General features: G+C 33.7%; 3 protein-coding genes across 9 annotated transcripts; 2 read left to right on the top strand and 1 right to left on the bottom strand.

Annotated features, from left to right (window-relative positions):
- Nucleotides 1-14,737: 14,737 nt before the first annotated feature.
- On the bottom strand, nt 14,738-26,249 carry LOC129938666 (heterogeneous nuclear ribonucleoprotein 87F-like). Of its 2 annotated transcripts, none has more exons than XM_056046342.1 (5): nt 25,999-26,249; nt 24,997-25,471; nt 20,641-21,231; nt 20,468-20,577; nt 14,738-14,989 (listed from the first exon to the last, which is right to left on the bottom strand). In XM_056046342.1, exons 1-4 carry the CDS (start codon nt 26,053-26,055, stop codon nt 20,471-20,473), a joined length of 1,230 nt encoding a protein of 409 aa, XP_055902317.1. In that variant the 5' UTR covers nt 26,056-26,249; the 3' UTR covers nt 14,738-14,989; nt 20,468-20,470. The 2 variants fall into 2 exon arrangements, with proteins under 2 accessions (XP_055902317.1, XP_055902316.1); XM_056046341.1 differs by lacking the exon at nt 14,738-14,989 and adding an exon at nt 15,550-16,288 and having other exon boundaries at nt 25,999-26,246.
- Nucleotides 26,250-39,090: 12,841 nt separating this feature from the next.
- On the top strand, nt 39,091-55,341 carry LOC129952790 (ribonucleoprotein RB97D-like). 5 transcript variants are annotated; one of them, XM_056065624.1, is made up of 6 exons: nt 39,091-39,309; nt 39,485-39,720; nt 39,818-40,062; nt 46,168-46,689; nt 47,201-47,323; nt 55,135-55,341. In XM_056065624.1, exons 1-5 carry the CDS (start codon nt 39,262-39,264, stop codon nt 47,305-47,307), a joined length of 1,158 nt encoding a protein of 385 aa, XP_055921599.1. In that variant the 5' UTR covers nt 39,091-39,261; the 3' UTR covers nt 47,308-47,323; nt 55,135-55,341. The 5 variants fall into 5 exon arrangements, with proteins under 5 accessions (XP_055921599.1, XP_055921591.1, XP_055921626.1 ...); XM_056065616.1 differs by lacking the exon at nt 55,135-55,341 and adding an exon at nt 51,404-52,108; XM_056065651.1 differs by lacking the exon at nt 47,201-47,323 and having other exon boundaries at nt 46,168-46,590.
- A 4,159-nt stretch (nt 55,342-59,500) lies between these two features.
- LOC129938367 (heterogeneous nuclear ribonucleoprotein A1-like) lies at nt 59,501-69,256 on the top strand. 2 transcript variants are annotated; one of them, XM_056045871.1, is made up of 5 exons: nt 59,501-59,684; nt 59,824-60,298; nt 66,316-66,849; nt 67,174-67,275; nt 68,800-69,256. In XM_056045871.1, the coding sequence occupies exons 1-4, from the start codon at nt 59,619-59,621 to the stop codon at nt 67,272-67,274; spliced, it is 1,176 nt and encodes a 391-aa protein (XP_055901846.1). In that variant the 5' UTR covers nt 59,501-59,618; the 3' UTR covers nt 67,275; nt 68,800-69,256. The 2 variants fall into 2 exon arrangements, with proteins under 2 accessions (XP_055901846.1, XP_055901845.1); XM_056045870.1 differs by lacking the exon at nt 68,800-69,256 and adding an exon at nt 67,654-68,097.
- The last annotated feature ends 2,833 nt before the right edge of the window (nt 69,257-72,089 follow it).

The raw sequence follows: 72,089 nt of genomic DNA, 5'->3' as shown, positions 1-72,089 counted from the left end.
GGTAAAAACTGATGTTCTATTCAAATATTTCGAGAATAGATGAAGGAACGGACTTCAAAATTATTTAATTCTATGTACAATTTTGTTTAATTATTTATTTTAACTCTTAATTTAATTTATATAACTTATAATATGAAAAATATTTTTGCTAACTTTTAGATTAGTTTTTAGGAAAATTTAATTAACAATTTTTTTTATAAAAATGGTTTTTAAATAAAGTATTATTAGAGAAAAGTAATATATTGGACAGGTTCAGGCGTTCAAGCGACAACGGGGACTTGAAAGTAAGGCAAGAAAGCTGTCAACAAATTGCCTTCCAATTAAGGCAATTTTATTGGAAAGTTGACTGGAAAGTTAGTCAAGAAAATTCTCCCTTACTATAAGTCAAGTGAACTTATGTGACAATGACAATTGATAATGTTTTTTGATTCAACTGAGAGCTGAACTTTATTACTTCATAAATTATTTATTTTTTGCACAATTCCATTTGATCTTTTGTGTAAAAGGGTTCCTTGTCAATTTGTAAAAGAAATAAGTAATTTTTTCTTACAATACAAAATACAAATCGTGATGGACTTGTAGCTTACCTGAAGAGTGTTTTGTAGACAAAAATTTGTTTGGTAATCTATGTATTGTGAACTTAAAGTAGAGGTTTGTGAAGTAAAGTTCTGAATTTTAAAATCCTTAACGCTTTAAAAACTAACTAGTTGCATTGGTCAAAATTTACGTTCATAGAATGAAGTTGACTGCAAATGAAGTCCCTTATGTTGCCTAAAATTTTGCAATCTCCATATAAGCATTTCAAAGGGTCTCCTTTATTAAGGATTGGGAAAACTAATCTGAGATTCCCCTCATCGGACATACATTTTTTTTATGAAAAAAAGCTTACGGTTCATTCAAAATGGTAAAACACTTCAATTTTAACGATGTAGAATATTCTATCAAGTCATTACTATTCATAAACATGTTGAACGGTACATCAATTTTTAACTTCCCATAGGAAGTTATTTTTGTTTTGAAATAGTGATGGCAAAGCATAATTATCGCACAAAACAAAGTCACAGCTTATATGATGCACTCACTCTTAAAGATAAAAAGTTAACGGTTTTTTCTTCTTTATCAAACAAAATCCTGGTAGGCGAGTTTTCTTAAGCTCGCTTCAGTTGTTTATCGCATTTCTTTTGAGATTGCTGGTTTTTTTTTCGAAATGGGACGCCGTACTAGCATTGAAGTCCGTGAGTTAGTAATTAAGCACTTTAAAGACGGTAAAAGCCAAAGAAAAATTGGCGAAATATTAAAAATAAGTTCATCTACGGTTCAACACATAATCGAACGCTATGTTCAGGAAAATCGAGTGGTTAACAAGGGAAGAACGGCTCCAAACAAAATTTTCTCTGCGAGCGATTGTCGTTGGATTGTTCGTAAAGTGAAGGAAGATCCAACTTTAAGTGCAGTAAAGCTAGCCCAGGAAGCTGAAAAGTATTTAAATAAGAAGAGCAGCGCAGAAACCATCCGTCGAATCCTGCGAGAGTCAGATTTCAATGGAAGAAGTGCCCGGAAAAAGCCGTATATTAGTGCAAAGAACAAAATTGCAAGAATAACATTTGCTCGTGACCATGTAAGCAAGGACGAAACCTTTTGGGACACCGTTATCTTCACGGACGAGAGCAAATTTAATCTCCATGGCTCGGATGGCAGGTCATACGTTTGGAGACAACCCAATACAGAGCTCCAACCGAAGAATATGCGTGGGACTGTGAAACACGGAGGAGGTCCGTTATGGTGTGGGGCGCCATGTCATCCTCTGGTGTAGGAAACTTAGTGTTCATCGAAGGCAACATGGACAAAAATATGTACCTTGGCATATTGAAGGAAAATTTAGTGCAAAGTGCCGAAAAGCTGAACATAAAGGACTGTTTCCGGTTATACCAAGATAACGACCCAAAACACAAATCTGGTATTGTGCAAACTTGGTTGATATGGAACTGCCCCCATGTCATGCAGCCACCCGCGCAGTCTCCAGACATAAACGCCATCGAAAATGTATGGTCTAAACTTGAGCGAGAAATACGAAAACACGAGATAAGATGCAAAGACGATCTCAAAAAGGCGCTCTTGAAAGAATGGGGAAAAATACCTCCAGACTACTGTCGAAAACTGGTGCGATCTCTTCCAAGGAGGCTTAAATCGGTCCTGGAGCAAAAAGGATATCCTACTAAGTATTAGTGACACACTTTTGAACTTATAACTTGTTTTTTTTTATATTACTTTATTAAGTGCATTATTTAAGCTGTGAGTCTATTTTTTAAGAATACATTTTTAAGTTAATATTAAAATGTAAATATAGTGTTGATTTCATTTTTTTTTGCTTTTCCATTATAAATGAAGTTCTTTTAAATAAAAAATATAAGATTTTTTTCCACTAATAAGTGCGTGCTTATTTTTTGAGCAAATAGTGCAAACTAAGACTGCATCATTTTAGCTGAGAGCCACTGTATAAGATTTTGTTTTGTTTAAAATACATAGAAAAACAGTTATCTTATAAATAATATACTTTTAATTAATACCTATGTACAGTGGCCCCCCGCCAAAATGAAGCCCTCAATTTCTCTGCTGAAAAATTTATATAAATAGGGAACCACTTCGAAATGAAAATAAAAGGATTCGTTTTATTATTTATTAAGTTTATTCAATTGGTGGTTTTAACAATAAATGAAATGTTTATACATTTTTAATAGCTTTACCAGTCATAATTAGTTTTGTATGTTTAGAATCAATGTCTCAGTTAAAATGATTCAATGTGCTAAGTTCCATAAAAAAGGGCTTTTTAGCAGTGCAAAAAATTCGTAAAGTGCCCTTAATATTTCGTCGGGTACCCTTTTTCCTTAAGCACTGACTCCAGTCTCTTTGGGATTGATTTAACAAGCTTTGGGGTGAATTCCGAGGATATGGTGCTCCATTCTACCAAAAGTGCCTATTTTAAATCTTCCTTGGATAAAATCGCATGTTTTCGAATTTCGCGTTACAGCTTCGACCCTAAATTTTTGATGGCAGTGCCAGAATAACCAAGTTTGCACAATTTCAGACAAGTGTTTAGGGTCGTTATCTTAGTCGTCAATAAAAATGTCAATCTGTTGATTAAGGAGAACTACAGGCTATATCAATTAACAAGTACTGGGACCGCAAGATCCTGTCAGTTAATTCGAGTGACTCTGGTATGTTCCCCAAAATCAATAAGATATTCAGGATAAAAAACGATAATGACCTTCCGTGTCTTAAACTCCAAAGAACTGAAGAGAACAGAGACGTACTCATGACAGCGCACATAGATCAGAGGAAGCCATCTTTGACGATGACTTTTACATAATTGAAGATCCGAAGGAAAAAGTGGAGGCGGTGGGAGCTGCTTTCCAGCAAGTGTACAAGGTGAATGTCAGCATTCGCCCCAACCACGACCTGGAAAACAGAGCCCTACTTAATCACTTTTACCTCCGTAATGATATCACACATTGGCGATCTGAGAACCGCGGTTTCATGCGGTTCAATGACGATTCCTTGGCAAATGCCATAATCGCCGAGCAAACGGGACCAAGTCCCTTGTTAGCGACGAAGGTTGAGCTTCAGCTCATCTTCAATTCAATAAAAAATGAAAAGTCAGCAGGTGTCGATGGTATATCCAACGTTGTACTAAGACATTCACCGATGGAAGCAATTGACATTTACACCACGCTCTTCGATAATGCATTGAAAAATGTATATTATCCAGTGCATTGGAAGACCGCTGTGGTTCATCCTCTCCCGAAAAAGGGAAAGGACAACACCAACCCGTCAAATCTTCGGTCGATAAGTCTTCTTCCGAGCATCAGCAAAGTTTTCGAAAAAATCATTAATAGGGCTCTGACTAAGTGGGCCTAGTAGTAGTAGTAGTAGTAGTAGTACCCGTGGCATGATGGTTAGTGCGTTGGACTGTCATGCAAGGGGTCTTGGGTTCAATCCCTGCCTGTGCCACCTTAATTTAAAAAAAAATAATTTTCGCTGGTACTGCCTCTTGCGAGGAATTGACAAATCCTTCAAGAGTAATTCTTGTCATGAAAAAGTGCTTTCTCAAACTAGCCGTTCGGATTCGGCCTAAAATTGTAGGTCCCTTCCATTCCTGACAACAGTACTCGCACACAGGAATGGTTGAGAGTTGTAAGTCACTAGGCCCTGGTTCACAACGGACTGTTGCGCCACCCCATTTGATTTTTGACTAAGTGGGCTTCGGACAACAAAATAATTCCGGATAAACAGTTCGGGTTCAAGGCGGGTCATGACACAATTCATGCTGCGTCTAAACTCGTTTCTGATATCCAATGGAATAAATCAAAACAACAATGCACAGGTGCTGTCCTGGTTGATTTGGAAAAGGCCTTTGGCACCGTATGGTTAGAGGGTCTTAACCTAAAACTAAGCAGGCTTGGCATTAGCAAGCCATTGTTGTATATACTTTATGATATGCTTAACGGTAGAAAGTTTGTTGTCAAAAGTGGCAATGTAACTTCTACCACAACATTCTCAATTAAAAATGGTCTTCAACAGGGAGCGGTGAATTCGCCGATTCTCTTCAGCATTTACACCAGCGATCTGATAGGTAGTCTTACAAAGGCAATTGCGTACGCCGACGATCTAATTGCGTACAGAACGGCCCGAAAGGTTGAGGTTATTAGAATTCTCTTGCAGCGCCAGCGTGATTTCGACAAGATTCAGCGATATTGCGACGACTGGAAACTGAAAATAAATGTCCAGAAGTCAGAGACAATTCTGTTCCGGACTCCGTTGGCTAGGGCCACGAGGGATACGTGTAAGAATTGGGGCAAGGTGGTCATCGTTGATCTTCACGGGCAGCCATTAGCGAGCAAAAGTGTAGTGAAGTACCTCGGTATTTGGTTAGATCAGTATTTATATTTCGACAGACATATAAATGCTGCCAGAGCCAGAGGAGCCTTCGCTCTGACGAAACGGCTGTTTTTTAGCAGTCGGCATGACCCCAGAGTGAAGGTAATTTGCTACATGGCCCTAATACGGCCAATGATTGTTTATGGTTGTCCTGTGTGGTTCAACGTTGCCCCTTTCAGATGGAGAAGTTTCGGGTGTTCGAGCGGCAGTGTTTACGACGCTGTACCGGCTTATATCGAACAGCCGAATCTTCTTATGTGCATTACTATTCAAACCAGGTCCTATACAACGGGGCTCGAATCAACAGAATTGACAATTTCGTGATAAAACTCGTTCGAGGTCACATTGCAAGAGCTATGTCGTCGACCAACAATTTAATTTTCGGGGCGTTCTATCCGAACGACGAGTATTTTGAAAGTGCACGCTTGAGCGGCTTTATTCCACCAGAGGCATTCCTCTTTTTAGATAGATGCGGTCTGATACAGGATAGATTGGCAGTTCCGTTAATCTACCACGTCAGACGAAGAACCGTGGATAGGCGACTCCCGTACAGTCGGGACGTCATGGCACAAGGCGGAGCGGAGCTCCTTCGGTTCAGTAGGGCTGTGTCCGAACGGGACCGAACTGATAGGGTGAAGCAGGAGAACCAGTTTTGGTGGCTTCAATCGGCACTTGATAATGGGTAGGTCGGGATGGGGTTTAAGCCTTGGCTGGCTTGCATACTTGTTTTATAGTTTTAGGGTTTAGTTTTAAGTAGAATAGGCATGGTGGCCCAAAAAAAAATACAAAAAAAATTAAAAAATAAAAAAAAAAACAAAAAAAAAATTAAAAAAAAAAACAAAAAAAATCAAAGAAAATCAAAGAAAAAAAATATAACATGGAATAAAAAAAAACATACAAAAAAGACAGTAAAATATAAAAACAAAAAACGTTAGATTTGCTGCTGTGGTTGTTCTAGTTTTAAGTAGTTTATAGGTAGAATAGGTAGTTTAAGTTAGTTTTAAGTTTTATTTAAGGACCTTATTTTAAGTATTTGTAAGTAAAAATAAATAAAAAAGGTTATTGATATTAGTTTTTTCAAAATTTTCTAATAAAAACAAAACAAATAAAATTTAAATTGAAGTAAAATAGATCTTAAGGCCGAAAGGCATTAGTAATTAGTGTTATAGTTTAGCTTAGAGTGTCCGTATGGGACCATTAAGTTAGTTGTAAGTTATGGTTAATTAGGCTAGTTTTATGAATTTTTGTCTAGCTTTAAGATAGGTTTAAGATTGAATAAATAAAAGTGAATTTGGAAAAAAAAAAAAAACCATATAAAAACTAGGTTTCCTACGCCAGCAGAAGACATACAGCCCTACACCATAACTTGCCCTCCACCATGTTTCACTGTCCCACGCAAATTCTTCGGCCAGAGCTCCGTATTTGGCTGCTTCGAAACGTACCCCTTACCATCCGATCTGTGAAGATTAAATTTGCTTTCATCAGTAAATATTACTGTTTTCCAAAAAATGTTATCAATGTTAAGATGCTCACGAGCAAATTTGATTCTTTCTGTTTTGTTTTTACTAGGATTTTCCTTCACTTTTCATCCATTGGCAATCACTATCGGAAAATATTTGATTTGGAACTCCTTTTGCTTTACTGACCACTCGGTTTTCACAGACATAACGTTTAATTATATGTTGCACTGTCGAAGAACTAATTTGTACCATTTCCTCAATTTTTCGTTGACTTTTTTCATCTTTAAAATGTTCAATTTATTAGTTCGTGATTTTCGAAGACACAAAATTGAAATATTTAATAATGCGATTGAAAGACGAATGAAATTAAAAATAAGCTTCAATTTCATTGTACAACAAAGTCAATACAGTATACATTTTGCCGTTAAAACTGAGTGCATTATTTTAGCTGAGATACTGTTTCTCAACAAAATAATTATTATGACTGGTTAAACTATTAAAAATGTATAAATTCATTCTTTTTTCGTTAAAATCATGATTTAAATAAACCTTATAAATAATATAATGTATGGTTTTCTTTTCATTTTCAAGCGGTTTCCTTTTTATTTAAGTTTTTCTGAAAGAAATTGAGTGCACCATTTTGGCTGGGAGCCACCGTACATATGTATATATATTACTGTTTTATGTTAAGAAATAAGTTTAATAAACAATTTTATATTTTAAAAGAATGATGTCTTATCAATTTTTTTCTTCAAGCACAACGTTGCTTTTGATTTCGGTGTTCTTGTTTAACAAGAATTCATTCAGCAACAACAATTCATGTCGTAATGTTGGAAAATTTTGTTTTTATTTAAAATCGACCACCCACCAATAATTTTAAAATAAATTGAATTAAATTGAATGCAACTGCATTCACTTTCCATAGGAAGTATAATTTACGGCACAACTTCCGTTCCAGTGTATTTTTGCTTTCATTTGAGTGTCTGAATTCTCGCAGGGCAATCGAAAACGCCATTAGTTATTAGTATTCTAATAGACCTTTTATTAAAAATACCTATAGGAACAATAAATCCAATACGCTTTTTTGCATAAAAACTTCTAAAACGTACCGCCAAAACAACATAACAATCTTTATAGGTAGGTACACTTCGCATAGAGTGATGTACCTATTTACATTGCACAATGTATTAACTTAACATTTATTATTTCATTGCTAAATTATTTTGGGCACAACAAAACACTCATAAGTACATACCCAGGTGATATTATTCTTAGTTTTAATAAAATTATTTTATTATTACAGCATCACACAAACTCACTTGTTTTGTCAACACAAAATAAAATAATATGTCAGTCAAAGTACGAGGGCATGTTCAAATTGTTGATGCCCCTGCACACCTCCAGACTTGCAAATAAGTGTCAGAAGTAAATCTTATTTTTTAATGATGGGCGACGACGGCCTAGTCACTGATAAAAATGCTTCGGTTCCCATCGATCACCGAAATCAAGCATCAGTGAGCGTGGTTAGTAGAAAGATGGGGGATCGTCTCGAAACCTACCGCGTGCTGTTGTCATGTGTTCCTTCTTTCTGTTGTTCTTTCTCTTCTGTCCTTCCGTCTTGTATTAATGTCTTGTGTTGTTATCACCTTACATAGTATAGTTGCTCATGGTGCTGTGTTCTCTACTCTGCACATTAATGTGCTGCGTAGTGTGAAATGTAATGTAACGTAATTTTTAATGTCAAGAATATCATAGAATAGTTTTTAGATTTCAGCTGATAACATTACTATCTCACAAAATCAGTTTCTACAAAAAGAAATAGTTTCTCATATATCTTACAGAGCTTAAATGTTCCCCTTATAATTTTTATCTCCATAAAAGTAGTGTAGGAAATTTTTTAGAACTGTATAAATCTGAACTGATCTAAAACTGCTGTCAGTGTAGGTGTCATGCGCAGATTTTGTGACATTTTTTTTTTAGATTTTCGAACCAACCTCAAACTTTTGAAATTTTGTTGTTGTTCAACGTATCGTTTTTGAGACGGCTTTTGAATTCTTATCGATACCTTCCCGTAAGAATGTATTAAGCAACAATTTTTTCAAAACGACTTTTTAATATGGACCTATACTAAAAGTTAAGCGCCACATTTTATCATGTATATACAATTGTAACAACCGCCAAGTTTTCTCACTGGATTATTGTTGCTCCCTGAAATTTGTATTATCCGCCATTGAAATTATGCTAAGCGACATTTTTAAAAACCTTATTGTCTTAAGCAACCAAACGTCCACAAAAAAATTTTGTTAGAACCGAAATTGTTGCTTAGCACACTCTTTCAAATAGAACTTGTTCCATTTTTGTCGGTTATAACACTCCAGATATAGTTTTCTTTAATTTTGAATATCTTTCTACGAAGTAGGCTACTGCAAAGAAATCCATGCAAGAGCTGCCAAAACAAATGTTCTACTAGATTAAGTAAGTCACAAAGGTAAGCCGTTTTTGACTATCATTGGAAACTGCCACATACACAGAAAATAGATTGGATATTATCCTCTTGTGTTTATGGAGTTCCTATCAAAAGGCGACTAAGCAAAGAAATTGAAAAGACAGAAACGAGGAAATATTTTATAAATTTTGAAGGGAAGATAGTTTATATGCAGTTTTTGCTGAAAAATCTTAACATTTTCAGTAGAGTTGTCACATATGCCATTAAAAACAAAAGTTTTAAAAACATCAGAAACAGACAAGAGGGGTGCAGCACCTACATACTTCAAATGATACATCCAATGATTAAAAAGCTTACCAAGGGTTCCATCCCATTATTGACGTTCAAGGACCAATAGAACTTACTTGCCCACTGAGTATTTTAGTGTTTCTAATCTTTACAGAAAATTCAAAGAAAACCAAGAGGAACAAGGTTTGAATTTTGTCTCCGAAAAAATATTTCCCGGAATTTTCAAAACGTACAATATTGGCATCCAAGTTCCCAAAAAAAGATAAGTGTACCTTTTGCGAATCCTTCAAGGACCGTGAGTTGGATGAGACAGAGAAAAAAAAGTGTTAAAGCATTCCCAACAGAAAGAAACGAGCCATAAACTGTTTAAGGAAGACCAGGAAAAAGCCAAAAACTCGCATGCATTTGTTTGTGCGAGTTTTGGTCTTAAAAAAACGTTCCACATACGCAGAGTATGCCGTTTTATTATTTGACAATATATTCGTTTTATAACGAGACAGTCATGCTTATTTTAAGATTCAAACGAAACGTTGATTCGAGTGACTATATCTATTCGTTCGAACGACTTTTGTTTATTTTGATCTTCGAATTCTCCTCCATCAACCTTATCAGGATTTCTTTTTGCTCCCTACTGTGCCCTTTATAAAATAACAACAACAAAAATTGGTCAATATAACCAATTTCGTTTAATTATCGTATACAAATTATTAAAACTAACATGTTACTCACCAGAAAATATCTGAACGACACAAAAATGATATTTTATTCGTATCCTTTTTAAATGAACTTTCGATTGCAACAACTTTCGAATCGATTGAATCAGCAAACTTTCGAATCAATCGAATCTCAAAATAAGGGTGAGTTTATGAGAGTGGAACTCATAATGCGTATGCTTTTGTTTGAAGTTTGTGTGAAGTTGATGGAATGCGAGAAGCAAATAAAAACTGTTACGTCCATTTCCTTATAGCTGTCCTGGAGAAAATAAAAATCGCAAAATCATAAAAATGATTTTTTGTTTTTACAAACCTCAACACATTAATGAAATTAAATTAAAAAAGGACAATTTGGACACCATCAGAATGGGTTACTCTGATTTCGAATAGGGATAAATCCCAAACCTTATGAGGTGGTAGTGTTGATATACAAAGATTTCCGTGATTGGAAAAAAGAAGAGCTGAATATTTTCCAACGAAAGGAGTAAAAACCATGTAGCAAACTAGTTTCAAGATTACTTTGTTTCATATTACTGTTTTGATAGGTCAATCGAGCAGATCAGAAAATGTCATATTCTTGCATTACTGGTCTGTTGCGTAGCGATAAAATGTTAAAAAAGCGGCAACGCATTGAGAATGTATGCTGTGTGAGGATATTTATTTTCCGTTCGATATTTATTTTGTTGACGGAAACCAAAACTCGCTTGGCCCACCAAATAGAGAATTTCTTGTCTGGAATATCCATCAAACATTTGACTTTTAAAATGAGAAGAGCAGTCAAAGTTTGAACAAAATTAAGGAAATAGAAAAAAGAAAGTTAGAAGAAATGCAAAAGCATAACAAACAAAAAATAGAAAAGCTTTTAGAGAAAAAACCATACATCCCTATTATGAGTATCAATTTGATAGTTGATAATATCTATCAACTATTTGATGAATCGGTATTATGAACATCAACTTTTAATTTTTAAACCGATTGTGAATAGTTTATTGTGAATGAGATTTTTTTCTCGTTTGACGTTTTCAATTATTGTTTTAAAATTTTGTTATGTGTCTGGACTTCTGGAGTTAAAATTGTTTTGCGAAAATGTAAGTTGTTCTAATAAAAAAGTTTTCATATTTTAAAAAATATATTTTATTTAGGAACAGAATAGTAAGTAACAGGAAGCAATTGGAAAGAATGGTAGAATTGATGGAGCAAAATCCTGAAGTGGCAAGGGGGATGTTGTCCAAAGTGGACCTAGGAAAAAAGTGGGAAGCTATCGCAGTGGAGTTGAATAGTTTGGGGCCTTCACAACGCGACTCAACCAAGTGGCAAAGAGTGAGTATAATTTGCTTAAGTATACATTCAATTTGTAATGTTTTGATTTTAATAGGTATGGATTGATCAAAAAACAAAAATTAAAAAATAAGATAGAGACAATTGCAACTGGCGGAGGACCTAATAAAACAATCCGATTGACTGATGATGAAGAAGCAGTAAGTCGCCTAATGCATTTTAATGCCTGTGTTAATCCCCCGGGTGTTGAATTTGGCTTGCAATTAACAAATTTGACTGACGAAGGTGTTATTGCCGACGAAGACGAAGCAGTGCAGGTCGAAGAAATTGTACCCTTAGTGCAATCACCGAAAAATAGTCAACCAAGGACCTCAAATAAGGACCAAAAATTTAATTTTTAAGTTTTTATATAAAGTGAATTTTTAGTTTTTGAGTTTTTACGTTATTCTGTTTAAGTTTTCAATAAGTTATCTTTATTTTGTCTTTTAAGTTATTAAAACAACCATAAAGTACAAAAATTCCGCTTTTTTATTGATTAATTATTCGCTAGACATTTATTCATTTCGCATAAAACTTGCAATGGAATCTCTTATGCGGCTGCCTTCAATAAATGTTGGGTTTGCAGGATCAGGGGAAACATGATGGATTTCAAGAATGTTTTCTTCATAAAAGTCTTCAGGATTTTCCAATCTATACTTTATACAAATATTATGCAGCGCTGCACATACGTTGATTATTTGGGTTGCTTTTTTTGGCGTGTAGTGGAGTTCTCTTGCTTGCAGTAGACTACGAAATCTACTTTTCAAAACTCCAATAACTCGTTCAAAATTTAAATTTAAATTTATTTGAGACGTATCAACCAAGAATTTGTGGTTGATATGATAATTGATGTGTATCTATTTTTTTGATATCCGTAATACCAAGTAATGTCAAAAAATCATTCACAATAATGATAAAATTCACAGTTCATCAACAAAGTTGATAGTTGATAGCCATAATACCAATGCATCAAAAATATTGTTATGTATCAAGTATCTAGTTGATAGTTGATAGCTATAATAGGGCTGATAGCCCTTATTATGAAATACGAAACGAACGGCAGAAAAAACGAATAACAGAAAAACGAAACTCATGGCGTAGAGCGATGATGAGAAACGAAAATGGAATCAAGAAAATGTTGCCAGCCAAAAATGAAAAATTGTATTTTTTTCAACGCAACTAACTTCACGCCTATTTACAAATGTCAAAATGTGAATGTTGGAAAAGTTTTAAGTTTAAATTTGATTTGATTTCGGTTCAATGTTTTTTCATTGCGATTAGTTTCTTGAAAGCGAAGATGAATCTGAATCCGAAATAGAAATGCGTGTAACAAGGGCACTCTTAAGAGATTCATCCGACCCAATGCACCCTTCAAGTTCCACGTAAGTAAATGAGAATCCTTTTGTTCATGCTGTAGCTGTAGGTGTGTAAATTCCTAAAATATTTTCAAAATTCAAGTTACTTTTTCGTCTGAATATGGAAGTGTTTAAATATGTATTGGATGAGATTGATCCACACCTACCACCAAGTTTTAATTCTACATTTATGTATACCAAATGTATTGAAATTAGCTGCAACACTTCGGTTTCTGACATAGTGTGGATATCAAGGAGGAACCGGACAGGATTTCGTTGTTAGTATGTCACAACCAACTTTATCGGTCACTCTAGCAAAAGTATTGTCCATTATGGAAAATATTCTATGCCCAAAATGTATATCATTTGCAATGACGGAAGACGAAAAACCGAAACCAAAAAAAAACAAATACGTGCTTCTGCAATCGTTTTTCATAATCGCAATTTCACAAATACTCCGTATTAAAAACGATTATCGTTTTTCATAATAACCCTACAGTGATCGGAAGTTTTTCTCCAATCGTACATTCCAACGAACGGATACGATTATAGGGCTGATGCATATGTTCTGCATTTCACTTATTGTGAATACACTTTGCGAAAGTGAATTTGGGTGTTCCACAATTCATTATCGTGAATTGGATTTTCGAACATGCAAATGGATGTTCTGTATTTCGGTTTGTTCCATTTTTCGAACGCATTCAAATCACATTTTTTAATTTTGTGAATTGATCTTTGAAAGCTTCCTTCTGCTAGAAATCGGAGGGTTGCAGCAAGTTTTGAATTGAAGAAGGTGTTATATAAGGTTCTATTTCTCTTAGAACATATAAAAAAGCGTCTTTGCTTAATCTAAAATAACTTTATTTATCAGAACAATTCTACATAATTTTCACACACGTAAAATATGTCAGCAAATCCAATATATTTTTTTCTTTCTTATTTTATCTCTTGAATTCTTCTTTCTTTTTTCACTTAAAATTGATAATAATAATGCATCTATCTTCAAAACAGCAAACATTTTACTTCAGAAACAAAATAAAAATGTATGATTCTTCAGTTCTGACAGTTCGAAGCAATTTCGAAGTTTTCGAATTCGATCGAATTGAAGAACATGCGATTTCATTTCACGTGAAATTGAAAAGTGATTTCAATTCACTTTCGATCGAAATTCGGAACATGGGCGTGAATATCTTTTTTTGGGATTCGTAAGTTTCAGGAAAGGTTATTCCAGAAAGCGCGGCGGATCGCATTGAAAGCGAAAATTCAATTTCGACCGCCTTCGCTTTGAGTTAATTTCAAAAGCGAACATGGAAGAAAGCGGTCCTTTCATTTTTCCGGCTTAAATGTCAAATATTTTCAATCCATTTTCCAATTTTCCATTTATTTGTCAGCTGTTTCGAAAAATATAAAATTTCATTCCATTAAAACTAATTGTTTTTCTCTGAAAAAAGTATCTTAATGTTTGTAGTTATATTTTAATATTATTGTTGGACTCCAGAAGTGTTTTTTAAATGCAGAAAGAGAAGAAGCAAGAAAAGAAGCTAATTATTTAAATATTCAAAGAAAACTATTTAGAATTGGGTCTTCGCCTTATCTTTTTCCAAATTGAATTTTTTTTAATGAATTTTGTTCAATAAGGTTTATAAAATTGTTTTGACAAATAAAACTTATTTTTGTTTACATTTTGTTGCAATCCGCCACTATCACGACAGACCCTTTTAAAACCCACGAGAAGAATAACATTTTGTTGGAAAGAACTTTCGCTTTTGAGAATATAAAACACAAATCCGCCATTAAAAGCGATCCGCCGCGATTTCTGGAATCGGCCCTCAGAACCAATTTTCGGATAAAACTCATGACAGGGCTGAATATAAAATTGAATGAAAAATAAACGGTGAACGTTAATTTGGGTGATATAAATTTCCTTCAGAATCTGCAAAAAATGAGAACAAGAGCGGCTTACGAGAAACAGTGCAAAAGTATAGCTTAAATTATCATCTTAGCAACTTACCATCATTATTTTAGATTCTAGCAAATATAAGACGCTCTTGATTCCTTAAAATCTCTTGAATCTAATTTCTTATGTGCATATAATATAAATTTGTTTTTCTTTATTTTTATAAACCATTGATAAAAACAAAATACAAACTAATTTTCTTTTAAATAATTATTTTTTTTAACTTTATTAAATGTTTTATTAGTACAATATCAAGCCTTAATATAATACCCCACCAACTATTCATTACTATAATCTCTGTAAAGTAAAATGTTAGTTTTTTTTTTGTAAAAACTCACCACGTGACGCGGCGCACTGCACCACCATACTGTGATCCTCGAGAGTTCTTTCCAAAACGTTCAAGGAACACGGAACAACCAGTTGTTTGGCAAAACAACAACGCCTTGAGTTATTGTTCGCACAGCAGCGATAAGAAGATCGATCAAGAGAAATGTAGTTCAACACGAACCTAAAATGTTCTTGGAACGAGATACATACAACACAAGCAATTCATTAGTTTAATCGGTGGATAAAATGTGAAGAGTAATTTTTGATTTTCCTGTGTTCTGCCTTCCTGGTTGTGCATATTTTTGCATTTTGATAAAAAATTTCAAAAAATCTGCCAACACGACTTTGGTAAAGCTCCTGCTAACTACCTCACATATCATTGAATGTTTTTATTTTGTTTGTATTCAAATGATTTCATGGATAGAAGAAGAACGAACTTTTTGGTTTGTTTTGTTTTGGCTGACTACCTCGTCACATTTTTTGTTGTTGGAATTTTCTCTCTTTCTTTATCCCCCTTTTTCTCACTGACTCTGTCTTTGTCTCTTGGGTTGTTGCGCTGGGTTAGAATCGTATTCTTAGAATTATGTACCTTCTACAAGAAATATATATCCTGGAAAACAATTGAGAATCAGAGACGGGGGGAATCTATTTGAATGATCAAAAATATCTGATCAACTTTATTTTTATGATTGAAGAATTCCCCCCACGCTCAATTGATGTGTACAAAAAAGCTAAAAAATGAATAACTACATTTTACAGTGTTTTGTATCTTCTATTTTTGTTTTGTTTTATTAATTCTTACAGTTAATTGTAGTAATTAATGTCTTACTAATAGTACTTATCATTCATATTTTTGTATATTTTGTTTGTTATATTGATTGGTGGACGAACGAACTGTAAAAACAGAAATACAGCGTTTTTGTTTCGATTCTCTTAATAAATGTTAAACACAAAACATTAACGCTACTTTTGACAGAAGATTACTTTTTCTTTTTCTCTTTTTTTTTTAAAGTAAGTAGAGGGAAAGTTGTATTTTTTTGTCTCATAGTTTATCATATTTTTTTTTATTTAGATATAAATAATATATTTTTTTGTTTGATTCATAATATTCTTTAAAAATAAAACTTTAAAACTAATTTTTTAAGTTCCATATTCTAAAAAAAAATCTATGTTGGTCAAAAGAAAATAAATGCAATTTTTATAATTAAAAAAAGAATAAACAAAAGACGTTGGGACTACATACTACCTATTTTTTTCTTTGTAATAAATATTTTTAGTCATGATGTTTTCGGCGGCTATGCATGTAGTTAATTTTATGTTTTTTGTTTTTGTTTAGCTTTCTGCTTTTCTTGATTTTATTTTGTTTTTGTTTGTTTTGTCAAGGTAGGAACTAAATTCCTTAAGTAACTACCTCAATGCTTGATTTTTTATTTCTTAGAATTCTGCCTATCTTCTGTCACATTCTTCTGTCTGTACATTTGCATTTTTACCTATATTCGTAAAAAGAAAAAATATTTAAAATATATTTTTGTTATATAAAAAATTTAGTTTTTTTTGTTTTGTTGTCTTCTTAACTTAAGTTTATGAATTTAAAATTAAAAGGAACATTTTAAAATTGTTTAGAGTAATTTCGTACGTTTCCTAAAAACAAAAATCCAAATGATAGGAAAATTTGCTTAAGATAATTGTACAATTGATTCAAGAGAAACAATTAAAAATTCTAAATTTTCAAGCCTCGTTTACTGGTTCGAGCGAAAAAAAAACTAACAATTTCGTATGCCTTAAATTGTTGCGTATAATCAGTTGTTTTTTTACAATATTTTTTCGCACGCGATCTGTAAACTAGGCTTTCAGGAATAATAAACTTCTATTAATCTATTCTTATTCTTAACAAAGAAAGTATTTTTTAAAAGTGTAATTTTTATTTGGCGTCGGAATCTCTAAAGTTAAAGTTTTGAACTAATTTCTCTCAGTCAGATTTTCCCTTCCATTCAACTTACGTCGAAACGATTCCCTTCACCAATTTCAATTTACGTGAGTTTTTAAATTTTTTTTTCTGGGACCTCTAAATATCTTTTATAAAAGAGAAAATTGTACCTACTTATAGTTGTTCGGGAAATGTTTCGCTGATGAAATGTGAAAATAACACTGATATATGGATTTCATTATTTTACTTCTTTCTAAGTCAGTTTTTGTTTTAACAGGGACAACTAACTTATGCTTTTTTGTTTGTTTTGGTTTTTATTCGAGTATCAAAAAACAATTTTAGAGGTTTTTATTCTAAGACGTTGGAACGTTGGAACGTTTGATACTCAATACATGTGATCGTTAAAATAGTGCCCAAAACACTATTGAAATAATATTAAAATAAACTCTATTTCGGCAGACATTCTTTTTAATTTATTTTCAATATACTATACTCTGTTCATTTTAAATATGCTGTTAAGGCCTTATGAGCTTATTTGAACACACTGGTGCCTCATGATGTTTGCATGGGACTGAGCTTAAGGAATTGACACTGAAATAAAAACTGATCCCGCAAATTATATTGAAATTTGTTTTTGAGTTAATATATGGCTTAAAGTACTTCAAATCACTTAAGTGCACAAAAGAAGAGGCAATCATTGACTTAACTAACAAATTTAAGATTAAAATCTTACCACTATCTTTCAAATGTCTGTCCAATTACTAGCTTATGCTGATGACATTGACATAATCGGAAGAATTCAGCGTGATGTCAATGGTGCTTTTGAGTATTGAGGCAGAGGCAGCAAAAATGGGTTTAACCTACAACGCCGACGTCTCGGTCAAAACGTCACCATGGACAGACGTACGTATGTAGGCTGCGCTATTAACGCAGAAAACATCACCAGCGCTAAGATCAAACGCAGAATAAATCTTGCTAACCGCCGTTTCTTTGGGCTAAGAAAGCAAAGGAGTGGTAAAGTCCTCTCTCGAGGGACCAAAGTGTCGCTATATAAGACTTTCATCATCCCTGTCCTGCTATACGGTGCAGAAGCATGGACTATGACAAAAGCGGATGAAAGCACCTTGAGTAGTTTCGAGACAAAAGTCCTACGTGGGATCTTAGATGGATCGACAAGCTGTACGGGCTGTACAGCGACGTAAGACCTAGCCAGAAGTGCAAAAGTCCAATGATCAAGATGGCTGGGTCGCGTAGAGCGCATTGAAACCAATGCTCCTGCCCGGAAAGTCTTCGAATCCACACCCACAGGACAGCGCAGTCGTGGATGAGCGCGAATCAGGTGGCGCTCACATGTAGAAAGCGCGAAACTGGAGGCCACTAGCTGGGCACCGAGCTAGATGGAAAAGTTTGTTGGTAGAGGCCCTAGTACACAGACGACTGCAGCGCCACCTCAAGTAAGTAAATAAGAGTAAAATCGACGATTTTGAGGTGTGCCATCAGACAAATCGTTCTTACGTTAAAAGTTGCAAATCCTCCTGGGAAACTCTTTAAAAAGAAACGCGCAAACTTTTTTAACTCTTGTGGAAAAATGTGGATTTAATGAAGTTTAATCTTTTTATGTTTAGCTTAAGATGTAGATGTTTCTGTTCATAAAATCACGAGTCATTCCGTAATTTTTAAAACGATTATCATTAACGATATCGTCAATAATTTGTTTCACGTAACTTTGTCACTATCTCGTGTATCGTTTTCAAGAAAACTGAAATGTCATAATGAACTCAACGAGAGATAATGCTTTTTCGATAACTTGAAAATGTTATTAAACTTGGGTTTTGTCTATAAGAAGTTGTGAAAATTTGCAAAAAATTGCTTACCAAACTTACCAACTATTTTGTTGGGCATATTGTTATTGTTACTGTTACTATTTCTCTTTCTCTTTCTTTTTTCCGCCAACAATGTTACTATGTCTGATATTATTGAAAGTATAAAGGCATTTTTTGAAAAACTTTGCATAAAACTATAATGGTTTAGATTATTTTACAAGTGAGAAAGAAAAAGAGATAGAGGGTCTGGTTTATCTCTTATTTGTCTCCATAACCGCGTTCAGTTTATTTTTTTCTGAGTTTTCATTTTGGAACAAAACTCAGTTAAGCCGAAACATTTTTTATTCAATTTGCTAAGTTAGTATTTGGCATGACAGACGATTCCTATTAGCTTTCATGCTAACGCTATCGTTTTGGCGATATCACTTTGACGATTATCGTCTTACGTAAAGACTATTGCCAAAACACCATCGCTTGACGATAATCGTTTTACGCAATGACCCCCCAGCATTTGGTAACCCTGTCGACATTTTTGAATGAACTATGCCGATGTAGTACCCGTGGCATGATGGTTAGTGCGTTGGACTGTCATGCAAGGGGTCTTGGGTTCAATCCCTGCCTGTGCCAGCTTAATTTAAAAAAAAAAATTCGCGGGTACTGCCTCTTGCGAGGAATTGACAAATCCTTCAAGAGTAATTCTTGTCATGAAAAAGTGCTTTCTCAAGCTAGCCGTTCGGATTCGGCCTTAAATTGTAGGTCCCTTCCATTCCTGACAACAGTACTCGCACACAGGAATGGTTGAGAGTTGTAAGTAACTAGGCCCTGGTTCACAACGGACTGTTGCGCCACCCCATTTGATTTGATGCCGATGTTTGATAGTTTAATAATCACTACGGAAACCTTGTGGGAGCCAAATGGAGATAGACTTTTTTTTAGAACGAAATAACGTTAAGGCCAATTTTTAAAAGTACATATTTCTTAGTAAAACTTAAAGTTTTTAAACAGGCGACTTGGTGACACATTGAGGTTAAAAATGTTTTCAATTTTGGCGGGCCTTATCGATTCATGAACGGTTAGGCAGGCGTTTGATTTCTGCCTAAGTGGTAATAACGATTCTTAATTAAAATCACTTTGACTTACAAATTGTTCGTACCGCAATAAAGATCAATAGATTATTGTTAGACTTACGATACCAGAGAGAGCAATTTAATTTCAACTGTTATAAAAATATAAGATCACAAATAAAGGTTGCCATTCCTTGATAGTAATTTTTCATAAAAACAGACGGAACAGGAGGGTTTTTATTTACCTTATTATTATTTCGCAGTGTATTGAACTCCATAATAGTATGGGTGAAATGTAAAAATCCTATTTTTATTGTACTGCATATTCAACTTGAACGGAGTATAGTGTGTTTTTTTTTAATATGCTAACGAATCAGTAAAACAACAACTTCTTAGATTATATCTTCGGACGAACCCCTTCCTTCATTTCATATTTCATTCGGTTGAAATTGGAAAATAGAAAACAGGAAAGGAAAACAAATAGTAATAACACAGTATTCCTGATATTTTGTTTCTATATCCTCTTTAAAACCGGGTAAGTATTTTTTTTAGCACTTTTATTTTGAATTCGAAAAACTTGGTATTTTTTTTTCTTAAATCACTGACATATAATATGAAAAAACCAAAATAGAGATCCTGACGCTAAGAGTTACGATAAGTTGAGTTTAGATTAAGGCTAGACTAATTTATTATTGATCTACCTGTGTAAATATTTTTGTTTATATTAATAAAAAGAAAACAGTTGATTTTTGTACGTAGTTAAATTCTCACTCTTGCAACAACTAAAACTGCTTTTTCTCATAATTAAGAAGAGAATATGACATTGGATTTGTTTAAAAAGTTATATCAACTCACCTATTAATACCGCCTGTTTCCACCGCCCATGTTTCCTTGTCCACCACCATAGTTACCGCCACCAAAGCCGCCACCGCCGCCTTGGCCTCCCATACCACCACCACCTCCTACTTTAGAAAAAGAAAACGAATGTTAGTTAAACAATATTTGACATTGGTATTGTTAATATTTACCACTTTGGTTTTTGTGGAATCCACCACCACCACCGCCGCCGCCGGCGCCACCACCGTATGGAGCCGCTCTGTTGTTTCCAAAGTTATTTCTCTGTGGGCCGCCTCCGTAGTTTTGTTGGTAGTCGTTGCCGAAGTTACCGCCGCCACCACCACCGCCGCCGCCGCCACCGCTTCCCCAGTTACCACCACCTTGGTTGCCAGCTCCACCGCCGCCAAAGCCACCACCGGATCCACCGTTCCAGTCATTACCACCACCTCCACCACCAACATTGTTGTTCCATGGTGCAGGCTGACTGTTCCAGTTTCCACCACCGCCTCCGCCGCCACCACCTTGGTTGTAACCACCACCACCGCCGTTGTTTCCAAAGTTACCAGAGTTGCCACCCCAGTTGTTGCCTTGTCCACGGCCACCACCGCCGCCGCCACCACCCCAGTTTCCTTGGCGATCACCACCACGGCCACCACCACCCATGCCTCCGCGACCACCTCCTCGGCCGCCACCACCACCGCCGCCGCCTCCACTCATATCCTGCTTGGCAATGGCTTTTTTAACATCCAAAAGCTTGCTCTTGATGGTGTGGGTCTTTTGCACTAAACAATAAATTAAAATAAAATTAATAAGAGGATATTTAAATAAGTAATAATGTGTTTTGATATCTCCATTTTGGTAAGTCACTTGGCAAGAAATCTTTTTTATCTCTTTTTGTTTCTATTTCTACAAATCAAAAGTATAGCTCTTGCTGCTATCAGTTATTTTAACATTTGCGAAATCAATTGATTAAAGTATTACATACTTCATAAATTATATTCTTTAGGTATAATTCAGTTTGTATTGAAGTGGCTAAAATCATATTTAACATGTAGAATCCAAAATAGGGCCATTACTTTTTTGTTGTTTTTAAACGACTACTATTTTCAATAATTCAAGTTGCCTCCTTTTTGCGGATGACTTTAAACTTTATCGTACAACAAGCTGATAGTTTTCTTCTTTTGAAAGATATAGCAACACTTTTTACTTAATATTTCGAAGTGTCTTGCCGTGCTTCAGCCATTCTACTTCTTCATTTTTACCTCACTATGACTAAATGATAAACAAGCCAATCAAATGTGGATTTAGTCAAAGAAACTAAAGAATTATCATATCCATAGTCAATAAAATGCTTGAATTTATCAAAAGAAACAATAGGGAATTCTCAGATCCATATAAATACTCGTACCTTAAAATCACTATTACTATTAGTGAAGTCCCCTGTCGAGTTAAAATCACCCTATATAAGACAATCATCATTCCGGTTCTCATTAATGGCGCTCAGACTTTGAACTTATCAAATAAAGATGAGAACTTCTAGATGGAGAATGTAGGTGAAGACACAACGACGAACAGTACGGGCAATACAGCAATAAAAGCCCAACGACTTAGATTGCTGGCTTATGTCGAATTGACATTTACAGCCCGGAAGGTATACCGAGGGACGGCATAAAAGAAGAATATTGCGACTCAGGTGGCGCACGCAAGTTGGAAAGGACTACCGTCCAGGAACGTAGTCTTCGGTTTGTAAAAAGTGAACGAAGGTCAGATAACTTATTTCAGAAAAGTGGTAAAATTTGGAGTTACTAGTTTCGAAATAATTAGAGGTAAGTTTATGTTTCTATTTATTGTAAAAATTGTTTTCTTCTAGAAAAATTCATATATAGTACATGAATTCACCATACTTTTCTATGTGCCACACTTTGCAATAAGTGTATCAAATTATACGTATTATTTGCAGATGAATCCTAAAAAACTTCTGGATACTACAGATATTGACCACATACTTGAGGTGCCGCCTGGTAGCGAAGATGAATTGGAACTGTATAATGGGGATAGCGATGACATGATCAAAATTCAGGATATGGTGATAGGAGAATTTGAAGTGGAAATGTGCTCCACAAAAGCTTACAACTTTCTGCGACAATAAATTCACAACAAACCTCATAAATGGGGTTACAAGTTGTTGGTACTATGCGATGATGAAGGTTTTGCATATAACTTTGAAGTTTATTCCGGCACTGATAACGCCGATCAATTTAGGCTTCCTGATGAACCTGATTTAGGTGCGAGTAGCAATTTTGTTGTACGTTTGTGTCGTTGTGTTCCCAGGAATACGAATTACAAAGTCTTCTTTGACCTGAATTGATATCCTACTTGGCTAAGTTTGGAATTCACCGACACCGTTAACAAAGGCCGTTTAAGAATACTCAGAAGAAAATGGTCACTACTGTAGACAAGGTACCAGTGACGACAGTTATGTGGCTAGATAGCAAAACTGTGGTTTCATTATCTTCTTTCGTCGGTGAGCAGCCTAAAGATAAATTAATACGTTTTAATAAATAACGTAAACAGTACATAGATATCGATGCCCCAAACGTAATTCCACATTACAACCCACATATACATAGGTGGAGTGGATTTGTTGCACACCTTTATCGGAAAGCATAAAATAAAAATGCGTACAAGAAAATGGTATATGCGAATCTTCTACCTTGATGTGATGCTAATAAACAGCTGGCTTTTGTATAAGAATAGTCGCTAAGACAAAACACTAAACTGATGAAGCTTCGGGAATTTCGACTGGAGGTAGCTAAAGCACTGTGCTTATCTGGATCATCTATGACAAGAAAGAGGACGACCATCATCATTCATATCAGATATGCTTGACGAAAGAAAGAAAAAGAAGCCAAAAGCCAAAATAATACCACCTAAAGATGCTAGGATCGACGGAATTGACCATTTTCCTTGTTGGTCAATTGATAGACAGCGGTGTAAGTTACCAGCTTGTAAAAGTAAATCCTTTGTTTCCTGTCAAAAATGGAAAGTTGCACTTTGTTTGAATAAAGTTCCTTTTTTTCTAATATAAAAACTGGTTGATTATATGTTTCTAATACGCAGGCTCAGCATAGACTTTAAAACATTCAGTTTTCTTAATAAATTAACCGCAATTACTACGTTGTTTTATTACTAAATATATATCCTACTAAATAAATATCGGTAAGGCAATGCATGGTGTGACATATGTATATGGGACATACTTAAAAAATAGATTTTCTAAGTTTATCTTGAGTTGTTATTTTTTAAATTATTTTTCCTAAAAATAAAAACACATTTACTACCATTATCAAAATAAAAACACAGGGTGTGCATTTTGATTAGAGTGGGTCAAAAGAAGACAAAAAGTGGAGGAATGTTTTGTGGATAGACGAAACAAGGATACATTTTTTCGGAAGTGATGGCAGACCAAAATAGAAGGATTCGTTTGAAAGAATTAAATCCCAAATACATCCAGAAAACAGCTAAGAATTGTGACGCCAGTATCATACTTTGGGGTTAATTTTCTTGGTATGGCGTTGGACCAATACATTTGATTGAAATTAAAATAGATCAAAAGATGAAGGTGAATATCAAGAAGGATACGATGCTGACTTACGCAGACGAGAACATGCCTCTACACATCTGCCAATCTGCTCGAAAGTATTTTAGAGACAAAAAATCAGCGTATTAGAGTAGCTATCCCAATGGTCTAACTTAAATCCCATAGAACATTTTGGTGCGATTAAAAATGCGCAGTTGTGAAATATTTAACAACAAATAAAAACGAACTGTATAGGATGGACGATTATTTGACTCAATGTCCAACAGATGTCACACTGTATCTAAAGCTTATAATTTTTAAATCCAGAATATCTTTGCATTTAATTTAATTTTTTTTAAATCAGTGTATCTATTTTAATGTCCACGAAGTTTGTTCCTTTTTTACATTTATAAATTTAAAATACTTTAAGTTATAATTTTAATTTTAAATAATGGGTAATTTGAGTTGGAAAGAAAAAAAAAAAATAAGAAAATGAAGACCAAACTTGAAAAAAAAAATCTTTAATACTTTAAAACTCTGTTTAGTTTTTCAATTTTAAAGTCCATATCTGTCGGCAGAAGGAAATCTGGAGAATTTTTGTTTGATATCTTGACATATGGCACTTTTGGTTAAACCAACCCTCTTCAGTAACAAAGAAAACATATTTTCATTTTCCATTTTATGGCGTTAATATTTAAAACAATACGTTTACCAAATGTAGTTGTCATGCAAAATTCCATCTTGTACAAAGAGAAATTATAAGACAATAAAAAGATGGCATCGTTACTTTTAACACACATTTAACAAGGAAACCAAATATATAGATTTGTATGTACAAATTGTACCATCGCGTCTTTAGGAGAATTTTAACTTTAGTCTATGTTTGCAATATAAATTTCACTCCAAAGATGACTACCATTTTTTGATATATAATAAAATGTTTTTCCGTTTTTTTTTTGATACTTACATACAACTTTGTCCACTGGATCGTAGTCATCGAATTCAACAAAAGCGAAACCACGCTTCTTGCCGGTTTCTTTGTCAACCACAATATTTACACTCAGAATTTTGCCGAAATCGTTAAAGTACTCTCGAATGCACTCCTCATCGTGGTCGTCACGTAGACCGCCAACAAACAATTTCTTAACAGTCGCTCCAGCATTGGGACTGTCAATTTCTTGCCGGGGAACTGCTCGCTTTGGCTCCACGACACGTCCATCGATTTTATGGGGACGCGCATTCTGGGCATCGTCAACCATGTACGACTGGGAATAGGTAATAAAACCGAAACCCCTTGAACGCTTCGTTTTGGGATCCTTCATCACAACAACATCAACAATGTTGCCCCATTTTTCGAAATGGCCCTTCAGAGAGTCATCGGTGGTGCGGTAATCCAAACCACCAATGAACAGCTTTCTCATATGTTCGGGTTCACTGATACCCTAAATGGATTAAAATTAAAACAAAAAAAAAAAGACAAAATTAAAAATGGCTTCTTTTTATTCCATCACCAATTTTATTATAGGTACACAAAAAAAAAGAAAAAAAGGCGGAGTAATTTATGATTCATCAAATGAATAATCCAAAAAACATCAAATTGAGATGAGATAAAATCAATATAAAAATTCAACACAAAAAGATAGTCATTTTAATTTAAAAAAAAAATCACATTTTGTTCAAGGAATACGTGATTACGGGCTGTGGGTTGCGATGCGAGACGAGAACACCCAAGCCGGCCGCGATGGCTTTGAAAAAATCCGCCATTTTGACGTTTCGCTTTAATTTAAAAAAGTAGGTACATACTAAAAGTTTTAAAGTCAAGAAAAATTTAAACTCAAATTTAAGAAATACCACTTTTACGATTTTAACACAAAAATATTGGAACTTTTTTTGTTGAAATTATATTTTAAAAACATTATTCATTGTTAAGGAACGAATTTAGGGAGCAAAATGTATATAAAGCACTTACCTCTTCATCGTAGTTGCCGTTGGAATTGTTACCATTACGATTTTCATTGTCAGACATTATGAATACTTTCGTTTATAGAAAATAATGCAGAAAAAGAATATATTTTTAGATTCACACTAAAAGAAATTAATTAAATTATGTCTTGAAAATTATTCCCATGCACAAACGAGACACGAGGAATGAACAACTTTCATGAAAAAGATGGTGGAAACGAATGAAATGATTTTTTTTGAGTTGTGTTGAAGTGGCGAAAAGGCTTCGGCTTATCGGCTTATGGTAAAATATACGCCGGCGTTGAATTTGGCGCCGGCTGGGACGGTTCGTGAACATAGCCTGCTTATGGCTTGATTCGAGACTCGAATATTAAAAACTAATTATCATTGACATACTATACATGGACTGCTAGTGCTGTGAATTTTCCATACAAAATTTGAATAAAAATGGTTCCACTTCAAATTAGCTACACTAGCCCTTTCAGGCACAGTGGCAAAAAAAGTTATGAAATTTTTAGCGACATCTGTTTGTATTTAGTTGAGATAAGCTTTTTCTGACATAGAAAGTACTGACATCTAGTATAATTTGTTGAAGACGAACGATGCCATGTTTTTTTGGTGTGTCAGTGCTGTCGTTTTGAAAATTTCAATAGTAGTATTTTTATATCATTTTGGGGAGCATTTTCTTAAATTGAGGAGTAAAATAAAAAAACAACAAACACATGCTTGGCCCATGAACAAAATTAAAAACTGAAAATAAAATTGTCCAAATTCGAAGTTGATTGGCCTATTGCAAAGGTTAAACAGACAAATAGAAGGATATAATGTCATACCAAATTTTCGCTTTCACTGCTTAAAGGCCAACATTTTAAAATAATATAGTTGAAATAAATAATTTAAATTCATAACTTTTTTTATTAAATAAGAAATTGACAATTGAAATTATATTTTACATCAAAATACATGTTTGAATATTCAAGAATAAATTAAAGTCATTATTGTAAATTCGATGTTTCATATTTTAAGTTACAATCATTAGGGGTCAATTATAGCTACCATTGAAATCGATCAAGACGGTGTTTCCTTTTGATTAGAAAGGAAAATTATATAATCATCCATCGGAAATCAAACAAAGAATTTGTTTTTTGAGAAAAAAGTGTAATTGCGCATTTATTTTTCTCTACAACGGACGGAAATTCATTTTCCTGAACAGCTGATACTTTATGTTCAAAGGTGAAACGAATCGTTCCACTGATTTGTGTTCCAATTTCACACAATTCCAATGATAGATTTCTGTCAGTAAAATTTTGCAGGTGGATTTCAATCGGGAAATTTTTTCAATGACAGAAATGTTTAAGGATAGCTATAAACGACCTCTCAAAAAAATTCTAATGTTTGTTTTCAATGATGAACACCAATGATAGCTATAACTGGCGCCTTATACAATGATTTGTTATTCTCGATTAAAGTTTTCGATGGCTCCCATTTTTCTGTGAAATTGTTTTTAAGGAGTTCCTTAGCAGGGCATTTACCGTTTCTACCTTGAGTGAATTTCTTTTTTTATCTTTTATAGGGCTTATATCTAAAAATTTTCTTTCTGCTGTTGCACTATTATTGGGGCATTATATTTTTAATTTTGGTTTTTATTGTAAACCAAATACAAATTTCTTTTCCGTTTTTTTTTTGGGGAGTAGCTTTCGTCAGTGGGTAGAGTAGCAGTTGACTCTGAAAATAGTAAAATACTACTATAGTAGCAAAAACGACAGCAGTGGATGTGAGTATTAAATGTTACACAATTTTTCCGCATAGTCCTCTTTGCGCTAGTGTTTTGTCCGTTAAAAGTGGAACCATCGTGAAGTTGGCTACTAGCAGTCCATGTATAGTATGTCAATGCTAATTATAATTACGACAGGGTGATTTAAAAATTTGTAAGGCAGAGCATGCACTAGGTAGATTAGGGGCCAGTTATAGCTATGAGCAAAATCTATGAGTACAAATTAAAACAGGAGGTATGTGAAATGTTTTACTCATGTATTAAGTAACTAGGAGCTTGGTATATTATTTTTGCTGTTGATTTCATCAATCATTTTATTACTGATGCCAGTAAAATGTTGGTAAATGTCAATCGAAATGGATTTCATCATAAAATTTTTTAAATGTGGAATATTTGATATTAGAATTCATCTTATTGCTTTTATCTTTTGATGAAAATAAAGCTATAACATGTTCAAATATTGTTACTTATAGCCATAACCAGCCCCTAAGTACCTTCGACGTGTTTTTGGTGTCAAGAATCTTTTACTTGAAAATTTTAGGCAGTATCTATAAGATTTTCGTAAAACTCTAAGATACGTTTAGTTATTTGTGATTAAAAATTTAAGAGGCGCTTAAATGACGAAACTTTCATTCATACCAATACTTAACTAAACAATGTTTGTGTTACATAAAGATCATAGAGGAAATATATTATCTAGAGTCCCGACTTACTGGGTTTGCTCTCTTTCTGCCTTCAAGCTAAATTGAGAGGATTTTGTCCATAAAGAAAAGCATGTGTTAGTTGTCCCGTGCATTTCTTATGGACCAAGCCATTCTTAATGTAGTTGTTATGGAATTTTGTGCCCATCTTGCTCAAATTTAATATATTTTCTCTTTTATAACGATAACAAATCTTCAAATCTAGTATGAAGTTATGCTTACTTACTTAAGGTGGCGCTACAGTCCTGTATGAACAAAGTTTACCATCTAGCTCAGTCCCTACTTACATTTTTCCAGTTTCGAGCTCCAAGTTGGGTGAGGTCACTTTTCACTTGTGCGCGCCACCTGATCTGGGGTCTTCCTCTACTGTCCTGTGGGTGTGGATTCGAAGACTTTACGGGCAGGAGCATTGGTTTCCATGCGCTCTACGTAACCCAACCATCTTAGTCGTTGGGCTTTTACCCTTCTGGCTAAGTCTACGCCGCTGTACAGCCCGTACAGCTCGTCATTCCATCTTAGATCACACGAAGAACTTCTCTCTCGAAACGACTCAAGGTACTTTCATCCGCTTTTGTCATAGTCCATGCTTCTGCACCGTATAGCAGAACGGGGATGATAAGGGTCTTATAAAACGATACTTTGGTCCCTAGAGAGAGGACTTTACGGTTAGCAAGAGTTATTCTGCGTTTAGCGCTGGTGTTGTTGTCTGCATTAATAGTGCAGCCTACATAGGTACGTCTGTCCATGGTGACGTTTTGACCAAGACGTCGGTGTTGTTTTTCCCTCATTAACCCCTAAACCCATTTTTGCAACCTCTGCCTCAATACTCACAAAAGCCCCATTGACATCACACTGAGTTCTTCCGATTATTTCAATGTCATCAGCATATGCTAGTAATTGGACAGACTTTTGAAAAATAGTGCCCCTAGTGTTGACGTGTGAGCTCTGTACTATTCTTTCAAGTGGGTGTCGATTTTTCAGGATCTGCCGGTTTTTTTCGGTTTTTTTTTCAGGATCTGCCGTAATGTGAATATTTGATCGACTGTGGACTTTCCTGGTCTAAAACCACACTGATAGGGACCTATTAGGTTGTTGATGATGGGCTTTAGACTACACATTACGGCAGAGAAGAATGTATAGGCTGTGTTAAGTAGACTGATTCCTCTATAGTTGGTGCAGTTTAAAGAGCTCCACATTCAAGCCATCCGCTCCAGGGGCTTTATTAGACATAATCTTAGATATGGGAACCTTTACTTCGTCTAAGTCAGGAGGACGGGATTTTTGGCTTTCGTCGTCTATGATAAATGGATACGGAGTTCTACTACATTTTATAAATGTCAACTGTTTTCGGACAGATTGAAATCTGTATATCCACCCCGTCATCCACAGAATACAACACAATGTTTTCTCTTGTAGTAGACATTAGAATAAAACACACATAAACACCTTAAGCTGCCCATACATGACAGTGCCAAAGACCTAATTTGACGCTAATCGATTCAACTTTTGGCATGTTACCTTACTTACACTTAAGCAAGTTCTCAGTAAAATTGCGATCAGGGGATTGATTTTTACATGAAACGACGGATAATTGTTTTTCTCGAAACCAATCTTTCACAAGACTTGTGGTATGTCTAGGATCGTTGTCTTGCTGAAAGTGCCATCGCAGAGTATGTTTTCCTCGGAATACGGTAACATGACATCTTCTAAAATATCCGTATATCCGTATTTTGTTAAGATGTTATTAACACCGAATATAGAACCTACACCGTACCAGAAAAACATCCCCACACCATTATATAACCTCCTGCGTTCTTAATAGTTTTTTGTGTATAGCGGGGGTGGAATCCGATGAAAACAAATTTAATTTTGTAAATTGAGCCTGGAATCCGATGAAAACCAATTTACTTTTGTTTGATCACTACATAGGATATTGCGCCATTATTGTACGCCCTCTGCTCCCTTCCAATTAGCATGGTTTAAGGCAAATTCTTTTATTGACCTTATATTGCCAGCCCTGAGAAATGGAACTTTCCCGACGATTCTTCCTGGGAGATTCGAGTTCTGAAGCCTTCTTCCGATCGGGAGTGCACAGGCCGCATTATCAATTTCAGCACCTTCATGCGTTGTTGAAATAAAAGTATTATATTTAAGGAGGAATGCTTAAGAGCATTTGTTATTAAATTTTGAGATCTTCCTTGGGCCTTCCTAATAAATGTGTAGGTATTGCCGTCATCTTTAAGTCGACGAACTAATTTTCTTTCTTCTAGCTAGCAGTGGACTTCACAACCCTTATTTAAACACTAATATGTTTATGGTTTATGTAATGTTAATATTTGAAATAAGATGAAAATATGGAATTTTTAGTTGAAGCAACTTCCAAAAACTTTAAATTGTCGATAACTAAATTGTTACTATGCAATAGGCTTTTCACATCAAGACCAGAACTGGGTTTTCGAGAAGTTATCGGTTTTTGCCGAAAACCTTCATCGAAAACTCAAGTTTTGCCATGCAATTTTGGTAAACCGCAAGTTTTCGTAAACCACAAGTTTTATATAAAACCTCTCGAAAACTAGTAGCAATTCAAAGTTGAATTAAACAAACAAACCTTTTCAATCATTCAGAGCTCAAATTAATGTAAACAAAACGGCGGATGGCCGATGGTTACTGTCAAAACAAATATTAGATTTTGAAATAAATTTGGTCGTGGTAATAAATATTATTTAAACAATTTCTTTACAAAATAAGAATTATTTCCTTTTGTTTTTTATTTACAGAATATGGAAGAGAAGAAAAAACAAAAAAAGGAAACTTTGGGGGAGCTGCCCCGGTGACTATTTTCAGCATTGGCGGTTGTTTTATGATCCTCCAGAGTTCCAAATGCTCTTTGTTAAGCGAGGAACCAGAATACACTATGGCTACTGGCGTGATGACCCCAAGGAAGACTTGATCATAGCTCGTAATGACGTTACCAAGAGATGCGTCTTCGAACTCATCGCCACAAATATGTTCGAAGCTTTCGCTTACTACCTAGAGAAAGACTTTCCGGTAACTCTGTTCAATCACAAGGATTTAGGAGATATAAGAAAGAAGGCGATAAGTTCATTTGTGGAGGAGATTAAGTATGAAAGAAAATTTATGGTGGAGGCTAAGGCGCAGTGAGCTAGAAAAACTTGCTCCAAAACATTCCACAGTGTGGGATTCGTTGTTCCAGTGAATAAACCACAACAGTGGGTTATCACAACTTGATGAACAGCCTGCCAAAATCAAGAAGATCCTCAGTGCATTTGACAAACCAGGCGAGTCTTCAAAGGAAGAAGCCAAAGAGATAGTCATGGATAAATTGCAGCCCATCATTACCAGAGAGAAAAAACTAAATGAGAGAGCCAAATTTCCTCGTCTCCGTCCCTTTGGAACCTCTTACTCTCATTTTTTATAGCGTGTTGAATTCGTATCGGTGTATACATGTTTTCACCTCGAAGAGCAGAGAGAATCGAGACATTTTATATTTCTTTCTCTCTCTGGTTTTCACAAATTAATCCTAGCAAACAATTTTCGTTTGTCAATGAATTACGGTAAACGTTAAAACGGAAGATTGTGGTGAATTTGTTTTTCTTTTCTCTTTCTTTGAGTTACAGATAGATGGCATTAACAACCAAAACCAGAAAAGATGTGTTCAGAAAGAGTGTATAACAAGTTTAAGGTTTTTTAGACTAGACTTTATTTGTTATGAACAAGTACATGTTTTTTATAAATGTATGTTATGTTTATTTCAATAGTAATACCTTAACATAACTTAACTGCTGTTTTATCTACAATATACTGCATTGAATTATTTAAAATCGAATTAATTATAATAGGTGGAAATAATAAAGGTCTACAGTTTAGCGGGAATATTAATATAAAATATCCATATCTTCTGTAATTGCGGTATCAATCGATATTTTGTGGAACTTAGTGTTAACGTAACATTTATTTGTCATGAATTAGTCTTTCAGCTGTTTTATACACCAACAAAATTTATTATGAAATTTGGCTGCGATAATAATTACTTGAACACAGCATTTTCTATGTTTATAGTTATTCGGGTTTAGCCCTTAACTTAGATTTGCATTTATTTATGAATAGCCTAAAAAGTTTAGCAAACATCTATGAATAACCCACAATGCACTTTCAGAAAAACTGTAGTTAGAACTTTCCCTCACAGATTTTTCCTTGTCGCTATAACTGAAAGATAAGATATAAATAAATAGTAGAACTGGGAAACTTATAAAAATGATGCATAAGATTTAAATTTTGGTTGAAGAACAAATTTGTATATTCTCTTCACAAAACCACTGACCTAGCGAGAATACAAATACTTTTACTTTTGTAAAAAAGTACTTTTCGGCTTACATATGTAGTTAAGCCTTTAAAAACAGCACACTAGCTTAGTGGAAAGCATAGCTTATCGCCGATTCACAAATCTTATGCGATGAAAACTGGCAACAGAAGTTTACGGTTTTTATTTAGTCTCTACTTAAATCACTTATTTTCAGTATTTTGGAAATGTCGGTAACATAAAGAAAATAAACAATGAGTACACACAAATACAATAGGAATGTAAAAAAGAGATGAGTATATAAAAATGTTTTCAATGTTTCTGCGTTGTTTTATTTTAATGATCCATGTTTACATTCTTTAACTCTCGTTGTCAATGTTCCAGCAACTCGCAGCCAAAATTAAGTCGATGAACTCTGAAAATTGAACTAAATCAGAGTTTTTTTTGCATTTTTCAACGGTCTAAGCGAAAATTAAACGCATAAACGCAGCTAATAATAAAACAAATAATAGCTGTAGTGCTTTCAGAGTTTTATGTTATGACTGCATCCGCCATTTTTCAAAGGTGGACGCCATTTTTCAAAGATGGACGCCAATTTTTGCAATGTGGGGAGTATGCACATCTTCTTGCATAAGTATTCGTTCCCCACATTTTTTTTATATGGAGTTAATACATATGCAAGTTTATGTGCAAATCGCAGCTTGTAGGCAAAAAGAGAGCAACCGTCGAAGTTGGTTCTCTCGTTTAGTTTTTTTCTCTCTGATCATTACAGCTTCAGTGATCGCTCTGGATGAGTGTAATTTTAGTACGAAGCTGAAACTAGGAATTGACCTTTCTGCTCCAGCCAAAAGGATCTACACGAAATCGTTTGGAATAATCTCAACCCCTTCTATAAGTTGCTCGGAAGGCCACAATGTATGGCGATTCTGAAGGCACATTTGGCCAACAGAAGTAAATAGTCATAAGCTCAGTATTTTGGATTGAATTTGTTGTGAAAGAAGAAGAAAATGTTTTAAATAAAATGAATTGCAAATTGTAAAAGTTTTGTTTGTTGTTGATTTTATGATATATTTTCTACACAATTAGCTTTTCCTTAGTAAATTGTTTGGACCGGTTGAAGTGAACTAAGAGGATAGCTGCAGCCAAGCGAGCTTGTAGTTCCTGTTGGATCATGTCGTGAGCCCATTCCACCCGTCCCTAGAACTTCAGTTGAAACTCTTTTTCTAGACGAGCTAGTGTTACGTTAAAATCAATTTGAATTGTTTAGAATTAATTTTATTTTCACAAATGATTTGAGAAGGACAAAACTTTTTACTCACAAATTTTGTCATCAACACAAAATTTGACAGCCGGTGTTAAACAAATTTAAATGTCAAATGAAAATGTATAAATGTTCGGTGTGGACGATTTTCGGGTTTTCGAAAACATTTTGCCGAAAACCCGGTTTTGGGTTTGGTGTGAACAGGCTATAAGTTTTAAGAAGTGTGGCTTGGAGTTGCTCTAAATTGCACTGGTCGACAATTTTTAAAAATTAAAATGTCCTCAATTCGAAATTTGCCTGTAAATTTGTCTCTCGAATTAAGTTTTTTAAATATATACCCCTTGAAAAATCCTAAAAACAACCAAAAACACGTTTTTTAAGACTATGGTGAAACTTAAAATATCTCTTAACAGGAAATTGTATAGTGGTTTTGCAAAAGTACAAATCTTTGTTTTCCAGATGCATAACTTAAATCGTTTCAGTATCTTAATTAGTTTCTAGAAATTTTCATTAGGTATGGGTCTTTATTTTACTCTGTATGAAAACCTTGAATTCGATACTTTCATAGTTCTGGAGTTAATTTTTAGTGCTGATTTGGAATCTTTAAAACTTTAATTTTAACCATTTGCTCGAGTGTGAGACATCTTGCTTTACAAGAATCAAAGAATGAGTAATGACCGCCAAATTAAATAGTCATTAGTGACGATTAAGTATTTTCTGGGAAAATCAATACCATTTCCTATTATTCGAATAGATGACGCGGCACTGGTTTGTAAACTGCGATTAACTTCACTCCATTTAAATTTTTTTTCTTTTAATTTCCTTAATGACTAGCGCTGCTGATGGGCGATTTCAACAACATTTCCCCACAAACTAAAGAATTTCGAAAATGTCCTTTACCGAGGGAAATATAATACAAATTTTCATGGATTGAGGTGTACCTAATTTTTTTTTTTTAAATATAAGTTAGATCTTCGAGAATACAATATTATGGCAAGGGTATTATTGCATTCTAGATAAATAATAGGTGCTTTCTATTCAATTTTCTTCAATTTCAGAAAACTTCAAAATAGTTTTGTTTATGGCGAGTAGATGGCTATTTTATATTTAAAATGGTAAGGTAGTATTAACTTTAGTTAAATGAAAAGAGACAAAACATTTTTGGAAAGTAAACAAACGTAAGAAAAAAGAATATGTATGAACGTTTAATGTCTTGGATCTACATCGTTTTATTATACCTAGGATGGCCTATATCGGTCGATAGCGATAATAAAATGTAGCTTATAGGTACATGCCAAGAATATGATTGACTCGACGTTTTCGTTCGTGAGCTCAACTTTAAGTAGAGCCGATAGTTTGGGATTTTGAAATACAAAAATATCGTTTTTGTTGTTTTATAAGAGTACTTAAAACAAACAAAAAAGCGTGAATCTTAAAGTTTTCTATTCTATTACGTCAAAACCGTTTTAGAAAAAATGTCTGTGTATAAAATTAAAAAGATGATTTTAATGCCTTTAATTTCAGAATACGATAAAAAGGCTGCCGAAGGAACCACTAAAAAGGCAACTTCTTGCGCTAATCATCCCAAGATTTTATTTCCGTATTTTTATAGTTGAGTTTTTAATGCTTCGAAATTTTAAGAAAAACTGACAAATAAATTTAAATATTATCATATGTTAGCGAAATACACCTAATGTTGGCAAACAATTGCTCGGTTTATATTTCTGAGACCGATTGACGGAGCAGGAGAATAAAATTTTAACACAATATTCTTGCATTCCTTTTTGAATTATGTGATAGAGATTCTCGAAAAACTGAATCTTAAAAATTCTATTTTCAGATAGCAATGGTGAAAAATTTGCAAAAAAAACTTGTTTATATTTCAGATGGAGTATGAAAATCTTAAAATATAAACAGGCCAATTACTTTTGTGAAGTTTACTAAAAATATTACAGAATTTTTTCATTTGACAATTGTGACCATAACGAGCGACGTTTAAAAATCAGAACCCAAAAACAACAAAGTTAAAACAAAGTTTAGCAACCATACACCTATACAAGATATTATTTCCTTATTTACATAGGTACACAAATGTCTGATGAAAATAGTATATTTTTATACAAAGGCATAATTAAGAGACGTTTCTGTTTGACATTTTTTCTATTAAAAAATAGTGAATGAGCCATTTTGTTATTGAAGAATACAAAAATGGCTGACAAAATTAAATAGTAACAAACATTATTATTTTTATTGTAAAATCAATATTTGCCATTTCCGAATTATTCGGAATGATGACGCTTATTTCAACTTTGACTAACTTCACTCTGGTTAAAATTCATTTCTTTGTTCGGATTTATTTTAATTTCCCTCATTTTCAAGTGATGGTAGACACATTATGCGAAAATTTCCCATAAAACAATACTAATTTGCCTATAGTATTTCTCAAAAGAAATATAATAAAGAAATGTTTATATTTTTATAATACTTTTTTGTATGAAATAGAAAATATAAATTAGTTCTTTGGAATTTTGATTTTTATTTTAATTAAGATAGTTTGAGTTTTAAGTCGAAACAATTATTACTTCGGGATATCTTAAAGCTGGCGATTTTCATCATTTCCATTTAGGCACGGTACAATTTTCCCGGCATTTGATTGTATTCATATTTTGTTATATAAGAATACATGTATATCTAAATACCAATCAACATAAAATAGGTTTTTATAAAATAAATTGAAAACTTCCGGCTGATTGTTTTAAACAATTCTCAAATTACGAACATCTAAGTTAAAAAAAATATAACCGAAAATAGTAACTATAAATAAAAATTAATTGTATTGTGAAAATAAGTGACTTACAACTCTCCACTATTTCTATGTGCGAGTAAAGTTGTCAGGGATGGAGGCGACCTACAGTTTTAAGCCGAACCCGAATAGATAATTCGACAAAGCAAAGTTTATGACTCTTAGAGGATTTTTTAATACCACGCAAGAGACAGTACCCAATAAAAATTGGCATGACAATTCTATACACTAATCATGACACCACGGGTACTACTAATCGTTGTTGATTGCGGTGCGTGGCTAGTTGTTCCAATAAAAGCTTCAAGCTTCAACGTCCCTCATTCCAATTTTTTCTCTTTGAGATCTCTATCACAATTAATAGGGCATATTCATAGATGTTTGCTAAGCTCTTGCTAACTTGTTACTAAGCAAGTCCAGAGTTAAGCCTATTTATAAATACATTTAAATCTAAATTTAGGGCTTAACCTGTGGTTTAACAATTATAAACATAGGAAATACTGTGTTTAAGTAATTATTATCACAGCCAAATGTCATATTTGATCTGTGTTTTTAAATTAAAAACTGAAAAAGTAAATCATAACAAATAAATGTAACGTAAACTTGCTGCCGATGACGATTGATACCGCAATAAAAGAATTTATAGATATCTTAGAGAGTTTGAATTAAGCAAAATATTGCACCAAGAAAAAGAAAAATATAAAAAAGCTTTCTACCAAAGATATCATTTCGATATAGAAATGGTAACATTCATTCATTCATTCGTTTCTGTTAATCTTCAGGTTTTAACAGCATCTATTATAGCCAGCGCTCCTCATATCGAACCAAGATTTTTTTTATTATCTTCGTAACATAATTTCCCTTATCGTGGACAATGTTCATGTGCTGGCGAATCACTTTTTTGATTGCGACTAGTTTTCAAGCTACCCGCGTTTTATATTTTCTTTGCTGTTGGTCTAAAATATTTAATAACTTTCTTTGTTATTTGTTTTGTTTTTTTGTTAAATAATTTTGTTTCACTCCCTTTTTTTGATATTCAATTTGAGCAATGACAGCACAAAATAAGAAGTTTGGAAATATAACAGTATTTTTTTGTCATTTGAAGTATAATTGTAGTAGAGCACAACCTTAACCTGGGGTTTTACCAAACACAGCTAGAAAATTGATTATGAATAAGAGTTGTGTTTATTTAACCTATATATGCTTTAAACTAAAGATTAAGAGCCTTACCAATAATTATTGACTAAACAAGTGTTTAGATAATAGCCACGTTAAACTTTAGAGACGAGTTTGTTTGCGTGTTAACCAATAACCAAATTAAACACGTCAAACAGACAGCTGTTGTCGAAATGACATTCTCCCGAACTTGGAGATACGTTCCGGATCCCAAAAAAGTCAGATTTATTTGTGTATTTGTTGCATCAACTGTAATCAGCTGTTTTTTAACAAGGAATTACAACCACACGAAGAAATCTAGATATCTTTTGTTACGTAGCCGAACGCGGCCATTTGTTTTATTTATGAAATGTCAATATAAAAGTTTTTAAATGAAATTATTAAAAGTACTAATTAATTATAAGTTCCGACGATACAAACATTTTGGACTAGGTGTCACAATCCCGAATAAGGAAAATTTACAAGAAAAGGATAGATCAATTCGCTGATTATGACGAAAAAGTTTTTATTCGGCACTACAGGTAAGGTTTTTTTTGTCCCAATAAAAGTCATTTTTGTAAAATAACGATTAAAGAGCTATTAAAGGGGCTATTTCAACAGATGTAATAGTGTATACAGCAATCAGATATTTGGCTGCAGGTTCATATCAGAAGGACGTCGGTAAGTTAAAATAATAATATTATTCTCTCAGGTTCATGATCATTGAAACATTTAATTATTTACTTCAGGGGACTGCCACAACATTTCACAACAATCAGTGAGCAATTGTGTTAAAAAGTTTGTGAGAGCCTTGTCACCCAAGGCGAGCCAGTTCATAAGCCTTCCTTAAATATATATAAGTCGTCACTAAATTTGATTATTGGTAAGGCCCTAAGAAATCACGACTTTAGTAATTCTCTATGAATACGGCCCAATCTCCTTACAACTCAAAATTTCCCACAAAAGGTTATTTTTCCCAACACTCTCCTAACACTAATTAAGTTATTTCCAGCAAACAATGGATTTCCCAAATGAATGAACACAAAAATGAATTTATGAATAATTTTATCGATTCGATTTCGATTCAGTTCACTGTTCAGTTCGGTTCGGTCTTCCTCTTCGGCATCGGTTCGTCAACTTTTACTTGCTACTTGCTATTTCTTGTGAAAAGTGAATTGTGTAGACTAGGGTTGCAGCAGCAGGTGAAATTATTAAATTTTATTAAAAGAAAACAAATTTTGTTTAAAACTAAAGAATTATGCATAAAGATAGTTACATGAATCGATCAGTAAATAACGGAAACATGGTAAGTGTTTTGTTTTTTTTTTTGTTTTATTTATTTTCAAAAACCTATTTTTAACTTCACGTAAAGTTCATCATTTTTGATGGCCATTTGATTGAGCTGCTTGGGGAAAAAGCACACATTGCAAAATGGCGTCCAACAAATTCCTTAATTTAATTTATTTTTTCACATAAATTAGGAGGAATCTGGACCCGATATGGAGCATTTAAGAAAACTTTTCATTGGAGGATTATCCCCAATGACCACAGAAGACTCACTTAAGTCGTTCTATCAACAGTGGGGTGATGTTACGGATGTTGTAGTTATGAGAGATCCAGTGACTAAACGTTCCCGGGGATTTGGTTTTATTTCATTTGCCAAATCTGCAATGGTCGATCAAGCGCAAGCCGCGCGTCCCCACATAATTGACGGAAAGTAAGAATGGCCACAAAGAAAAAGAAAAGAAGACTTGACTTTCTTTTTTTTTTTAATTTTATTAAATTAAATTAAATTTAATAAATTAATTTATTAGGACCGTCGATGCTAAAAGAGCCCTACCCCGCCCTGAATTAGACAAACCCGAAGCGAGTGCTACAGTTAAGAAGATATTTGTTGGTGGATTAAAAGAAGTCCATGATGAGCCTTGTTTGGAAGAGTATTTCCAACAATTTGGAAATGTAGTTGGAGTTAAGATTCTCACAGATAAAACAACCGGCCGCAAACGTGGTTTTGCGTTCGTGGAGTTTGACGATTATGATTCCGTGGACAAAGCAGTTTGTAAGTTAAATATCCTACTTAAATTTATTTTATTTTTATAATTCTGTGTATACGTACAAAAATTGTTGGCAAGTCTTTTTTTTTTAATGTTTGAGTTTAAGTCTTGAGGAAGGTTTAATTTTTAATGAAAAAATGAATACATAGATATGCACTTTTTTTTTCTCGATTGAAGTTAGCTTCATTTTGAATAATTTTGTTTATGGAATCCACTCCATTTTACACCCACTGGTGGGGTGGTTGAAGAGATAATAGAGTTTGTTTTCTTCTTAATGATTCTGGAAAAGATAGTAGGTACAGTTTTCATTTAGAGAACAAAATTTCTTTCTGCTTAAAAAGACAAAAATGGCAAAGGTTCATTTACTATTACAAAATTCATTGACTGTTTTTGTTTTCTTTTATGGAGAGGGAATACAAACAAAATGGAGAAAATTAGTTTTGAAATTATGTGTTCCATTATTATTATGATGTTTCTCTTAATTTAAAATCTGATAGATTATTTTCTAAAGTGTTTATCAGAGCAAAATAAGTTTGAATATTTAAATTAAAATCCTTGAAAATAGAACAAATTTATCTCATTTCTTATAAAATGACAAATGAAAAATAGAAAAACTCAAAAAATCAAAACATCTGAATAAGAAGAAATAGAAGAATAGAGAACCCATAGAATGTGCTTCAAGTAAGCTATAATTAAGTAAAGAAACGCAACCTGCATACTTAGAAATACAATTTCTTTTTTTGGAATTTTATTCTCAGAGCTTGGGTATACGAGGTGTGTTGAAAAAGTACCCGCAATTTTAGTTTTTTTTTTTTCAAAAAATACTTATTTATTCGTTTACATCAATGTGGTCCCCTTCAAAGTAGTCCCCCCATATATAATACACTTATGCCAGGGTTTTTTCCAATCTTCGAAGCACCCTTGATATTCACTTTTTGATATGTCCTTGATCATTCTCAGCGAATCGGCCTTTATTTCTTCGATCGAGGAAAAACGCCGTCATTTCATGGGTCTCTTTAACTTTGGAAATAGGAAAAATTTACACGGAGGCATATCTAGTGAATATAGAGGTTGGGACATGACTGCGGTATGGTTTTTGGCCAAAAATTAGGAACAAGCAACGACGAGTGAGCAGGTGCGTTATCGTGGGGCAAAAGCTATTAATTGTTTTTACATAAATCTGAACGTTTTTTTCGGTTTGCTTCACGCAGACGTCGCATAACTTCAAGGTAATACTCCTTATTAACCTTATGACCTGGTGGTAAGATCCCTCGATGCACTATGGCATTATAATCGAAGAAAGCAGTTAGCAAACTTTCACATTTGATCGAATTTGACGTGGTTTTTTCGTTGGGGATGCTTCCAGGTGGACGATTGTGCTTTGGTTTCGATATCATAACCGTACACCCATGTTTCATAACCAGTTTGCACCTTTCAAGCAAACTTGGATCGTTTAACAGCTCCTGAGCGCTGTTCATACGATTGTTTATTTGTTCAAAGATTGTCTAAACAAGCAAAAATAGCCGAGCTCATAAAAACTCGTCGACTTTAGCAACTACCACAGATAAAGTAAACAGTGAATGAAGCTGAAAATTGCATAATACTTTAGGGACATTATACCAACACAATAAAAACAAAATTTTGACCTTCAGACTCTCCAGACCCGCGAAATTTAAAAACTCCGGGTACACCTCGTACTCTTAAGTTGAAACCCAGAACACATTAAAGCCTAGTACATACTTCCTCGTGAAGTGAACGTTCGCCAGTGGAGAAAGTGAACTTTTGATATTGCTCACTGGTACACACTTGTAAGTACACGTTGTGAACATCGTCAACTTCATCAGTTGAATCTTCAAATAGGTACTCTATTTCATATGACACCATTTTAACTTTTTTTTTAGAACAACGCGCAAGCAGCCACAAACTTTAAAATGCGGAAACCAAATGTCAAAGCTTCACCAACAGTTCCCGTACATTTTGCACGTGAATTGCCCGTGAACGAAAACTCTCCACTTTGTTCTCCACTCAGCTTCACGAGCAAGTTCACGGGTGAACCAAAAACTGAAATTTGTATGGGTTCACAAGATGGTTCACAAGTATGTACTAGGCTTAAAGATGAAAACAAAATAAGAAATAAGAAAAGAAATAATTGTATTTGTTTATTTCACATGAAATAAAATGTGCTCGACTCTAAAAACTACGCTGACTTTAAAAATAAAATATTATAATTAGGCAGATAGCTTTCAAAACAATTTTAAGGTTGAAATAGTGCATCATTTCCTTTGCCAAACTTTTGCTTTTGATAAAGAAAATAAATAAGTAAGGGTTTGATTTCAGAAGTATTCGCTTTAAAGTTCGCCACTATTTAACATTTAATCGAAACCAATTCAAATAATATTAAAGCTTATTATTACTTTGTACTTATTTCACTTACCTGGTTTTAAAGTTGATGCAACATAAACTATTATTTCCATCCATTTTTTAAATTTTCGATTTGCCCATTAGACGCTCTCCGAGACGCGTGGGTTGATGGTTAATTTTATTTCGATCCATTTTTTTTTTAAATTTTCGATTTGAACATAAGATGCTATCCGAGACGCGTGGGTTGATGGTTAATAAACAAAAATAAGGGTAGATTTAAGTTTGGTGGTGAAATAAGGAAGAGTGCGCATTCGTGTATTTTTTTTGTAATGCAACTTGATTTTATGTTGAAGCAAGTTATGCTGCTTAAAACATAAATTCATAGATTTATTTCCATGCATTTTGAATATAAGCAGTAAACAGCTTTAAAGACCTTGCTAAGGGTTGAATGCCCCACATAGGGGTAGGAACTTAAGCATCTAAATATGAGGGATCAATAATTATAAATAGAAATGGACGCGGAACTCCCATAGCTAATCTGTTTTATTTTTAATAGGCATTAGAATAAAAATGTTTGGGTTATTCCAAAAAGTTGCTAGCTATATATTGCTTTAAGTGGCTTGAGTGGCCAACGTTTTGTTGATAATATGTAAACAGTTTGAAAACAAATTAGTGACGAAATATCGTCATGGAAACGGACATAAAATTTAAAATTTCTAAACCATATATTTATAGCATTTCTATTTATACTTCTTCGGTGCTTTATGATTTAGCTGAAATCATGCACCCTTTTAGGACGTAAAGACATTGCCTCAAGCTTCAGATTTGGTAATGTCAAAAATCATTAAAAAAAAAAAAAACCGGTGCAATACACTCAATACATGTTTCTTAATTTCATTTTTATTTATATTAAAGTCAATAGTTAATTCAAATTCATTGAAATTTATACAAGCATTTGTGATTGCATTATGTCTAGCGTAATTTGTACTATGGTAAAGGAACATGTAAAAAATCGCAATCTCTTGGGCGCAAGCTACGAGTTGGAGCGTAAATTTTAAACATTGATAACTACAGTGGACAATCAATATTAGAACTCAGGACATCATAAGCAAAAAGAACAGAATACAATTTTCTTCTTAAAACTAGAGGTTTTAAGTCTATAAGAGTACATCTAGTCTCATAACATGGAACATCTGAATTTTTGTAAATTGTACGCAAAGCAAACTTTGTACATTTTTTTTTAACCTTTTCAATACGATAAATGCTCGATTGAGTGTAGGGATTCCATATAACGCAACAATATTCTAACAGCTGTCTAGCAAGAGATGAGTATAGTGTTTTTTAGTGTATAAGGATCTTTAAAAAGTTATTATGAAGTCCAACATTGAATGATCTGTATGAAGTGAAAAACTCATTTTAGAGTCAAAAATCACTCCTAGGTCTTTCTGACTATCAAGTCTCTGCAGAGAATCAAAACCGAGTTTGTATTCAAAACACAAGGGATTTAAGATCATTGAATAGGTAACAACACTCCATTTACCGTTGGTAAAATAAAGCCCATTTATTTTGCAACAAAAATGGCCTTCTCGACGTTCTCCGCATCTTCAAGACATCTTATGATGCTGAAGAGTTGGAGATCATCAGCATACAAAAGACATTTTGTGTGTAGAAGATATTGCGGTAGGTCGTTTATAAAAACAATGAAAAGGAGCGGCCCAAGATAGCTACCTTGTGGAACGCCGGAAAAGGTCATTATTTCTTTACAAAATACATTACCAATTTTAACATATTGTTTTCGCCAAACTAACTAACTTTGAATCCATTTAAGAACTTAGCACAGAAAAATCGGTATAGATAGTTTCAACTTGTAATCGTTTTTCCATACAGTAAAGGATTTGCCACTCATAAATCCATGTTGGAAATCTAAAATATAATTCCTAACTAAAGAATATAATTTGTTTTTTACTATTGCTTCAAATACTTTAGGGACTAAGTGTAGCTTAGCAATAGGTCTATAGTTTTCGACAGAGCTTTAGATCCTGCTTTATGGAGTGGAGTGACTATAGAAGACGTGTCTTAAAGTATTCCTTGACTTAAAGATAGGTTAAAAATGTATCAAAGTGGACCAGCAAGGTGGTATCTACACTCCTTTAAGAGAATTGGTGGGAAATTATCAGGTGCTACTGAGTAATTATTATCAAGCGAGGATAAAAACGCTAGCACATCATCAACAGATAAATTTAGAGCATCCATGTCATTGAAAAAATGATAATGCGCCATTCCATCGTAATTTTAATTTAAATTTATTAAGTTTGATTGAAAAAATGGTGCAAAATTATCGCAAATTGTATCTATATCCTCAGATGAGACCCCTTTGTACAAAACGTTTAATGGAATCCCAATCGATTTTTAAAAAAGACCAAAAACATTTTGAATTACTTTTAATTTTCGATTCAACAATAGCATCATGTTCAGCAACAAAATCTTCAGCATTTGAAATGAGAGCATCATTTTTAAATGAATCGATCTCTTTTGAGACATTATCATGAGTCTTTGTCGTGGTAGTAGGAGTACAAGATGACTTTGATTGAGGGGTCGAATATTAAGCACTAGAAACTTTTTTAGCATCCGAAATAGAAAGCCGTTTGTTATTAACACTAACTTTAAGGATTCTCTGAGCACGAGTAGTACCGCGAATTTGGCGACTTGTGTTCAATTTAGGTGTATTAGTACTTGATGACTTTGCAGTTCCACTCAGAAATGTTAAATTTAATGGAGCGTTTTCAATCAAATACTCAGAGATTTTTCTCAATTTATTAAAACAAATTTGTAGTGAGACATTTATACACTTATGACATTTAAAGAATACATTTTTATTAGATTTTATAGTTTTTAAATCTTTTTTGTTGATGTTACAACAGTCACAATGGGAGTTTATGCGTGTCAGAAATAATTTTTAAGCGTTTACAGCATTTAGAATTTATTTTTATAGAATTGAAGTGAAATAGCTTATAAAACACATCCGTTTAGTATGAAACTATTCGTACAGCCCTATTCTGTTATTCACCCATTCGATTCCCTTTCACAATGCCTTTTCATTCTGCTATCCATCGGGTGAACTACATTATCCTAAACCAATTTGACATTCAAATAAACAGCTGTTCATGTAAAAATCTTGGGAATGTTGGATAAATTGTTTTGATTCATACAAAAATTAAGTTTAATCAATCCATCCAAACAGAATAATTAGGGTAATTTTTGGAAATGGGCAGCATTTGTTAAAAAGTGTCTTCCTTCCCCTAAAAATGTTAATATTCTTTTATTTATAAAACAAATATTCTAAATTTAGCAATAATTTAGTTTTCACTTACATCAGACCTCAAATGAAAAATCCGCTGCATTTTATATGCGGATCTGAATTGTATAGAATGAATAGAATAGAAGAATACTGCGCGGTATTACCGACGTTACCGACATACACAGATTCACTTCGAATGAATAGCAGAATAATGATTAGTGAAGATTCAAGTAAAATTCCCCCAGATGAATAGCAGAATAGGACTGTTAGTCGATTTAATGTTAAGCTTTTGAGTAAGATATTTTTAAATAGAAGGAGAAGGAACTTGCAACAATTTTAAATGCACAAAATTATGATAATAATTTTCTTTAATTATAATAATTTTATATAATTATAATTATATAAATTATAAACAAACAATTTATTTGTGTTTTCTTCTTTTTATTTTTAGTAAAAAAGAACCACACAATTAAATATGTATTTGTGGACGTTAAGAAATCCGTCTACAAACAAGAAGTTATGCGAAAACATCAACAATTACAACAAGGAGCCGGTAACATGGCACCGCAAAATAATGGACAATATGCAATGCCAAACAATATGGCACCTGCGCCGCAAGGCTATGCAAATAATGGCTGGGGAATGAACAATTATGCAAATGCATACGCTCAACCACCACCAGCAGGTGCTGTTCCACCCCAAGCTTATAGTTATCCACCACAAAACACAGCCAATGGTTGGAATGCCGCCCCATCAGCTTACCAAGGAGGATGGAATCAGGCGCCCGCATATGGTCCACCTGCTGCAGTTCCACCTCAAGGTCCACCAGCTGGTGCAGCACCACCCACTAGTTGGGCTGGTGGTAATTTTGGCAGTGAGTATCAACAAGCTTATAATGGTGGTCCAACAAAGGCCGGTAATTTAGGTGGAAATCGTATGAATCCGTATGGTGTAGCGGCAGGAAATAATTATGGTAAGAAATCTTAACAAGATTTGTTGACTACTTCTCTATAATTGGGGGATCATTTTTTGTTAATTTTGTTGACACTTTTTTCTCTGTGGGTATGAGATAGGTTTCCAGCTTCTTTTGTTTTTCTACTGACATAATTCAATTGTTGCAACAAAAATTTCATCATAACTTGACTCTTATTATATACCTAAGCAATCCATTTTGTCATTCATCGCTTATATAAACAAAATAATATAATATGAGATGAGAGAATGGATATTTCTCTTATTATTGTTGTTGTTGTTATTCAGCTTTTAGATTTGTTTTTTATCTCCTTTTTGTTGTGTTCGTCTATGACCTAATGTGTGTCCCTACTATACTACTGCCTACTAACAAAACAAACATTTTATGTGTTTTTAAAACATTTATACATAGGAATTTGTTGTTTTATTTTTGTTTGTTTGTTTGTTGTTTTTTGTATAAGGACGACACACAACTAAGAGAAGCTGCTATCAAAGTATAATAATATTTTCAGGTCAAAGCTACTATAATTCATATAGTACGCAGCAGCCTACAGATAATTACGCACCAGCTAAAAGTGGTGGCGTTTCCTCAGGACATGCTTCAAATCGGCAATATTAAAAATATATATTTGCAGGTATGTTTGCAATTTGTTGTCCTACTAATGATATTTTTGTTGCGCAATATGGTCAAGATAAATTTTTGTATACATATTTTTCTATTAAGTATACTTATGATGTATGTACGAGTATATTTATTATATTTGTTTGCATATACCTAATGCTGCTATCAAAACATAATGAGAAAGTAGAAAATGGCTCGAATTTAATTATTATTATTATTTTTTTTTGTAATATCTTATTGTGCTTTTTTATTAAATATTTTATAACGAGATAGATTTAAAAACACAAACAAAATGTAACCCCAGGGTATTTTTTTTTTGTATGGTCATTCATTTTAACTTTGAATATTAGAATATGCTATTAAAACACAAGTTTTTCAAGAACATTGGTTTCAAAAACAAAGTTCTAAGTGTACTTCTTTTTATAATTGACTCCTGACAGTTTTCAATTTGGTGAGTTTTGCCGTTCGGGCAGAATTTTCTTATGCCGACAATATTCATTCTAGGTCAACTAGTATCTTGTATGCCTTGCACTCACCAAATGCATAATCTGTCGGAAAAAAATATATAAAACCAAACAATTGGGACTTTTATCAATGTTAATGGAAAGTTCCAAGTTTTGACTATTTTAACACAAACATTAATTTAGTAATCAATTAAAAACAACAACAAACAAAATATTGCGGATGATAAAAAGATATAATTCCCTTGATATGATCCGAATTAAATTTGTACAACGTTATAAATATATACGTGGTGTTCAAAAACTAAAGTGAATTTTAAATATCCTCTAGCTTTTATCTTCTTAATAATGAAAAAACGTCGTCGTCCTATGATTGTTTTTTTTTTTTTTTTTTTGTTCGCAGAATGTTAAATCTTTTGTATCACCCTTAAGACCTTGAATAACCCAATAACTGGATGTCAATCTCAACAACTGTATTGATTTGACAATAATTCTCAATCGTCCTTCAATATTTCTGTGTTTTTAAATGTTTCTTATGTGTGGAGCAGTTACTTCTGTGAAAACTTCTCTGAACCACTTCTAAACACTTAAGTTATATTAAGTACGTACTCTGCCCTAAGTTACTTTCGTGATTTGTTTATTAATTGTATTTGTATACAGGGTTATTCTTTTTTGCGGTTTCAAAAGTAAACGTAAATAAAACACATAAAATGTTTTTCTTCATGATATTTCCTTTTTTATTATAAAGACTAAACGTTGGTTCATCAAGAATCGAATATTTTGAATTAAGTTTCGACCAATTTTTGACAAGTATTGATCCGGTGTGTCAGGCATTACTTGACGAATGTTGGTTTTTAAGTGCTCAAGAGTTAAAGGGGTATCTGTATAAATACCGTCTTTCGAATAGCCCCATAAAAGTCCAACGAAAAACTACCCGGCCAGGAAATGTCTCTTTCAATAAATCCATATTCGCTCGAATTGTAAAAACTACATATTCCCCAAGTCGTATTCTATAACAGGAAAAAAAAGTCTGTTATGACCATAACGCTCCGAATTTAAGGTGACAGTGGTTCCATCGGCGTATCTACGGCGGCGTTGTGATCGGTCAGCTGGCTTCAGTTGAGCTGGAATTTTATATAGATGTAGGTGTAGATCGAAATGCCAATTGCTATGCGTAGTTGGACGATAATCTCTTAAAGCACGATATGTGGCTGTATGTTAGGTTAGGTTAAAGTGGCTGCGGATTCAGAATCCACGCACTTAGGCCAAAAGAAAAGGCCCATTGTGACACCACATGAATCTACTTCTTGCTAGTGGAATCATCTTGAGCTTTTTGTAAAGCGATGAAGATATTTAATATCCTTTTTAGCTAGTTCACTGGGATTATCAAAAGAGTAGTCTCCCAGATGAAGTTTGCATCTGCGTCTTAGTGAAAGGGAAGGGCAAGTGCAGAGAAGGTGAGAGATTGTTTCTTCTTCCTCGTCCATAAGACGTATGACGTGTCTGCCTATAAGACAGTGTCCCGTAAGGACACCTATTAGGGAGCTAATATGAAGTCTGCTTTAAGATAACAAGTCTTTAGAGCGCTTTAGGTCCAGTGAAGTGAAGTGTTATCGCAAAAGCTGTTTTTTTTTTTTAGCAGAAGTTTACATGTAGCAATCGGGATACCTAGCTTCACCCTTTCAGGTGAAATAGGTATGACGGTTCCATTTTTAGCGAGTGATTTTTAGCTCTTCAATGTCCTGTGATGTCTCTGTGGCCCGGCACCCAACAGAGGTGAATGTTAAATTGATGCGCCATTTCCATAAGAGACGATCGACAATCGAGGGCCGTTTGAGATTTTGTTGAGACACCGTCAAGAGATTTAATAGCAGCCTGACTGTAAGAAAGATGCGGATATCAGAAGTTGATATCACGTTTTCTCTTAGCCAGGAGAGAACCTCTTTGATCGTTAAAATTTCCGCTTGGAAGACGCTACAATGATTAGGGAGGCGGAATGAGATGATTAGATTAAGCTTTTCTGAGTACACACCACTACCAACTCCCTCATTTGTCTTGGATCCATGTATAAAAATGTAGGTACTTTGGTATAGAACCATAGAGGTTCAAAAAGATGGAATGCCCCACATTGTTGTTTTTCCATTGAGATGAGGCGTTGAGTCTAAGCTAGCTGTACTCGCTGCCACTTGTTTGCTGAATATGTCGAAGGGTGTCAAATGGAGGACAGTGTCTAACGCTGCTGAGGGTGTGGTTCCCAATGCCCCGCTTATGCAGAGACATGCAGTGCGTTAGATTCTGCCGAGTTTGTCGTAGTACATAAGTATTGGTCAGATGACCGATGTGTATACCCAGTAGGAGGTTATGCGAGGTTGAAAACCCCATTTTCTTCCTATGGCTTTCTTGCAAAGGAAAAGAGCTGCTGTAGCTTTTTTAACTCTTTCCTGAATATTAGGTTTCCAACTTAATTTTTTGTCCAATATCAGACCAAGATATTTGGCTTCATTGGTAAAAATTAGTGGTACAACTTTTATTGAAGGAGGTATGTTAACTGGGGTCTTGTATTTCCGTTTAAAATGGACGAGGTCTGTTTTTTGAGGATTTATACTAAGTCCGCAGTGATCAGCCCATCTTATGAGCATATTGAGTGCATTTTGGAGGAGGTCTCTCAGTGTATTAGGATGTTCTCCTGTGACGGTGCGATAGCAACATCATCGGCATATGCAACTACTCTGTAGCCTTCCCTCTCAAGGGATATTAGTAGTTCGTTAACCACTATGTTCCGCAGGAGAGGGAGGACAGAACACCACCTTGCGGAGTGCCTCTACTGACAGACCTTTTCGTACAAAAATTCCCTATCTTAGAGTTGATGATCCTGCTTTTTAGCATTAGATTAATCAACTCACAGAGTGAGTATTCAACGTTTAGGGTTGTCATAGCAGAAGTGATAGCGGATGTGTCAACGTTGTTGAAAGCGCCCTCAATATCTAGGAAGGCCACCATAGCATATTCCTTTTGCTCTAGGGAGTATTCGATAGTTCTTACCAGAGTGTGCCAGGCTGTAGCCGAATCACCACTTTTGTAGGTTTTAACGATTTGAATGCGTTATGCGATAGTAAAGCGATCCATTTTCGTAAATGTCAGACTCAACTAAAAAAAAATTGGTTTGACAGATGTCGATTTCCAGCACTGAAACCGCAAAATGATTAACCCGTTGTTTTTCCGACACTAGGAAATAGCCAAATTATCACAGCATTTCTTACCTATGTCTTCCAGAAAAAATAAAAAATTGCTTTATTGATGAAAAACATTTCGGCTAAATTGTGAACATTAGAAAATATTAAAGATTGATCGAATTGGAATTAAAATTCATTTTACTTTTTGGACAAGCTTCGTATATTTTAAAAAGATCGGGAAATATATCAAGATTTCATTCGGATCGTATCAGCTATTAGTGATATTGCTTTCATTGTAAACCTTCTACCAACTTAAAAACGAACTTCAAATTCAGACGAAGGGGGGTGGGTTTGGGTATTATTAGTTGATTTATATATTTAATAATTATATTATATTTTATATTATCTTATATATATAATATATATTTCTCTATAAATATCTTATCTTTTTTACTTTAGGCATGTAAGATGTATACCTAATTATATGAAAAAAAAAACTTTAAAAAAAATACCAGAACAAAAGTGACGTCATGTGTTTATCTCTATCCCTTCAGAAATAAGGTCGCAGATTAAATTTAAGGATCTCTTAAGAATTATAACTATATATATAAAAAAAAACAAAAAACACTACTTTTTTAAAAAAATACTGAAAAAAATATAAAATTTGAATTCAAACAACAATTATAACAGAAAATATATTCCACACAAGACACATATCCATGCGTAGAAAATATATTTGAGGAGAAGACTTTCATTAACAAAAACAAATATGATTGAATATGATACAATAGCAGTGAAATCGGAACTAAAAGTAAAGGAGCCATTCGATAAGAAAAACAAAAAAAAAAAAAAAACATTTTATTTGAATTATTAAAAACCTTGAGGTGTTGTTTGTAGGGAGAAAAAATGTGTTATTTTTCATTATCTTTTTTTTACGAATATTTTGTATACCCAATAACTTTCCATTAATATTAAAAAAAAAACACACACATTAAAATTACATACAAAACAAAAGAAAGAAAAACAAAAAACATGACGGATAAATTGATGTCTGGAATTATATATGTAAAATTATTTATATAATAAATATTTAAAATTGAAATAATAAATATATAAGTTTATTGCGGTTCGCATTATATAAATACTAAATTCAAAATCCTAGAACAGGAGCATTCTTATTTATTTTATTACTACATTATGCAGCAGCTTTATAATATATATTATATAAATATTATAAATTTATATAAATATTTATATTATGGTGGTATCATAGGTATGTATATTTATAATATTGATATATCTTTATTTTTTAATAATTATTCCTAAAATCTTATATATCGTCGGCCTCATAAGCAAACCTCGCAAACACACAAATTCCAAAATCTCACAAAGAATATGTGTATTGATTTAAAACTCTTAGAAATTATATAAAGAAATATAATCAGCTTTATTGTGAGTTTCGACCGGAAAATCGTTCGCCCGAAATATTTGTGTTCGCCCGGATTTTTAAGAGTTATTGCGAGTGTCGCTCGAATAAAATTTCACTTCGAATCAGGACGGACAGTTCGAATAATTAACGTGTTCAAAGAGCTGAGCTCGCAATAAATTTCCCAATCTCTGATAAAAACAGAGAATTATATCTGAACCAACTTTCCCTGTTGAATATAAAAAATAAAATAAATGTATGTAGTGCTGCAATTTCCTGTTAAAATTGAGGAAACTCATAGTGAAAACACGTTTTTAAATCCATTTCCAACTTATTCTGTAAAAATGCAAAATTTCCTTCTCAGTTTCTTAAACATGTGAGAATATTCGTGTTTAGAAAATGAACAAACCTAGTAAAGTGTATTTTTGTTTTGACACCAGCAAGAATTTAATTAGGCCTATCATGAATTCCATCGTAATCGGAAATTTTTACGAATCCAGAAAAACTGTATCATGAAATCCGTTCGTAATGCAAAATTGTATGAGATTTTCCACTACGAACGGATTTCATGATACAGTTTTTCGGGATTCGTAAAAATCTCCGATTACGATGGAATTCATGATAGGGGTGAATAAAGTGACACAAAAAAATTGTTTTGTGATAAGAGCAAAGGATTAAATATAGATCCAAAAAATAAACAAAATTATTATTATTAGCTTTCAACTCCTCCAGCTGAATCATCTTACGATTTTTGTTTATCAATTCTTCAATTTCTATCCTTCTGAAATGTTCCATTTCGTAATGGTGTCGCATCTCCTCTTTTACATGATTTTTTTTGTCGTCACTACTTTCCATGTTCTTGTTATGATCTTTCATAATAGATATGGCTTCACCTAATGAGTTTGAAGCTCCTCCATGACAACTTCTAGGGTAATCATTTTCCCAATCTTTTGTTTCCTGGCATTTCTGCTGGTCGAAGCAGTAGTGGTTGCTTGGTCGCTGCTATTTTCAGGTGCAACTTCACCTGCAGGCTTCAGCGCCTGGTTGGTTTTGATCTTCATAAACTTCAATTGTGTCAAACAAATCCTGAATTCGTCATTCCAAACCTGATTAAAAAATAAAACATTTCTTTTTTTGAGTTAGCACACAAAATAAAAGTGAGTCTTTAACTTTTTCCATTCGAACTCAATTTTGATTGAAGGCCCTGCGCTGTTGAGTTCCAAAGTGATCCGCTTACAAAATGCATTGATTTTGTCCTTGCTTTCTTTTACAAAGCCGCTATTTCAGGGTTTTCCTGCATTTTATTGAGCAGCATTTCACATTTTTTTGAATTGATTGATTTGCTCCTAACATAAATATAAATAAATAAAAGTTGTTGTATTATTTTGTTTTTTTTTTTTAACACTAATTTGTTTCACCCGAAACTCACAATAGGCGAATAAAAAAAGGGATTTTTTTCGGGTGAAATCTTGTTCACGTAAAATTCACAATTGGGCTGAACAACGGTAAAGAAAATTTTACAGAAAATGGATTTCAAACAACATTTTTAATGTGAAGTTACGAGGTGTGATTATGAGGGCGACTATGAGTATGATTAGCTTGAGCCTTGGACCGAATTTGTAGACGTTTAAGTAAGGAGTAGCAAGAAGATCGTTCAAGGAAGTTTGAAAATGTATTAAAGTGAGATAAGCTGCTTAACTGATCATATACAACAACATTCGAAATTAACTCTTCACAACTGAGTGCGTAAAGTCAACCCTGTAAATTAATACACACTAACATGGAAATCGAGGTCCGTCCGGTCTACAATGTGACGAAAAAACGACGTGGAAGGGAACTGCTCTACATAATAGTTTACATTACACACTTCCTGATATAGGTATCGGGCCGGTTTTAGTTTATTGTTGTGGGAAGAGGGAGTTATATTACTCCAATTATAATAAAAGCGTATTTTAAATTCTGAACGGATATAATGCTGGTATCCCCTTGAATTGCACAATTATTAAATCATTGAATAGTTTATCTAATAGAACAGACTATTTCTTTCGTGGTGTCAACAGCCATTGTGTGTTGTGTTATGTCTCTCTTTCATCATTGTTTAATTTTGCTTTGGATTTCCAAGACTTGGTTTGAAAGAAATGTAAATAATAATAATTGTTTTTCATCAACCGGATGACTGCTTGTTATGCTTATATGTTTTGTATACAACATCCTCTTTAAATATCACACTCTAAACAGTTCTTATGCTTTATTGTCGTCAATTATATCAATTTATTTACCTTTTTTTTTTGATAGTATAAACTAATAGAAACTTTAAGAAATGCTCCTAATTTGACTACTTCATCCAATATTTAAGGAACAATATTTTAAGCATACTAACTATAAGGGCGCACAACATTTAAATATTGATAAACTTAACTTCGTGTGTATAAAGATAAGAGGCTCTGTAAAAACTCCCGTTTAACTACACTATTAGTTATTGATTTCCAGCTAAATTATCATTTTAAAAAGGACTTAATTTATCAATCAAAAAGAGCCTATACATATAAAACAAAAAACGTTAAATAGTCCTCAAAAAAAAAATATTAATAAGTGCAATTGTTTCAAAAATTGAGATCTCAGTATTATATACTATATGAGAAACACTAAAGGAGCACTATTAACATAATTTAGATAGGTATTGCAAAAAAAACCTTAGAATTAATGGAGTTTTGATCCAGATTCTTAAACAAAAATATTTTCCCTTTCTTTCTTTTTCTTCAAGCGAGCTACAATTATTAAACCATTACCCTCCTGGTAAAAGGAAGACATTACTAAAAGCAGGTAAGTCTTTTTATTCACGGTTTCAGCTCTTCTTCGGCGCTATGACGAGGGAGAGCATTCCTTGGTGTCACTGTGATATCGCCGATAAAAGTTTGTCAAAAAAAAAGATGACTTCTAAGGCAAATTGTTGAAAAAAAAAATAATATAATGTGTAAAATAAAACAAAAACAAAAAATATAGAAAACAAATTTATTTGTATATAGAAAAAAGATTGTTTTTATTTTATTTGTTCTTTTTTTAGATTATAGGTTTTTCTACATGGTTTGCAATGAAAAATGTAATTTAGAAAATGTGGCGTAACCAACGAAAACGATCCCGGCGAAATGAATTTTCACTGTTTGTTGTAATCTCGAGTAATTCAATGTTGTCTAGAAACAATACTTATCAAATTCTATATAATAGCTTTGAAGATGTTCACATTCAAACAAACTCCTAGTAACTATAATGTCAACATTTCTATTATTGAGTTAATTTACTGACCAATTTGTGTAATAGTTGTGATTAGTGGAAGTATAGTTTTCCGTCGGCTTTTTTATTCTTTTTTTGGACGCTGTAATTTTCGCAATGAAACAATTAAGTTACATGAACTTTAACAACGTTTCGGCACGGGTTTCTGCCTTCTTCAGGGGAGCTTAATTAACACAATAAAATATACAAATGATCTTAGTTTAATCAATGGGATACAAATACAATAGTTTGCTCACCCAAGAAAAATAGGAAAACAATTTAATACGAGGGTTGCTACTTATATTTCTGGCCTAATAATGAAAAAAAAAAAAACAAAGAATAACAATTAAAATTGGTTTAATTGTTTTTTAAAATATTCTCCATGAAGAGCAATACACTTTTGCAAGCGTTTGAAACCAATTTTCGTAGCACTTTTTCAACTCCGATTGGGGTACCTCCAAACATAGTTTTTGAATGCATCAACGGGGTCGACAAACGGTGTCCGCCCATTTGTTTTTAATGTGCGGGAATAAAAAGAAGTCATTGGGTGCCAAATGAGGACTGTATGGCGGATGACCCATTAATTAGATGTTTTGGCTGGTCAAAAATTCCCTTGTTTGAGCCGATGTGTGAGAGCTTGCATTGTCATGATGAAGAATGATTCGCCTCTTTTTCTGCTTTTTTCGAATTTCTCCGATGACTTCTGGGAAACAAACTGTCGTATACCATTCAGAATTGACCGACTTGCGTTGCTCTAAGGCTACTGTCGCTACGTGCCCGGTAATGCCGAAGAAACAGAAAAGGGCAATCATTTGCTTCGATGTACTTCTTCCGCGAACAACTTTTGTTGGATTTGGGTCATCTTGGAAGACCCATGCAGTCGATTAATGTTTTATTTCGGGGTTCATACGCATAGATCCATGATTCGTCACCTGTGTAGATATTATACAAAGCCTTTGATACACCTTGACAGTATTTTTTCACAATTTCCTTCACCAATCGTGAACGACGACCATGATTGAATTCGTAATACCAGTTTTGTACAGTGTTATAGGATGGTGCTTTATCGCTGTAGAAAAAACTAAGTTCATCGCTACTCTCTTGTCTTGATAATCCACGTCGAAAATTATGTTAATTCCATTTTTTGCCCGAGATGCATTTTTCAAGCACTGTCAATAACATAAATCGCTCTTAAGTGAAGCATGTTCCGTAGACGGTTATGGTTAAAAATGTCAATCTTTCCGTTAAAAATGTCAGATGGCGCCTGGCAGCACTTACTGTTAATTAGGCTAGAAATATCAAGTTCCGTCTTGAGCTTAGTAAAACAATGGTCAAGTGTTTTGTTTGATTTGAAAGCATGGCGAACCTCTGGGGGGTTATTATGAAAAACGATTATCGTTTTTATACGGAGTATTTGTGAAATTGCGATTATAAAAAACGATTGCAGAAGCGCGTATTTTTAAAATTGCGTAATCGTAAAAAAACGATACTCGTATTTTTATTTACGAGTGCCTTCAAGCACTCGTTCAGCTTTTGTTTTGGCGTTACTGTAAAACATTTGTTTTTCATTTTGATGAGGGAGAAAAAATGTAAGTTAAATAATAAATATAATGGTGAATATATAAAAATAAGATATTTCTAATATTAAGGCCTACGACTTGATGGTAGCTTTCCTGGAAAGTAATCTAAATGTTGCTAAAAATTATTTGCCGACGAGCCAAGCTAAATTCAAAGCCAAAAATCTTTGAAATAAATCAAACGCGTGTGGTCCTCCAGAAAAAAACAACAGATGGTTGAAAAACTCATTTCTCCTTCGGATTCAGATTCATCTTAGCTTTCAAGAAAGTAATCGCAATAAAAAAAAAAAACATTTTACCAAACCGAATGCAAATCAAATTTAAACTTAAAACTTTTCCAACATTCACATTTTGACATTTGTAAAAAGGTATGAAGTTAGTTGCTTTTAAAAAAATACCATTTTTCATTTTTATCTAGCAACATTTTCTTGATTCCATTTTCGTTTCTCATAATCGCTCTACGCCATGAGTTTCGTTTTTCTGGTTTTTTTTCTGCAGTTCGTTTCGTATTTTATAATAAGGACCCTGTCAATTTTTTGCAAATTGATTTGTTGATGTTTTTGGATAGAGTTGGGACGTATGTATACCATGGTTTTGTGGTGCGTTCTAACGGCTTCATTAATATTTTCTAGTGGAATTTGCATTTTGTATTTTAAAAGGGACCTTCAAATGGATGACCATTATCACTTAAGATTTTGATGACTTTTTTTTCGTTGGCGACGTGGAATCGTACATCAATTATTTTGAAAATTTTATTCACGAGGTTATACGCAGTAGGTATTAATAATAATATGCCTTACTTGGTTTGATCGGAATTAACTAGTCTTCCAGATGCTGTTGGTTTCTGATACCAGTCGAAAAACAAACGATTTTCTTCACGGTAGATTTTTACATCTAAGAATGATATTGTTTTGTTAAGCTCATTTTCAATTGTGATTTGAATTTTTGGGTGGAATGCGTTTAGAATTTGTACTACTTTTTCTGTTTCTTTTATCCGTTATTGCAAATATGTCGTCAACATACTTTACATTTCTACTATAGCAACATTTTTAAAGAAATAGTTACATAAATCCTTGCGCCAATAATTCATCAAGAGATAAAGGGGACAGATTCTAAAGTAAACGAAAGCGATCGTTTGTTTTTCAAAAACGATAGAAATTATGTATACGAAAACGATGGCATTATGTTTCGTTTTTGTTTATTTGTTCGATTCTGCTTCAAATTCAACAAAATATGATTGCATACTTCTAGGATGTCGACAGCTATCAAATATCTCGAAAGATGGGATGTAAAATTTTATCGATATGTAAAACTTGAGCAAATCGATAGAAATAAGTTAAGAAGTATTCACATGAGCGCGACTAACGAACGACGAATGAATTACAAAATGTGAGTTTATATACGTTTGAAGACATATTTCCATACAAATTCTTAACAAAACAATGGCAATATAGTTTCTATTTGATTTACGATACATACTTTTACTTTTCAATAATAATATATTAATAAATTTAAGAAAACAAATTTATTCGTCGCGAAAAAAATTATGGTTGATACCAACTGTCAAACTTTATTCGCGTTCCACATCATCCACACCCGCAACGAATAAAATAATCGCGCGTACTTAACCTAAAAAATCGTTCTTGTTTTGGTTTCGGTGGTGAATGGTGTTCGGCTGTGGCATTTTTCGCGACGAATTAAAAAGACTCTCATGTGAAAGAAACGTCAAAATCGACGAATATTCGTCGATTTTGACGTTTAATCGCTCGGAGCTAATTGGTTTGGTCGTGTATTCCCAGCCTTATAAAATATGATAATTTTAAAGTGCACTCTAAATTTGATCATATGTAGAACTTAGAACTTAGTTTAAACGTAGTCGCAAGCTGTTTCATTGTTTATAGTTTTGCAAAAAGTAAGTGTCAAACTCAAACACTGCAGTTTATCACCGACAGTGCCATCTTTTGCAAGCGAAGAACCATAATCTACTAATAAACAACTTTTCTTTAGATTTTATTTACTTAGGATTCAATTTACAAACTGGAGAACGTGAAACTGAAGTACTCTATCCTCTTTAAAATTTTCCATTTTCTTCAATTTAAATTAATTTTGTTTTGAAACGATGACTGACTTTTATCTTGATTAATGTGTTACCTACCTAAATGTAGTATCTCCATTTTATGCTGAATAGCTGAGTTTCTGCTTTTCCGTTCCAGTTCATGGTGTTTCCCCAATGCCACGTCACTTCCGGCTATTTCTCTACAACCCAAGCTAAACTCCACCATTTTCATTTATTCAATAGTGTCGTTTTGTGCCGGACGGTCGCATTCTTCGCTTCTCTGATTCTGGATTTTCATTTTCTTTTTGTAGAAAATTAAAGTTTAAAAATAAATAAAATCCCAAAATGCCCAACTCAGATAGCCAACAATCCAATGGAAACTATAACAATCGCAATAATGACGATGATGATGTGAGTAAAATTAAAATATTTTTGTTTCTTTTAAAATTCTGGAAGTGTTCATAATTTTATAAATATATGAAAGAAGAAAAATGTCCGCCATTTTCTATACACATTCTAAGACGTACAATTATTTTATTTCTTTTCGCAGGAAATCCACGAGCCTGAACATTTAAGAAAACTTTTCATTGGCGGCTTGGATTACCGCACCACCGATGATTCCCTTAAAGCCCATTTTGAGCAATGGGGTAAAATTGTCGACGTTGTGGTTATGAAAGATCCTAAAACCAAAAGGTCACGCGGATTTGGCTTCATTACTTATTCCCATTCTTTTATGATCGATGATGCCCAAAATGCTCGACCACATAAAATCGATGGTCGTGTTGTGGAGCCAAAGCGTGCTGTTCCACGTCAAGATATCGATCGCCCAGATGCTGGTGCTTCTGTTAAAAAATTGTTTGTCGGTGGACTGAGGGAGGAACATGACGAGGGTTCGTTGCGTGATTATTTCTGTAAATATGGCAAAATTGTTTCGGTCAATATCGTCATCGATAAGGAAACTGGCAAGCGAAGAGGTTTTGCTTTTATTGAATTTGAGGACTATGACCCCGTTGATAAAATTGTTTGTAAGTATCTATTTACTACCTAGTATTTATCGACGATATGTTTTTAGTATTAAGTTTGTATTTTATAATTGAACACCTTACACAACTTAATCATGGTCATTTAATGAAAGTGTAGGTATGCTCTCTTTCTTCAAAATCGGGCTATAACCTTGTCGAGAAAAATTTAATAAGGCTCAAATCGATAAAAAATACTCGGCTGTTTCCTTTAAGGGAGCAAACATTTTCATACGCGGCTTTTTAATTGACGGTACTCGCAAATAAATAATAATTATTGCAATTTTATACCAAGGATGCATTTATTTATATATAAAACATTCAAAAGTGGTTGGTTTTGAAATTTCTTCCTTTTTTTTGGGCTAAACTTTCCATTACCGCGACACGAATTTCGACACTCGTTTATTTTATTTGATAGAAATGTGCAAATAAATAAAAATTATAGCTATTTTTCAGAGAGAGAGAGAGAGCGTAACAATTTATTTCTATTTAAAATTACTTTTCAAACTTCACACAAATCACGCAAAAATGGTTGATTTTGCCATTTCTTCCCTGTTTTTTTTTTGTTTAGTGTTGCTATACTTCCTTTTTTTTGGGGATTTATTTGATTTTAGTGCTGCCAAAAGTATTTTGCATATACCCAAACTCGCACTTACCCTCAAATCCTATGGTGATCCCAAGCAGGGGGGTTGCATACCTTACATAACTAGCTGTTAGTACGCGCGCCGTGCTATCAATTAATACAAAGTTTGTTAAAGGCTCAAAAAATGCAATACAAAAAAAGTAGGGTGTTAAGTCCGATAAAGAAAGTTGTTTCCTCGCCTTTTTATTTAAAACGTGTTCTATTGAGAAATTCGTGCCGCGGTAATGGAAAGTCGCCCCCTAAATCCTGTGTGCTAATCAGTGGTTTGCAGGGGAATCAGGAGTTTCACATGCTATCTATTAATCGGTACAACTTCTTCATATTTGTGTCCATTTGATTGTTATGCTCTTTCATCACTACAATAGCTTCATCAAACTTCACACAAAGTTCTTTTTGGACTTCCAGTTCGTCCACAATAACTTGCTGTGCGTTTACTTTGTCAATAATATTTTTAATTGGCCTTTTTGAAATCTTGTACTTAGAGAAGAGGCACTTTTGTCGGTAATTTGAGAAGGAACAGGTGGTGGAGCCGAAACAATGGTGATCTCCTCAATGTCTTTTATCTATTCCTCTTCATATACATTTTCATCGGATGTGTAAAATGCTTCCGATTGGTACGTTTCTGTCATTCTGTGTTCTCATTTGGTTTCGTCATTAGCTGATGCAGAATGAAGAGGAGGCAACGACAACCTCTACTGCCGTCTTCATTCCAACGAGTTGGAAAATTGCTTAGTCAGAGGGAGAGAACTTCTTAATTTTGTTTGGTCCACCACATGTTCCTTTTTCGTAAATTCGGTTTTGAGAGGGCTTCCTCCGCACGTGTCGTTTTTGGTCGGTCCACACCTGATAATAATTTATTAAACCCAAAAACACAAAGAAAAATAATTTCTTACCCTCTTTTATTCAAAATCAATTTTAATTGGAGGCCCAGCGCCTCCGAAACCCCTCGCAATGTCAGGGCAAGAGTATATCCCTTCGTTTTGTGTTTATTGACTTACTCCTGAAAATAAAACAAAAATTAATAAATGTTTGCTAATAATAAAGAATTTCGTCGAAAAACTTACACATTGTTGCCTTCCTCTTCGCCTCCAAAATTTAAGTGAACATTTTAGCTGTCAAGAGTGCGATATTTCACCCGAATTGAATGCTCCCGATAAGGGTAATTTTTCGAACATAAATGTTTGTTTGGGGTGAAACTCAAAGTAAGGGAAAAGAAAATAGGGAGCCCTATCAGGAGTTTCGGCTGAATATTTTATATAGAGGACCCTTAGCTTACTGTATAAACGAAATGAAAACTGTAGGCGTACACTCTTCAAGAACTGCCAACAAAACTATTACAAAGAAACATCTGTTCTATGGGTGCTTTCCTAAACTCTTAGGCCTGCGTTAAACATGTTCATAAAGTCAAATTTGCGATCGAAACGCAGATGTATCAATATTTGTTTCACTGTAAAAGCACAGGTGTTAAAAATTACATATTAAAGAGGGAAAATATACGTGTATTACACAGTTTACAAGGAGAATAGGATTACTCGATCCCATCTCACAAAACGAGGTGAACCAATTAAAAAATTGTTTTGTAAACCTGACTCAAGTTATTGGTGTGTGAGGCTTTTCTTTTGTTTTTGTGTTGTAAGCAGTGTTTTATTTAATTTTATATAAATATAGAAGTTACTCACAACACAGTACGCACACAAATAAAACCCAAATGTCATTTCGATTTCAATTCGATTCCTCGATCCATTGACGACGTAAATCTGTATCGAAATGTTAATTCAATTTCGAATCCTCAATCTTCTCTTGTAACCGGGATATATTATATTTAAGAATTATCATGAACAAAGAATTCAGGTCTGGAAAAAATACATCATGGAGGAAGTTGTTCTTTAAAATTCAGAAATTTGAAACTTTGTTTTCCTTTTACATCTTACATGTTTTTGTGACAATTAAAAATCGTATGCACACGTTCTGCATAATAAGTGTGTTTATTAATGCAACAAAGTAAAAAGACGATCTTACTAACTCAGATTTTCGACGTTTATGAAAATACCCCATTTTAATTAATAACTCTACACAGTCCCAGCTCCGTGCAGTTTCATCAATAAATTTGTACGGCGTTTCATGACTGTAAGATTAAACATACGGCTGGTATTATATTATTGTTGTTTTACTCAACTATGGTAAGACGATGAAAAAGTATCTGCTACAATTTATTTCAATTTATCATGAAACGATATCTGAAACAATAAACTCAACTATTCCTTTAGCCAAGTACGAAACACAAGGAAACATTTAATTATTCAATTTTTAAAGTTTCATTTTGTTTTAATAAAAAAAAAACACTAAAAATAGTTTTTATGGTAATGGATTTTATTAAAATTGTCCAATTTGTAATTTAATTTTAATTTCTACGGAAGTTTTTGGGAACTTTATGGTCGGTGATCTTTGAATAGAGAAACAAATCCAAAAGAAGCCGTAAAAACTCGACCACAAATCTACCCCAAATCCTAGTGTTTCCATGTAGAGAGGGTGCACGCTCAACCATGGATACCTCTGTTTTTACGCCTCACTAACCATTAAATAGAAAACTTGACGTAGGGGTGTTTAGTACACACAAAAAAATTAAATATGAACAATAATGGAAAATTGCCCCTTAAATAAAATATATGGCTAAAACGCACCATGCGTTATTCTTAAAAGAGTTTGTATTCAACTCTCGTCTATTCTACTTAAAATCTCCCTCTAATATTTTGTTTCACCGTAATGGCTGGAGACAAAATATTAAATCTCCCAATTGTGAAAATCATTTTACTGAAAAACGAAAAAAGACAAAGTACTTAGGGTGAATATACCTAAAAGTAAAAATCGTTCCTGTTGTTTAAGGTAGATATAGCCTTAATATTTTTTAATCTATTGTTTAACTTAATACACAGCCCAGGCTGCGTGTAGTTCCGTTTTAATGAATTAATGCGGCGTTCTACTACTGTATGTAAAAGTAAACATTTTATGATATTATATTTCTATTGTCTTACTCGACTTATAGTAAGCCGATTAAAAGTATTCGCTACAAAAGAAAATATTTGAATTTACTTTTACTTCAATTGTAAAATATGTTCTCATATGACACTGTCTTCTTATTATTTTTCGCTCAGGGGGGGGGGGGATCAATAAGACCGTGACTTTTGAAATAAAACACAGATTTTTTGATTAAAAAATTATTTCATTTTTCAACGTAGTCTCTTTTGAACCCTATACACTTTGTCCAACGCTTTGAATCCCTTCCAAAAATAAAATGATTTGTCGAGGTCCTCAAAATAGGACTTTGTTTGCGAGATGACTTCATCATTGGAGTCAAATCTTTTTCCACCAAGCCATTTCTTCAGGTTTGGGAACAAGAAGTAGTCGCTCTGAGCCAAATCTGGAGAAAAGGGTGAATGAGTGAGCCATTCAAACCTTCCTGTGAAGTTGTTACACGATTGCGTTTGTGGTCGATTCAATATTGAAACCACTAAGCCATGCGAGATCCCTACGGCTTCCATAATCTCTCGCATTTTAAATCTTCGGTCGGCCAACACCATATCGTGAATTTTTTCGATTGTTTCGGGTGTAGAGACCTCAACTGGGCGTCCAGGACAGGACGTTCGGCATCTTCAGTGATAATACGGCCACAACGAAATTCATTAAACCACTTTTTTACCATTGAAATCGACGGTGCAGAGTCCCCATATTATTTATCAAGCTTAGCCTTGGTTTCGGTAATATTTTTTTCGCAAGAAATAATGCTTAATAAGCACACGAAATTCCGTCCTGTTTTTTTCCGTAGCTGTGTTTGATAAATGAATACATTTTTACTTGATGTAAAAAAGCAGCTTTCATCTAACATAATTTTACATTTCATTCGTATCCATACTCCAACTCAAGGCCCTCATTATGAAATTTCATGAATCACTTAAATTTGTTTGTCCAAAAGTAAAATTTTGTTTGCCAAGATGATATTGCTCCAATTGAACGTTGGAGTTCATTCATCTTAATTTTTAACACATTGGTGTTCTCGAACGTTCGCTTTGACTCGAATGTTCACGTCGCTATTAATTAGAGTAGGGTCTGAAAGTATACAAAATTCATGACTTGGATTAACATGTACTGTACATCTGCAAGCGTTAATAACAAAGTGTAAATTTATTAACGGAAAATTACCTGCAACAAAATTTCCATTCATTTGTTTGTTACCTTATGGTAGTAGTTCATCAACCTTCTATTTGTGTGACTCATTAAACATCAAATCGAAAAGTTATTGCTTTATACAACAATAATACACAGTCCCAGCTCCGTGCAGTTTTCTTAATAAATTGGTACGGCGTTTCATGACTGTAAGAATAAACATATGGCTGGTATTATATTATTGTTGTTTTACTCAACTGTGGTAAGACGATGAAAAAGTATCTGCTACAATTTATTTCAATTTATCACGAAATGATATACATAAACACACCTTGCGTTGTTTGTAAAGCTTGGGTTCTAACCTTTCGGCTGAAATTCACCCTTATTACAGTTGTCGTTATAAGAAAACGACCGAAAAAAGGATCTAGAGGCGAAAGTTGGGGTTCAAATGAAATAGAACCTTGATATTTCCTTTGCTCGCTCTTCACTAGGTTTAGTAAGAGTGAATACATGTTCTTGTAAAATCTAACTATACACAGTCCCAGCTCCGTACAGTTTTCTTAATAAATTTGTACGGCGTTTCATGACTGTAAGATTAAACTTATGGCTGGTATTATATTATTGTCGTTTTACTCAGCTAAAGTAAACCGATGAAAAAGTATCTGCTACAATTTTAATTTATTATGAAATGATATCTTTAAACGCACCTTGCGCTATTCGTAACAAAGCTTGGGTTAGACCTTTCGGCTGAAATTTACCCTCATTACATTTGTCGTTATAAGAAAAAAAGATTTAGAGACGAAAATTGAAATAATAGAATCTTTGTTATACCCTTTGCTCGCTCTTGACCCGCTTTAGTAAGGGCGAATAATTACAAGTACTAGTAAAATCTATCTATACACAGTCCCAGCTCCGTGCAGTTTTCTTAAATAAATTAGTACGGCGTTTCATGACTGTAAGATTAAACTTATGGCTGGTATTATATTATTGTTGGTCTTATCAAAAATTGTGGTAGACTGATGAAAAAGTATCTGTTACATTTTATTTTTGTTTAAATTGAAAGCAAAAGCGCAGGTCTCTTAACAATCAGGAAAAAATTAATTTTTGTATCGATTATTTTTTACTAAGTTTTATCAACAAAATTAAATTTTAATATTAAAGAAAAACTAAACTGACGTGACGCCAATAATTAATATTTTTATTTTTTTTTAAATTGCAGTACAAAAGTGCCACACGATTAAAAACAAAACCCTAGACATCAAGAAAGCCTTGCCTAAACATGAAATGGACCGTGGATCTGGCGGAGGTGGTGGCGGCGGCGGTGGAATGCGTGGTGGTCGCATGGGTGGCGGTCGAAACGATCGCGGTGGCAATAACCAAGGCAATGGTTGGGGCGGCAATCGTAACCAAAATGATAACTGGGGTGGAAACAATAACTTTGGCGGCGGCTTTGGTGGTGGTAACCAAGGTGGCGGCGGCGGTGGTGGAAATTGGAATAATCCATGGGATAATGGCGGCAACCAAGGAGGTGGTGGTGGCTGGAACCAAGGTGGCGGCGGTGGTGGTAACTTCGGCAACGGAGGTAACCCAGGCGGCAATTGGGGTGGCAACAATGACAATTTCAATGATGGATTCCAACAGAACTTCGGTGGTGGCCCGATGAGGGGTGGAAATAACTTTGGCAACAACCGCATGAATCCTTATGGAGGAGGTGGCGGCGGCGGTAGTGGCGGTAACTTTGGAAAACCTATGGGTAAGTACAATGAACCTTCTTGCAAACCTCATCCCTCCTCAAAAACAATCGCAGTCCCTGACAAATTGACAAAACTCATTTTTAGTGTTTGTTTAATTTGATGTTTTACAAAGCTGCGATATTAAACCAAGAGACGTTGACTTTCGCTATGTTATACGAATTAGAATGTAAACCACGTTCGATGTAACACGCAGTCGCGCCACATTTTGTTTTATTCTAACATCACCCCCCCTCATTACTAACATTATTTTAAACAATTTAGTTTGTTGTTAGAAGAAGAGAATTTTTGTGAATAGGTTAAAAACATAGGCAATGTTATTTCAGGCAACAATGGTGGCTATGGAGGTGGCAATCAGGGTTATAATAACGGCCCCAACAATATGATGATGGGCGGTGGTGGTGGAGGCGGAAATAGGAGATACTGAGGTGAGCATGAAATCAAAGTAGGGCAAGATATTAAATTAAAATAAAGCAATACCCTTAATTCATGATTGAGAATCGGTTAAAAGTCCTAACTAGATTGAATTGCAAATAAACTAAATAACATCGCACTAGATTTGTTTGTAGACGTTTAATAGGATTAGAGTGCATTATTCGTTCTTTTTTTTTTGTTGTTGTTTATATATTAAAACATCCACATTAGAAGCGGGAGTAATATTTAAATTGCATCTATTTCCGAAAACAATACCAAAAAGTTAGCTCTGCTGATACCTTAAAAAAACAAAAATCATGATAAAAACTAAAACTTCAATTTCAATAATATTTATTTCTTTTATGTATTTATTCTTTTATCTTTACAAATAGGTAAAAAGTTGGCAGGTCACATTGAGTCTTAAGAAAAATTTAAACAAAATCAAGGCAGAACAGAGAGAATGAGAGACAGACAGTAAGGCGAATAAATAAAGAGGTTGGAAGTCAGAATGAAAAATAGGCTTATTGATGATAAAAAAATAAATAAAATATAGAGTATATATTGCAAGAACCAAGAAAAAAAACGCCAGGAGGAGTTGTTGTGTATTAAGTAAATTATATTAATATTAGAGGAGCAGGAGTATCAAAACAAAATTCATCAAACAAAAAAAAAAAGAAGAAAACTCCCAAAAGTATTGTTTAAATAATAATATTTGTGACTTACGGCCAAAGAAGAGAATACGAACAACAAAAAGAAAAGAAAAAGTCTAGATCTGACAGTAACCCTAAGCTCCGTAATACTTTATTAGAATATTTATACTTAAACTTAACGAAAGATGTAAGAATTTCTTTTAATTTTCTTTGTTTCATAAACAATATTATCTTTTACACATTTTATCAAAATAATATCTAAATTAAGTAAACTAGTTGTCTAAGATTTGTTTTTAAACATAACAAAAAAAAAATATGCTAAACTTTCCTTTAAACATTAGTAGAAAAATTTATATGATTAGATGAATTATCAGAACAAGAATAACATACATAAGTTCTATAACATGATTACAAATTTTACAATTTATATTTATTGTAATTGTACATACGACAAAAAAAAGGAGAGAAAGTAAAATTAAAATTAGAAAAATAAAAATAAAAGTAGTTTTGTTGTTGTATGTGTTTAGAAGGCTTAAAATTTTCTGAAAACAAAAGAAGACACGTGAAGCAGCATTGTATTTAGAATATTTTTTGATTTTCGTATAACTTGTAATAAATCATTTTATTAGACAAGGTTGTTGAATGACAGAAGAAGTTAAGTAAATCATTTGGAGCCAGAGAGAAAGGAGGAGAGATTGCGACAGGAGGGAGGACAGGACAGAAAGGAAGAGAGAGAGACAAGAATTTGAGGAAAAGATTCAGCATTAAGAAGAAGAAAATGAAATAGGATTTTGTTGTTCCGATGAAAACATAAATTTTCTTATTTGAATTCTTGTTTTTTGATCAACAAAAAGTTTATAGTTTAATTAACTTTGAATTTTTTACAAGAACGACGACGACGTCATGCTGAAGAATGAATTACAACGTGTTGCCTGAAGCGCAGTCTATTTTCACTTGACTTGTGTGTACATTTAGATCCAGCGAAGTCTCCTTCCCGTCGACTTTGGGTATTCTGGCTAATCTGCTAATTGTTGATAAACGCGATGCCAAATGATGAATGGATTATGAAGTAGTAAGTGAATTTAATTGATTGGAAATAAAACCATAACAAAAATATTCATATATTACACCACAATTTGGTATTCTGAAGAGCACTATTCCAGAAAAGATCGCATAAAAGGAACATCTTGGTCTTAAAAACTTAATTGAAATCGATCTACTAAGAGTTCTGGAATAGTTCTTCTGTGTTTCATTTTAAAGGTTTATATTTTTTGAAGTAAATGAAAACTCAAAGTGATATTTTTTCTTATGGTTTTACATTCAAATTACAAAAATTACTCATTTTGTTTTATACATTTTTTATATGATTTTTTAATAATGAATAAATAAAGAATTCAACATGAAATTAAATAAATTTGTCTTTTTTTATGAACTACAAATTCTTCTGAAATTTCCTTTACACATTTGGATTTTTGATTAAGTTTTATTAAGTTTCGATGCAATGTTAGTTTTTCTTGGTCTAACAGCCGCAACGATATTCTTTAATATGATGTCATTGCATGAGGTGGTTATCCTCTACACATACCTATGGCTTTTGAATTGAAAGGTCTGTTATTGAGACGCGCAGCTGCCTGAAATAGTGTTGTTACGAAAGTTTCTTTATGAATACTATTTATGTTTGGCGCAATGGCTAAAAATAGAATATTTCCAGGGGAGTCATTCCGTAATTTCCGAAACGATAATCGTCAAAACGATTATCATTAACGATATCGTCAATAATTTGCTTCACGTAACTTTATCACTATCGTCTCGTTCAATCGTTTTCAGTATAAGTTCGTTGAGTATATTATACTATGACTGAAATGTCAAAATGAACTCAACGAAACATAATGCTTGTTCAATAGCTTGAAAATGTTATTAAACTTGGTTTTTCTCTATGAAAAATTTTGAAAACTTGCAAAAAATGTATTGTTAATAAACATGCCACCTATTTTGTGATGTTTATTTTTATTGTCACTTTTTGTGTTATAATTTGTTGCTGCCGAAGATAAAACAATAATATCAAAATGTTTGTCCAATGTCTGATATTTTTGTAAATCAGCTTTGGTCCAAGGGAAGAAAGTGAAGACTTCATTTTATCCACAGGGAACATAACTTGGCTTTAAAAATATTTGTTTGTTTCCAAAACTAATTTGGATTAGTGCTTTGTGTAAGAGCAATACAAAAGTCGTTGCCTGTCGAATATGCCAATGTTCCTACGCCCAAAAGTTTCAATAGTTACAACAAATTTTAATATTGAATGTATATACATTATGTATGTAGAACGCCAAATTTATTGTTTATAATATCATTATAAAGTCCTCTTTTGCAATTCCAAAACTACAATTGTTTTATTTATTTAACAACAATTAAGAGAGATTACTAATGCTTGTATATAAAAAAATGCGTAACAGAATTCATTGTATATTTTTGAGTTTTTATTTTGTAACAAAACTTAACTACGCCGAAACTTTTTTGCTTCAATTTGCTTAGTTGTCAATGGAAATTAATAGCAGACGATACCTACTTAGCTATCGTGCAAACGCTATCGTTTTGACGATATCACTTTGACGATTATCGTCTTACGTGAAGTGCGGCTATCGTCGAAACGATAATCGTTTTACGGAATGACCCCCCAGTACTAAGTGGCGATGAATTCAAAGGTAAAAGGTATCGAATTTGAGATATGCTGCGTTTTTGGTAAAGTTCATAATTGGCCAATTATTTATTTTATGCATTACGACTTTTTATGACTTCACAAAAACATGGATAAAAGAGTTTTTAACTTTTTTTCTAGTAAAAACATCTCAATAAATAGGTAGGAAAAGATTTTGGGCAATAAAATGAAGATAAAGGGTAAGTTCATTACTTGGGGTCTCCATTGAACATTTCTGAAACCGATGATTCAACTCTAGTCCATGATCCGGTCATCGCAGTTTGGATTTTTCGAGCGGATAAAAATCCTGTCATCAAGTTCAAATTTGACATTCGTGTTGTATGTAGTAATGAGCGTCCATTTTCCACAGTGCCTAAATTCTATAAGTTATCTTTACTAGGCACAGAATAGCTTCAAAGCTGTTGACCGACATCCTACGAAAATTCTTATAGTCTCCACCGTCCTCCCATAGTAGGTGCGCCTCCAAATCATGAAGTTGCCTTTGAACTATCGAAAAACGGTAAATCAACAAAAAAGTAAACAGATTAACCGTTTCTAATGTCAAATTTAAATTTGCTCATGGCATGACATAATTATGCCCAGTGAAAAAAAAACAATAATGGATTGCGGAAGATAAGCTGGATTGGATTTTACTCTTGTGGAGCCTCAGGGTAAATTTAAAAATGCAGCAGTAATGCAAGATTTGTGTTCATATATGTAAACGCACTGCAGTCGTTAATTCTGTAAAAAAAAAAACAGTCTGACAGCTGAAATGCGATCAAACCTGCAGCCAATTTATTTCTGTTGCCGCTCTGCAAGAAATGTCAGAACAAGATGTGTAGGTAAAATAATTGAAATAAAATTTAAATTTTAAATTTTTGGCAAAAAATAAAATGGTTTGATATTAATAAGTTAAAATATAATATTTATACTTCATATAAATTAATTAATTTGTTTCATTCAAAACATTTGAAGTTTTTCTGTTCATAAATGCATTGCATTGCAACTAGCTGTCGGCATGGCCCGTGCAGCTAGTTGCATTTTTGAACTCAACCAAAACCGGGTGTTTTCATAAACGTCTACCTTAAGCATCTTGCACATGAGCTCCGAACTGTGTATGTTCGCATATTTTGACTTTTCTTTGACATGAGTTTTATTTATATTCCCAGACAGCGACGAATTGTCAATTTATAATTACCCTTTTCAACAAATATAACAAGAGTGGTATAAGGTTGAGTTGAGTGCGAACAATTTATTCGTTGCAGTGTGGATGTGGAACGCGAATAGAGTTTGACAGTTCGTAGAAGAAGAATCAAAAATATATCTTTCATTGAAAAATTTTATGAGTTGGTATTTCAAATCTTTGGTTGCTTTCTTTGCATAACCATTTACCACCGGAACCAAAACAAGAATGATTTTTTTAGGTTAAGTGCGTTCGATTATTTTATTCGTTGCGAGTATGGATAATGTGGAACGCGAATAA

This window comes from Eupeodes corollae, chromosome 1 (assembly GCF_945859685.1).
Source record: "Eupeodes corollae chromosome 1, idEupCoro1.1, whole genome shotgun sequence".
NCBI classification, from domain to species: domain Eukaryota; kingdom Metazoa; phylum Arthropoda; class Insecta; order Diptera; family Syrphidae; genus Eupeodes; species Eupeodes corollae.
The sequence above is the reverse complement of the archived record's forward strand: the minus strand, read 5'-3'. Positions and strand labels throughout refer to the sequence as shown.

Coding starts and splice junctions, on each gene's coding strand:
- LOC129952790 (XM_056065624.1), top strand. CDS start 39,262: ATGCATAAAGATAGTTACATGAATCGATCAGTAAATAACGGAAACATG. Junction 39,721..39,817: donor CCCCACATAATTGACGGAAA/GTAAGAATGGCC, acceptor TTAATTTATTAG/GACCGTCGATGCTAAAAGAG. Junction 40,063..46,167: donor TTCCGTGGACAAAGCAGTTT/GTAAGTTAAATA, acceptor TTTTATTTTTAG/TAAAAAAGAACCACACAATT.
- LOC129938367 (XM_056045871.1), top strand. CDS start 59,619: ATGCCCAACTCAGATAGCCAACAATCCAATGGAAACTATAACAATCGC. Junction 59,685..59,823: donor GCAATAATGACGATGATGAT/GTGAGTAAAATT, acceptor TTCTTTTCGCAG/GAAATCCACGAGCCTGAACA. Junction 60,299..66,315: donor CCCCGTTGATAAAATTGTTT/GTAAGTATCTAT, acceptor TTTAAATTGCAG/TACAAAAGTGCCACACGATT.
- LOC129938666 (XM_056046342.1), bottom strand. CDS start 26,055: ATGTCTGACAATGAAAATCGTAATGGTAACAATTCCAACGGCAACTAC. Junction 21,232..24,996: donor TCCAGTGGACAAAGTTGTAT/GTAAGTATCAAA, acceptor TTTATTGTTTAG/TGCAAAAGACCCACACCATC. Junction 20,578..20,640: donor ATTCCACAAAAACCAAAGTG/GTAAATATTAAC, acceptor CTTTTTCTAAAG/TAGGAGGTGGTGGTGGTATG.